At 37.4% G+C, this 72,089-nt stretch overlaps 5 protein-coding genes across 6 annotated transcripts; 4 read left to right on the top strand and 1 right to left on the bottom strand.

Annotated features, from left to right (window-relative positions):
• Positions 1-2,949: 2,949 nt before the first annotated feature.
• LOC117630266 (beta-glucosidase 12-like) lies at positions 2,950-4,966 on the top strand (the record flags this gene model as incomplete). The annotated part of the gene is made up of 9 exons (XM_034363013.1): positions 2,950-3,031; positions 3,148-3,235; positions 3,327-3,582; positions 3,699-3,814; positions 3,921-4,138; positions 4,221-4,252; positions 4,360-4,462; positions 4,574-4,682; positions 4,795-4,966. Coding segments are annotated over 9 exons (1,176 nt in total), but the record flags the coding sequence as incomplete, so codon positions are not given.
• Positions 4,967-18,751: 13,785 nt separating this feature from the next.
• LOC117630687 (beta-glucosidase 12-like) lies at positions 18,752-21,948 on the top strand. The gene is made up of 13 exons (XM_034363404.1): positions 18,752-18,925; positions 19,068-19,137; positions 19,257-19,315; positions 19,487-19,562; positions 19,802-19,879; positions 19,969-20,056; positions 20,149-20,404; positions 20,520-20,635; positions 20,741-20,958; positions 21,041-21,072; positions 21,186-21,288; positions 21,515-21,623; positions 21,748-21,948. Exons 1-13 carry the CDS (start codon positions 18,752-18,754, stop codon positions 21,917-21,919), a joined length of 1,551 nt encoding a protein of 516 aa, XP_034219295.1. The 3' UTR covers positions 21,920-21,948.
• Positions 21,949-44,361: 22,413 nt separating this feature from the next.
• On the top strand, positions 44,362-50,518 carry LOC117632590. 2 transcript variants are annotated; one of them, XM_034366115.1, is made up of 9 exons: positions 44,362-44,717; positions 44,828-45,000; positions 45,635-45,736; positions 45,924-45,980; positions 47,334-47,414; positions 47,720-47,754; positions 48,127-48,216; positions 48,328-48,487; positions 48,625-50,518. In XM_034366115.1, the coding sequence occupies exons 1-9, from the start codon at positions 44,600-44,602 to the stop codon at positions 48,739-48,741; spliced, it is 933 nt and encodes a 310-aa protein (XP_034222006.1). In that variant the 5' UTR covers positions 44,362-44,599; the 3' UTR covers positions 48,742-50,518. The 2 variants fall into 2 exon arrangements, with proteins under 2 accessions (XP_034222006.1, XP_034222007.1); XM_034366116.1 differs by lacking the exon at positions 48,625-50,518 and having other exon boundaries at positions 48,127-48,236; positions 48,328-48,439.
• Positions 50,519-58,991: 8,473 nt separating this feature from the next.
• Positions 58,992-59,447, bottom strand: LOC117630265. Its single transcript, XM_034363012.1, has one exon. The coding sequence runs from the start codon at positions 59,445-59,447 to the stop codon at positions 58,992-58,994; it is 456 nt and encodes a 151-aa protein (XP_034218903.1).
• A 1,142-nt stretch (positions 59,448-60,589) lies between these two features.
• Positions 60,590-70,226, top strand: LOC117631164 (nicalin-1). The gene is made up of 14 exons (XM_034364155.1): positions 60,590-61,123; positions 61,694-61,863; positions 62,833-62,936; positions 64,236-64,302; positions 65,637-65,729; positions 65,811-65,975; positions 66,105-66,245; positions 66,349-66,426; positions 67,164-67,276; positions 67,358-67,418; positions 68,135-68,302; positions 69,009-69,110; positions 69,407-69,496; positions 69,635-70,226. Exons 1-14 carry the CDS (start codon positions 60,841-60,843, stop codon positions 69,695-69,697), a joined length of 1,698 nt encoding a protein of 565 aa, XP_034220046.1. The 5' UTR covers positions 60,590-60,840; the 3' UTR covers positions 69,698-70,226.
• The last annotated feature ends 1,863 nt before the right edge of the window (positions 70,227-72,089 follow it).

Genomic DNA, 72,089 nt, shown 5'->3' with positions numbered 1-72,089 from the left:
TAATCAATCACAAATTTAGCAACAAAACACAACAAAAAGCTATAAAAAAATATATAAAAAATTGATCTAGTGCTGGTTACTAAAATTTGAAGGTTTTCCTAGTATTGAGAGAAAGAATGTTTAACCTTAAATTTTAGTTGTGAAGAGAGAAGAAAAGCTTACCAGAAGAGGAGGTGTGGGGTGTGGTCAAAACCTTAACTTTTTGGGGAAAGGGAAATGCTTCGAACTGATAAATAAAATCACACAATTGTCGACTTAAACTTCCGTTTGAGTGTCTGGGCTTGAGAAATTGTGTGAGCTGGCTTGAGAATCGTCGAATGGAAGAATGATTCTCACTGTGAATCGTAATGGTTGAGCATCTGAGGGTTTTAGCAAGAATGGGGCAGTGATGGAGGAGAGAGAAGAAAGAGAGAGTTTCAGAGGGACTGCAGGAGAGTTTTGTTCAGGAGATGAATTTTTAGGGTACAGTTTCAGAGTGAGTGAAAAAATTGAGAGGGAGTTAGAAGAATTGGGGCTAGATTTTGAGAGGGAGCTGAAGTTTCAGAGAGAGTTTGCGAGATAGAGTAAAAATTTTGGGTTTGGGCATTGTCTCAGACTTTAGGCATCAGAGGTATATTACCAAAAAATGACCCTCTTAAAAATAAAATAAAAACTAATCACTTTAGGCATCTATATTTCTGTAGATGATGCTAAAGGGGGATAAAGGCATCGTCATAAATGAACAAAAATGCGCGTTGATGTCTTTATACCTGTTTAGTATCGTTATTTATGAAATTGATGCCTAATCTACTAATAGGATCGATTTCGCTCTTTACCAATGCGTATTTAGTGTTGCTGTAAGTGAAATTTGACGTAGTGTCACAACCTTTCAAAAACACCTTTCCTGAAGTGACGGCTCTAAGGAGAATGAAGGGTCCATTTACCCAAAATTCCTATGTTAGAAAAGGACAGACGAAAACAGAAGAATATCATAGAATAAGACAAAATTTCGTAAGGACCCAGCTGGAATCACACATGAGTTGGCGATCCTTATGATTTACTAAAGATGACTAGTCATACACATACAAGATGACTAGTCATAACCTAATGCATTCTAATGAATGTAATGTGAGAATTACCTTTGGCAATGCATGAGAAATATAAAGCATGTGTTCAGTCAAGTACAAAAAAAGCACCCCTTATCAAACTACATGGATTACAAAAGAAGATGCCAAGGAGTATTCCCAATATCTGATTACAAAATGTACTACCCTTGTTGAATACAAAATATACCTCCATTAGCTAGGTCCAAAATGGACTCCCCCTTAACCTAAACTGCTCTTGCTAATGAGCCTTCAGAAGCACCAGGAAGCAAAACAAAAGTAGAAGGGCCAACAACAGCATTGAGATGTTTTTATGCTGTTGTTAATCTTGATCAGTATAAGTTGGTTGGCTCTGGCTGGGTGGCATGTTGCATGGCCTTTATATAGAGGAAGTACGTGCTGCGCATGAGAATAGGAAGCAATGATGAAATAAATTTCTTTGCAAAACACACGTACATGCAATTAGAAGGGTACAAAGGAAAGTTTCATAGTTGAATGAATAGCCAAACATGGAATAGTAGCCGCTAATTCTGGTCGAGTCTCCTAATTAACCACATGATTTGCCTTCATGTACAGTATTCTATAAAACATCCTCAAGGAATGTATACCATTTTGTCTCTGCACTTAACAGAAAAGTTAACAAAATTGATGGTAAGACCATTTGTTCTAACGAAACTAAAGTTAAAGTACCACGGGAACCATTTTGGAAATTAAGTTCTCAAATGCAAATCGGGTCTAAATTCAAGGACTAATAAAACGATTAATCCTTTAATTCTTCCCATAATAAGCTTTTGTTCAAGGCATTTTTTTTAATGACTCGGCTGTGAGTATAATTTATTTCTTGAAACAGAGTGATATTTTGAAGAGCAAAGAAGAACGTGGAGAATTAATGATAATTTTCATATGCTATTGCTTGGACAAGTCTATGGCTAGCGTAATTGCTAAACTCATCCTCACATATTTCTTGTCAAACTTATGCCTTCACTGTTCCAAACAATTCTCATAGCAACTTTCTTTTCATCCTCTTTCAAAATAACCTCAAGATCGTTTCACATGAGATAAATATGTAGTAATGACTTTTTGTTTATGCGTTTCTTTCTGTGCATTTTAATGTTATTTTTCTTCCTATCATAATTAAGCTCTTTCGTGGGTTTTTTTTTTGGGAGATTCCTTATTATACCTAATATAAGGACTCAAATTTAAAATAAATAAAAATCCTATATGAAATGGACTTTAGAAACAAGCCCAAAACTCATTTACAACATAACAAAGAGGCTTTTAATTTCTTGTAAATTACAAAACAAGACCAACCCCAAAACCTCAGAATCCCAAGACACTCAATAGGATATCAAAGTAATTTAATAATCAAAATTAAATTCAATAGGGCCAGCTGACGTTTTTTGAGGTTTTTTTAGAAATTAAATGGTGTAAGGTTTATCATTTTGACTGAATGGGTGTATGACTGAATATCTCTTTTTCTTTTTCCTATCGTTTTGACCTTTTAAATGAGATTATTGCTGGACATGAAGGACAATTTTATGTAATTATTTGGGTATAAAATTTGATTCTTGACAATGGTCAAACTTTTGAATATATTTTTCTAACTAGATTCATTTATTTATAAATATGCCACTAATTCCTTATTACGATATATCTTTTTCGTAGGTACAATTACGCTGAAGGAAGTGAAAGAATAAATCAACCCAAAGAAAGTGCCTGAAGCCCAAATATATTGGGTACATAGGTAGAGTTTTAATTTGAACAATTGTGTGTCAAATTTGTTTCCACAGTTTGACCCATTGGTTAAAGTTCAGTTTATATTGTATCAGTGCACTTATTTCGTTATTTTCTGGTTTTGTTTTAATTATTAGATGGAAAGTTAAGTGGAGGAGTGAACAAGGAAGGAATCAAATATTACAACAATCTCATCAATGAGCTCTTACGCAATGGTGAGTCATCCCACCTCACATGATCAATAATTTATACAATAACAGCTTCATGCACTCATAAAAAAACTCGTTTTATCAAACTTATAACTCGTTTTTATTGATCATGCTATTTATAGGTCTAACGCCATTTGTGACACTCTTTCATTGGGACCTTCCCCAAACTTTAGAAGACGAATATGGTGGTTTCTTAAGCCCTCATATTGTGTAAGTGAAGAAATTTGTCCTCTGAATCGTATTAATAATTTAATTAATAAATACAATTATGACATTCACATTCTGAAATGTGTATATACAGCAATCATTTTCAAGATTACGCAGAACTTTGTTATAAGGAATTTGGTGATCGAGTAAAGCATTGGAGCACACTGAATGAGCCATATACCTTTAGTAACTTTGGTTATGCAATCGGGTCTCATGCGCCGGGACGATGCTCCACTTGGCAGCAGCTAAACTGCACCGGGGGAGATTCATCTACTGAACCATATTTGGTAACACACCACCTGCTCCTTGCTCATGCAGCTGCCGTAAAATTGTACAAAAATAAATACCAGGTACAATTCATTAGTTATTTTATTTGTCATAATATTGGATTCTAAGTTGCAACAAGAGAGAAACTACTTTACTTTTTTGTGACTCTAAAACAAACAAACTATATGTTCTTGTGCAGGCATCTCAAAATGGAGTGATAGGGATAACACTGGTGTCACATTGGTTTGAGCCCCTATCAGAAGAAAAAGAAAATAAAAATGCAGCATTACGAGCTTTGGATTTTATGTTCGGATGGCAAGTGTATTTTGAATTTACTTATGAATATAATATTTACTCCTTGCTAGAGAGCAATATATAATATAATGTCAAGTTAATGCTTGAAATTTTTACATTCTTGTAGGTTTGTTGAGCCATTGACAAGTGGTGACTATCCTCAAAGCATGCGATCTCTTGTCGGAAGCCGATTACCAAAATTCACGAAAGAACAATCCAAGTTGCTAATTGGTTCATTTGATTTTCTTGGACTAAATTACTATGCTGGTTACTATGCAAGCGATGCACCTCAAAATAACTCTGTATATGCAAGCTACACAACAGATGCTGGAGTTAATCTTTCATGTGAGTAAAAATTCAAAATTTAATTCATGCAATTTGAGTTTATAGACTAATTAGATTCTGATATTCATATACGTTGTGGCAGCTGAGCGTAACGGGGTCCCCATCGGTTCAAAGGTACACATCAAATTACTAGATTATGCCTTTATGATTTTGACCATTAATCGTTTTGCACTTACAAATGTGATTCCTAAAAATCTAAATATCTTCAAATTTGGGTGCAGGGTGCTTCGGAATGGCTAAATGTTTATCCACAAGGAATTCAAGATCTTTTACTCTACACAAAGAAAAAGTATCACAATCCAATCATTTACATTACTGAAAATGGTAATTATTTCTAGCCTTGAGTAATTGCATGATCAATGTTTCACATATTTTTGGTGTAAAACACACACAAGCAGTACAAAGTCTCTAAATTTAAAATGTATTATATTGTAGGTGTGGATGAGTTCAATGATCCGAAATTATCACTTGCCGAAGCCCTTAATGATACCCATAGAATTGACTACTACAATCGCCACCTTCATTATGTTCAAAGTTCTATTGAGTAAGTGTATTAACAAATTCATTTAGAATATATATATATATATATGGTCTAGCTTTAGATTTTGAGTTATTGATTCATATTATTGACATAAATATGTTTAATTTCTTTTTAGCAATGGTGTCAAAGTGAAGGGATTCTTTCCATGGACGTTGCTAGACAACTTTGAATGGAGTTCGGGATACAGTGTTCGATTTGGTATTACCTATGTGGATTACAACGATAGGCTTAAAAGGCACCTAAAACTCTCGGCACACTGGTTAAAAAGTTTCCTTAAGCCGTATTGAAAACTTGATATCATATTCGTCATTCAATATTTGTAATTAATTCAATAATGTGAATTTTATGTATGTACAATAATTCTAGAGACTCCAAATTTATGTACATACAAAATTTGAATTCCAAATTTGTGTACATGCAATAATTTCAATTTTAGTACTTGTATAAGATTAAATTTCCATTAAAACTCGTGTAAAATTGAACATTAATTTTTAGTCCTTTGATGACTGTCAACATACACATAATTATGAAACTCATTTGTTTGTAGTTCTTTGGCTGATTGTTCCTAATTTTCATCTATTCTGCAACACAAACCCATAATCAAATAAATAACAAATGGCAGATAATGATGACTAGTCAACCACAAGAACACAAACCCAGAAACACATAACATCAAGCGATGACTAGTCAACTGTCAAGAACACATACCCAGAAAATAACAAACCAGAAATTGTTTAGCTAGGAACCTACCACTCGGAAAAACTAGGGGTCATCAACCGACCAGGCAATCCACTAAGCAAAGAAGATTCTTACAAATAAACACAAGTAAGCTCAAGAAATCCTATATCTATTAGGAAGATGAGCTATACCTCCTTTGTGCTATCTTCTTCTCCAACTTAACAAAGCTAGCAGCTTAGTCCTTCATGGCAATGGCAGCTCCTTCTTCAGCTCTTTCATCCCATGGCATCAGCTAACCAGCTCAAACTCGAACAGAAACCAACAATTTTGATCAATGAGAAAATGACCAATTTCTTCAAGAAACTGTACTCTTAAAGACACAAATCTTGAATCTGACCTAGATGTATATGAGAATGTGTTTGTTCCAGCTAGATTTCATATTTCATATTTCCAAAACTTAGGTTTTCAATTCTAGAAACCTATTGCAACAATTAATCAAATCCTACCCAACAATCAGCTAGAGCATGAAAAATAGTCCAGAAAGTATACATGAGGTGTCAGATTTGGTGGTCGGAGGAGAGAACGAGGTCAGCAAAGAATTTGTGAAAACCGAGGAATTTCCGGCGACAGACTCGATGGTGACGGCGGCAGGCTCAACGGCTTTGAAGGTTCTAGCTGCTCGAACCTTTTTCCGGCGGAGCAGTGGGCTGAGGTGACGACGAAGAAAGAGAGAGAGAGTTTAGGGCAGAGAGACAAAGTGAGGAAGAAAGGAAGTTGTCGCGTTGTTTCCGAAAATTTAATTGATCTTGTGCAGCGAATAACACATGGCGTTGAGCAAGGTATGTTTAATTGACCTTGCACGACCAAAAAAAATAATGACGTCGCGCAAGGATGAATTTCCGCCCAAATTTTCAGTACATTGTGTGACGAAATAACCAACGCGTCGCGCAAGGTTGTAATTGCTTCAAAATTTTGGTCACCTTGCGCGACGAATAAAACATACCGTCGCGCAAGGTTGTTATTCCGCTAGAAATTTGGGGTTTGGGGTTTGGGGTTTAGGGTTTAGGCGGGGGAGAGAGAGATTGAAAGGTCTGACTGATATTGCACGACGAATAAACAGAACCGTCGCGCTAGGTTGTGTTTTGTACACTTCGCTCAACGAAATAAAAACGCTTATGTCACGCAAGGTTGTTATTCCGCCAGAAATTTGGAGTTCAGGTATAGGGGGAGAGAGAGACTGAAAGGTATGACTGATATTGCACGACGAATAAACGGAACCGTCGAGCAATGTTGTGTTTTGTACACTTTGCGCGACGAAAAACCTTTTATTTGTTGTGCAAACCCTAAACCTTAAACTAGTTTCAATGATCCAACCGGCAAACTTGTTTTTTTATACTTCGAGATCATATACGCCAGAAATCAGAAAAAACAAACATTCAGAGATCAAGTAACGAGACAAAACTTTTCGATTGGTATAAATTAAAAGTCACGATTTAATGGTTATTTGAACTCCGATTTTGATGATTTTTTACATCTACACTCCTTGACCCTATGTGAATATAATGACCTAATTCGATCATCAATTTCAAATATACATATATATATCTTATATTAAAGTAAAATAAATATATTTGCGCGACAAGTACAATTCATTCTTCATACAAAATGATTTGACGCGACGAATGGATAGGTTGTCGCTCGAAATGGTAACTTTAAGCGACGAAATGCGAGACAAATGTCTTTCGTAGCTCAAACTATGCGCGACGAGGATAGATTCGTCGCGCAAGTATTTGGCGTCATTTACATATTTAGGTCAAATTGTGTCTCATTTTCATTTTTTAAAAATGTTTTGTAAAAATAATTTTCAAACTTTGTATAAAAATGGTTTGGATATATTTATTTACCAATGTTTTATAACTATAATAACTTTCGTTATCGTCACTATCATCACTTTCGGTCTCCCAATCCTCCTCCTCCTCCTCCTCCTCCTCTATAACTACATCATCGTCGTTGCTCGGGCCCACTACAACATAGTATCGTGGAAGATCACTGAGGTCAATTGTAATTGACTGAATCGGTATTTCGATTGAAGACACTTCTTGTATTTGAAACGGTTCTTGTATAACATTTGTATCTCGATGTGTTTCCACGTCATTTTCCATTGAAGATTCTAAACGTTGGTCAGCCACGTTGTATATGTCGTTCTCAGTTGGGTGTAGTTCTGGTATAGCATACACGTTCCTATGATCCATCTTCTGAATAACTTTTCAACCGCTCCCAGCTTTAGCGTCATTTAGATACACAATTTGTGTTGCCATGTTTGCCAAAATGTAAGGGTCGTCATCATACCAAGTTCTATTAATGTTCACAGATAGTAGGCCATGGTCGATTTTAACACTTCCCGCCCTATTTGGGTTGGTATCAAACCATCGACACTTAAATATGATCACTTGGAATCGATCTTTATAAAGCAATTGCACGACAGTTGTGAGCCTGCCATAGAAATCAATGTCCGTACTTCACCTCCACCTGGGATACGGACACTGCTGTTTTGCGTACACAACTTGTAATCTCGTGCAGTTCCCAAAAATTTGACGTCGTTAACATTACAACCTGAGAACAATTCAGCGCGAATCGTGCCGAACGCCAAGTTATATAACTCATCACTGTAAGTGGGGGAATTCGATGATTTCAACTTATTCACCTAATATTATACAAAACCATTGACATGTTAGTTTGACAAAATTAAATACTACAATATATATTTGTCAAATACAGAACACTGATAACTTACAGGATCCAAAAACCATTGTGGAAACAATTCACGGTATTTCTTGGCATACAAATGTGATGGACGTTCTCGCTTCATCATCTCTTCATGCTCATCTAAGTATGCCATTATCTCATCACAATTGTTCAGTACGAACCAATGCGCTACCTCCATGTCATTTCTAGAAAACGACTCTCCTCGTCCAGGATCTCCAAAGGGTCGTGTGCTTTGGGCAAAAACAGAAAGTTTTTCATTTCTCAAACCTCCGTCATTATTGCACTGAGGACGATTGAAAACCGTCTCCACAACTGTTAAATACATTCCACAAAAAGTAAGCGACTCATATTGAACTCAAGCCTCTATAATTGATCCTTGGGGCTTCGCCATGTTGCGTACACTTTTTTGCAGCTCTCCAAGAAGCCTGCCAAAATAAAATGATATGATACAAATTAGGAAGTGTGTGATAATAATGCATACACAAACGATAAGGATGATATACCTTTCTATTGGATACATCCAGCGATAGTTGACAAGACCAGCAAGCAATGCCTCTTTTGGCAAGTGAACCATCACGTGGATCATAAATGTGAAGAAAGCTGGAGGGAATATCATCTCAAACTTGCATAAGACTTGGACAATGTCATGGCGCAATTGAAACATGTCTGTCTTTCGCAATGTTTTTGCCGTCAGTTGGGAAAAAAATTTGGACAACAACAGGATTGGCTTCACTACATCTTCCGACAATAGGTGTCGAATACTCACAGGAAGTAGGCGTTGCATAAACACATGGCAGTCATGGCTCTTAAGTCCAGTAAATTTACCCCCGTCAACATTCACGCAATGTGCGATACTAGAAGCATACCCATCGGGAAACTTTATAGATGATACAAACTTTAGAAACTCTTTTTTGTCATTCGGTTTCATATAAAAAAAATGCAAGATCCCTTCTAGCTTTATCACTGTCTCTATTCATCCATAAACCCCTTCGTATGCCCATTCTTTCCAAATGAAGACGAACTTTGATCGTGCCCTTTGTCTTGCCCTCGATCTCTAGAATCGTGCCCACCAATGTGTCGAATACATTTTTCTCAACATGCATCACGTCTAGATTATGCCTCAATTTGAGTTTCGACCAATATGGAAGCTCAAAGAACATAGGCTTGTGCATCAGTTCATATATGTAAAAGGTCTGGTTCGACTAACTGTTTTCCCGAATTAAGCAAAATCTAAACGGTTAAGCTGTTCCAATATCTCATCACCGAACCATTCTTTAGGTCTGAGGCCACGGTTTGTGTTCCCGTCGAACTCTTTATCTTTTTCCTGCCACTCGTGGTCCCATGGCAACCATCTCCGATGACCAAGGTAACAAAATTTTCTAGCATGCCAACCAGAAGTTACCTCTTCCTTGCATACAGGACATGCTATGTAACCCTTTGTGCTCCACCCAGAAATCATTGCATAAGCGGAAAATCATTCACAGTCCACATAACTGCTACCCGCAAAGTGAACATCTTCCCTGTTGATTTATCGTACATGCGCACACCATTTGTCCATAAATCCTTCAGCTCATCAACCAGTGGCCTTAAGTAAACATCGATTGACCTGCAAGGATCCTCAATTATCAAAACAGTCATCATCATGTATTCTTTTTTCATGTATTTCCATGGTGGCAAATTATATGGGAATACAAAAATATGCCAAGTCCCAATCTAACATTTCGAGGATCAGCAACAAACTCAGGGACCGTTCCATCGAACTCTTTCCCTGCCTCCGCATCTACAGGATGCCGCATCACATCATCATCTACCCGTTTTTCCTTATGTCATCTCATGACTGCGGCAGTATGCGTCGACATATACAATCGCTGCAACCTAGGTTTTAGGGGCAGATAACGCATGACTTTTTGTGGGATCTTAGTCATTCTATTCTGAGATGTCATTTTGAACCTTGACTCATTGCATATAGGGCATGTATCCAACGTTTCATGCTCTTTGTAGAATAACAGATAATTGTTGTTGCAGGCATGAATTTTTTCATATCCCAATCCAAGACCATTCAAAACATTTTCTGCGTATTAATGGTCTTTCAGCAAACAATTGCCATTTGGAAGCATTCTCTTGAAAACCCCCAAAAAGTAATCGAAGCACAGGTTCGACATACGATACTTATTTTTCTATGCATTAGCTTCACAATGGCCTCCCGAACGGAAAAGCTCTCGCACCCCGAGTATAACTCTTGGTTGGCATTTTTTAACAGTTTTTCATATTGTTCAAACTCTGCACTGTCTATTGGTGTAGGCACGTCATCTTCCCCTTGCTGATTAATGTTGGTCGATGCAAATAGAAAAGCATCGTGTATAATATCCATGACTCGATCATTAGGATCCACAATAGGTTCAACATTGTCCACTCTTGTGGCATTTGAAGACGAAACATGATCTAATTGTTTCCCGTGAAGGTTCCAAATGCTATATGTCTAAATCATTCCATTTCTTACTAAATGAAATCTAATATTTCAATTGTCTCCCACAACGTGTCGTTACACCTCCTACAAGGACAACAGATTATAGTTGCACCCGGGTTATGTGTACGTGCATACTCAATAAAATCATCGATTCCATCCAAGTATTCGTCTGCGCATTTATTTAGGTTCTGTATTCACCTCATACTCATAATTCTTGGAACTACAATCACAACAACTTCATACGAAGTCATAATGTCACCTTATGCCTCCGGTAAGGGCCCTATCCCATTCGGGAATGCATAGTCATGTCACGCAATGTACGGCTACATGAGATTAGATTTCGATGTGGATGAATTTCGGCAGCATCTCGATACAGTTCTTGAGGTGTACCGTAGGTATAAATACCTACGTACCACTCGAAGAACGTACAGAGATAACACCGAAATCTCCACAATCGAAACCTAATCCTGTAGCCGCACATTACGTGAGATAACTATGCATTCCCAAACTGTCCAAATAATGGGACAATTCAAGAATTAATTGGACCGCAGTCATGCTTTACGCACCCATGCACGAAATCCAACTAATCCTGAACAGGAAACTAATTGTTACAAAAAATAAAAATAAAAGTACGAAGTTAATTTCAATTAACTTCGTACATCACAACACATTGTGATACGTCACGCACAATTTAACAACGTAATATAAATATAACTTCACAAAAAAATATAAACATAACAAACTAAGTTTAACATAATGTAATTAATTTAACATTTTTAATACATAAAATGAATAAAATACCTTCTCAATCGTTCTCCACCAATCGCTAATTACAAATATCACTAACGACAACGAAATTAATAGCGTTAGTACGAATTGACATTAATACTTTTAAACTAACGGCAAAATTCATATATGAAGAAGAAAGACTTTGCGCGACGAACATATGATTTCGTTGCACAAACTACTGTCGCAAAAATAAAATTTTCTATCGCGCAAGCACGTGTCAGCATCACACTTTTGCGCGACGCAAGAGTTGATTCGTCGCGCAAATTCTATATGACGTGTCGCAAAAGCAATCTTCCGTTGCGCAAAAGCGATCTTCCGTCGTGCAAGAATGTATCGACATCAAACTTTACACAACGGACTATATTTATGTCCCTCAAGGCTTTGGGGCCAAAAAAATATCCCCACTCCAGTATTTTGGTGCCAAAAAAAAATAATCCCACGTTTTTCTTAAAAGACGATAAATCTTGTCGTCACGCTAAGTTGTCTTTCGCAACGACATTTGTCGTCGCACAAGGTTTTGCCTCCAAATAACGAAACCCACTGTTTTTGGTCCACCTTTATGCGACGAAACGTCCAACAGTCGCGCTAGTTTTTCTTGGGCAACGATTTTTGTTGTCGCGCAGGTATTTGGCGCCAAAATAAAAAACCCGCTTTTTTCTTCCTCACTTTGTGTGACCAATAAGTTTTTTGTCGCGCTAAAACTTTTTGTGTGACCCAAATTTTGGTTGGGCCACTTTTCGGTTGTTTGCACGACGAATAATATTTTCCGTCACTGTAGTGCATTTTGCGTGACGAATTCTCGTTCGTTGTGCAAAATGTCGTCTCGCAAATAGTAAAACGTAGTAGTGCCTGTGAGCACGTCAGTAGGTAAGGCAGAGCACAGAAGCCCTGTGAGCAGTGAGCAGGACTATAAGTAAGGTAGAACACAGAAACTCTGTGAGCACGCAATAGATAAGATAGAATACAGAAACCTTGTGATCACGGCAGTGGGTAAGGTAGAACATAGAAACCTTATGAGCACGACATTAGATAAGGTAAAATACAGAAATCCTGTGACCACGGTAGTAGGTAAGGTAGAACATAGAAACCCTGTGACCACGGCAGTAGGTAAGTATGAAACATATTCAACAAACTTGGTTCCACAGATCACATCATCCAACTTTTCACCGTAGCATCATCAATTTTCAACTTTCCAAAATTGTGGATCTTAGGAATCTGGGGCATCAGAGTCACGAGTTAAGTAACCTAATTTTCCTTGTGAAGTAGCATAGAGTTCGATCATCGAAGCCCATATCGCATAGTTGGATCCATTCAATTTGAATCCCAATAGTAGGTTGGTGGACGATTCAGTATGAACCATCATAATAAGGGTAGGAGAAGCAGTAGGTGAAGTAGAACCAGAAGCAAGTGAAGAAATAAAGGCATCAATATTCGGCATGGTGATGAATGGCTGGATGGCGCCAAAAGGGGCAATAATAAGGTAGACGATAGCGGCGGGAAATAGATAGTGTTTAGGGTTAGGGTTTTTTATGTTGTTGATTGAAACACAATAACAACATCGTCAATGATAAGGGAATGAAAAAAGAGAATTCCTACTAATTCAACGGAAACTTCTCTTCATTCCCCCTCTCCCCCCTTGAAGATAAGTGGTCGTTAGAGCCAAGAAATAGGCAATATATTCATGGAAAATAGAAACATATCATATCATTTTCACTCCACCCCCCCCCCCCCCCCCCCCCCCCTCTTTGAAGAGGAGAAGAGGAAAGAACTTAATTTACAAGGAGAATGCAAGCACATGTCACTTAATGTCCATTAAATTTACACTTAATTTTGATGATCATTCTTCACAATAATTGCAAAGCTTTGTATACTGGGAAGCCACATTACCCTAGCTGATCTTTTGGCTCTATGTGCTTTCATGTGTGAAACCCCCACCACTACCCACTCCTTTGAAGCATCATCTTGATGTGAAGGAATTGAAGGATTAGATTGGACTCTGTCCATGTATTTTAGTGAGCTAATATACAGTCGCTAAGTTGTTATCAAATACACGTACACGTGTATGGTTAGGATTGTAGACTTAACAACCAATGTTTTATCCTCGGATGACTTGCTCGAGGCATATATGTCCCAAGGACAATGCTTGGTTCTACAAAGTGCCTTTAGCTTTAACCTCACATTTCTTTTATACCACATTTCGTGTTCATATTTCAGTGAGTAAGTTCTGAGTGCCTCTCTAAACACATGGAAATCTGCAAACATCATTCTTAGTTTTAAATTAGATTATTGCTGCCAGTTTCAGGATTGTATTCTTTGAACCTTCTCTCATTATCTTCACCATCTGATGCACCCCTTAAAGTAACAATGTCGGAATCCGCCAACTAATTGGAAATCCACCATAAAATTGAGTAAAACTCATAGGTATTTGATTGATAATAAACTGAATTTTTCAAGATGCCCCAACCCATTCCTTTTTATACAATAGAAAACCCTAGACTTGCTTAGAAAGTTAATTAGAAAACAAAAAGAAAATAACAAAAGCGTCCCAAAATATTCCTAAGTAAAATCATATTAGGAAAATAATATCATGATAGATAACTTATTCTAAAAATAAAAAATAAAGCATTAAAGTGAATATAAATCTTGACTTAATCCATAATTGCTTCAAACTTTCTCAATCAATTAGAAAATCCCAACGATAAGCCTTCCTTCTTTTCCTAGGCTATAATTGATGCTCAACGATAAGCCTTCCTTTTCTAAATTTCCTTCGCAGGAAAAAGCCTATAATTTTTCCTACAACAAGCCCCTTCACTTGTAACTCAACCTCCAGTTCTCCTTAAAAAGAACCTAAGTAGACACAGAACTTGATGTGTGTATAAGCTCTTCAATTTGTGGCATTTGAACTTGCTCATACTTGGATGGAAAAATCATATAATTAATTCCATAAACAAAATTAGAATATGCGAATTGAGAATCAAACTCCTTGTATGAATTATTTTCCTCTCAAACTTCATATTTATCCATACCATTAATATCAGAGGAATCCAATTGTTGTTCTTCATTTTTTGGGAAATCTTCAACAACAATAGGAGTTTCAATTGGCATAATCTCTTGTTTTTCTTTAATCTCTTCTTCCATCTTGTGGGTTACTATATCATCAATTTATTCAACATCCATCAAAGTTTCTTTTTCTTTGACTTCTTCCTCCATCTTTTCTTGACTCACCATGATATTGGGTTGAGCAATCCTGTAACCATTCCCTAACAAATATATATCATACTCAAAATGAAAGAATTTTTTCACAAAAAGTCTCTTCATCCAACGCCAAGAACTAATAGGATTACCTTTTCTTTTTTTTTTCCTGGATTTTCGCATATGATCCCACCAAGAAGCGACATTGTCAGGATGCAACAATTTGCACCATCTACTCTTCTGGTATCATTATTGAATTAAACATTTCCTTTATATCTGCAACCCATTGGAGAAAGCCTTCAATGCTGTCAATCCCCATGAAGTATGGAACAACTGCAACATCAAATTCGTTGAGAGTGATTGGTTCCCCGTCTCCATAGGTCCTATCTTCTTCCTTTGGACGAGCCATTGGAGACACCTCGAGTCAGGCAAAACCTGGCTCTGATACCAACTGACGCATCGAGATAAAAAGGAATAGGGAGATTGAACGATAACCCTAAATTCATAATGTCGAAATCCACCAGCAAATTGGAATCCACCAGAAAATTGAGTAAAACTCAAAGGTATTTGAGGGATAATAAACTAAATTTTTCAAGATGCCCCAACGCATTCCTTTTATACAAGAGAAAAGCCTAGATTTACTAAGAAAGTTAATTAGAAAACAAAAAGGAAATAACAAAAATTTCCCAAAATATTCCTAAGTAAAATCATAAGCTTATAATTTATATTTATATTTTGTCCTACATGAATGCCTATAATTTATATTTATATTCTCGTTCAATTTATATTTTCTTCGTAGGAACAAGCCTATAATTTGTCCTACATGAATGCCGAACCTAACTTTCTACATTGACCACTTTACGAACGTAGCAAAGTCTCCTTCACTATAAAAAGAAACCCCAAACCCTAAAGGGTAACAGTTGAAACCCTATTTTTGAAAAGGTAACAGCTAAAACCCACACAAAAAGAAACCCATAAAAAACACGTTCGAAACCGAAACCATAAAAAAATAAAAAAATAAAACACCAAAGTACGGAACCCCCACACCCACATGTTTCAGAAGTTTGAAACTTACCATATTCTCGCGCGATATTTCCTCGAAGTCGACACAATAACCCTAAATTCAGCAAGATTCGCTTACCCTCTGCACTCGACATAATTCGAAGGCTTTTGGCGGTTCGAAATTGTTTTGATTTGAAGGCTGTGTGAAAAGAAATCTTTGTCTGATAATAACATTTAGGGATTAGGGATTTGTTTAACACAGTCCCGATCTCTTGGACCACAGGAGTCCAAGAGATTGTAGTCACCCACCGTTGGATATTAATCCAATAGTTCAAAAAAATTTCTTAAAAAGAGTGCAAGAGTGAGTGAACCGTTGAATTTATATCCAACGGTGAGTGACCACAAATCTCTTGGACCCCTATAGTCCAAGAGATCAGAATTGTTGTTTAACATTAGGCATTAGGGTTCAGAATACACCATATTTCAACACCTGTCCTAAGGGTGGGCGTGAAAAATAAAATTATCTACGACATCTACAAAAATAAAAAATTCACGTCGAAGCACAGTCATCACTTAACGATCCCTAAAATTTGGGTACTAATATGTAGTTGACCCTTTCTTTTCTTTTTTTTTTTTTTCTTTTTTTATGTATCATCTAGCGTGACTCGTAATTTGAAGCACATCTCTAACCACATAGCAGGTACATGTGACCTTTGTTGAACGAGCAAAGGTTATTAATTAGAATGGTTAATCTGTAGGTAGAAGCTTGCATAGAGACGTGCACACCTAGCCTTTTATATATATTCGTCCGAACTATCTTCTTCAATAAGCAGTTCAAATAAACTATACAACAAACAATATAAAATTCCAGGAGATAACAACCAAAAAAAAAAATTTGAATTCAAAAAGTAAGTTCTTGAAATTTGGAGGAAAGAAGAGCTAGCGTGAAGAATTGATGATAATTTTCAGATGCCAGTGCTTGAACGAGTCTATATAGCTAGCGTACATGGAAAACTCATCTTTACATAAAGAAGTAGCATTTCATTCATGGCCTTTTTTGTTTTGCTACTCTTTTGACGTTTTCAAGAGATAATTTGCTGTACATTCTTTTTGGAGAATTCTGTACATTGAATCAGCAATTATCACGTGAAAATATAAGGACCTCAAGATCGTTCCCACTCCAAATATAAGGACCAACAACCAAGCTCATTGGTGTAGAGAAACTCGCAAAATCTCTGACAATGTAGCCCGATTACTGATTTTTCAATAAAATACTATTGCCTTCTCTCCAAACCAAAACAAAAAAACAAAAAGTAATGTTTGTTGTTTCCATTACAAGGCAATAGAGTAAAGGGTCTTTTTCTTTTCTTTTTTTTCTTTTAAGGGAACCTCTACGTACGGTACAAGGAAAACTTTGTTACTGAACTGGAAAATTACACGATCAATTCATAGAATCAAAAAACAGGACATTCTGAATAATATGAAGGGGCTCCTCAAACGAACTAGAACAATCCTCTTTAGAGCGAATGTAATTTAATTTATCCTCATATTCAACGTCAAAAGTTATGAATTCCACATACAATTCTCATAGCAATTTTCTTTTCTTTCAAGATTACCTCAAGATCGTTTCAAATAAGATAAATATCTTGCTTACCTTTTCTTTCAGTGCTTTTTCTTCCCAGAATATAAGGTTTCCATCAAGGCGTTTTTTTCCTTTTTCCTTTTTTTTCGCTGGTCTTTTGACGTTTTTTTTCTTTCTCTTTTCCTTTTTTTACTATCCGTTACGTGATAAAGATTTCTCCTTAAATATATGGAAAAGAAAATGGAACCCCTTATTGGGAAAGAAAATTTGAAAATTAATCTTTGAGAAAGACAGGTATTGAAAGGTTGGTGTTCGAACTTTCCTTTGAAAACTACTTTTCTGCTGGACACGAATTACAAGCCAAGAAAAGGGTTCTTGTTTGAATAGGATCGAGTGTAAATTTCTTGAAGGCCAACGACTTCCTCCAAGAAGCTGAAGGTTTGTATATATGATCAATCCTGTAATGTTTGTTTAGATGCATCTCTCAAATAAGCTTATTTGAGAGAGATTCCTGTAGATCTCACTCTGCACTGTATTCCAATTATTCGACTGTCAAATTTTCATGTCTTGATTCAATAATATCTCTGCAAAAAAATCACCCCCGAACGAAAAAGATTGAACTATTTGATTATTAGAAGATAGTGACTCTACTGTTTGTTTGAGAAAACTGTGTTCGTCTATTGATTTCCTCATAATTATACGTTTTAATATAATAGTTTACGATTTGCCTTCGTGTACGCAAGCAGGGGATCCTTCCAGACGCATATACGACTTGGGCTCCTATTAGAGCTCTTCATTTATATTTATTTTTGTTTTATCCTTATCTATAGAAAATTTCTGTTGGACCTGGGCTCCTATTTCTTCTTGTTTTTTTTTTTTTCCTTTAATTTTATCATTATCTAAGGATTTTTTTTTAAAAAATAACATTATTTGTATTTTAATATTGACTATTGTTTTACCTATTTTTCCGTTCTGAATTTTTTTTAAATAAGAATAATTTTGTTTTATTTGAAAATTTAACCACCAGGGGATTTTGCTTTAGGACACTGCTTCCAGAGAAGGAGGCAAGTATTTATAGTATAATATTGTCACTAATTTGTTTTCACTGTCACTAATTTGTTGTTTATTCGTTTTTTAGGTACAATTGAGCTAAGTTGTAAAATGAATCAACATAAAGTAAGTGCCTAAAGCTTCAGTACATAGTGTTTCAATGTTTGAAAACCCTACCAATTCTAGATGGCATTTGGAGGTAGAAATCAAATAAGAATCACATATTATGCACACAAAATTTAACAATCTATAAATTAACATTGTCAACGAATCAATTGTCTATCAAATTCTTTTCACAATTTGACCCATTTGGTCAGGAGACTTGATCAGACTTAGCGGCTACTTACACCATTGTGTGTTTCATACTTCATGAAATATGAAACTTCCCTTTATCTTAATCCCACATGTGTTTACAAAAAATTAATTTAATTACTTACTATTTCTCATGCGCAGAACGTAATTCCTCCTCTATATAAAGGCCATGCAAAATGCCAGCCAGAGCAACCTTATACTTATCAAGATTGCAAACAAAAAAAACCTGCAGTTATGGCAAAGCAATTAGGATCTTTTCTCTTAGGCGTGCTGCTAATAATTGGCTTTGCATTGACAAATAGCAAAGGTGATATCGGAGCTACACCCACTAATTATGACACTGCTTCTCTCAATAGGAGCAGTTTTCCAGAGGGGTTCATATTTGGTGTAGGTTCTGCTGCTTACCAAGTAAGTCCTTCTGGCCCTTAATTTACCCTTCAATGCATAATTTCTGTTTTGATTGGTTAGGGTTTTCTTTCAAATTCAGACCGTGTATCAATGCAAGAAGATTGACATCTTCATTTTGTTCTCTTGTGTGTGTATATTTCAGTATGAAGGTGCTGCAAAAGAATATGGTAGAGGACCAAGCATATGGGATATCTACACCCACAAATATCCAGGTTTGTCCAATCAAATCATCAAGTAGATCAAATATGAAAATCGGGCTACTTTTCTTTTTGGCTATGATTTCAGTGAACTTTATGCTCTAAATAATTGAGATTTTTGTGATTAATTGCAGAAAAGATTACTGATAGAAGCAATGGAGATATCGCTGTGGATCAATATCACCGTTATAAGGTACACCAATCACATAATTTTATTCTCAAGACCCTTTTTTTTTTAGAAGAGCCCAATGTGGAGATACGAAATTTTGAAGCATGAAAAAAACACGACATTGAATATGACATCCTTAATTTGTAGCTTTTTTCTTTCTTTCCTGATGACATGTTTTATTGTTACGTATTGTAGGAAGATGTGGGGATTATGAAGAATATGGGGTGGGATGCGTATAGGTTCTCTATTTCATGGTCCAGATTGTTACCAAGTAAGTTCACCTGCATCCTCACATTTGATTTGTGACCAATCGTCAATATTTCTGCCTTCATTGTTTTAACTTAAATAATGTGTTCCTGTTGTCTATTGTACAATATAAACAAAAAATTTGTTTTCAATTAAAAGATTTAATTGAAATAATTGAAACAAATTTATTATATAGAAGTCGAAGTTCAAGGGTATAAAGATTCACTTATTTTTGGTATTTTCTGATTTTGTTATAATTATTAGATGGAAAGTTAAGTGGAGGCGTGAATAAGGAAGGAATCAAATACTACAACAATCTCATCAATGAGCTCCTAAGCAATGGTGAGTCATCCCACCTTCCATGATCAATCATCAATACAATAACAATTACATGCACTCATAATCGTAACATTTTAATTCGCTATTTATAGGTTTGATGCCATTTGTGACACTCTTTCATTGGGATCTTCCCCAAACTTTAGAAGAAGAATACGGTGGTTTTTTAAGCCCTCGTATTATGTAAGTGAATAAATTTTATCCTCTAAATAATATTGATAATTTATTAAATAAATAGAATTATAACATATACATTTTCAATTGTGTATGTACAGCCATCATTTTCAAGACTATGTAGAACTTTGTTACAAGGAATTCGGTGATAGAGTAAAGTATTGGACCACGTTGAATGAACCATATACCTTTAGTAACTATGGTTATGGAATTGGGTCATTTGCACCTGGACGTTGCTCCGCTTGGCAGCAGCTAAACTGCACCGGCGGAGATTCCTCTACTGAACCATACTTGGTAACACACCACCTACTCCTTGCGCATGCAACTGCGGTAAAATTGTACAAGAATAAATATCAGGTACAATTAATTAGTTATTGTTTTGTCAGAATATTGGATTCTAATTGGCAACACAAGAGCAACTACTTTAAATTTTTGTGATTCTAAATCAACCAAACTTAATGTTTTTGTGTAGGCATCTCAAAAAGGAGTGATAGGGATAACACTAGTGTCACATTGGTTTGTACCCCTGTCTGAAGAAACGAAAAATAAAAATGCTGCATTACGAGCTTTGGATTTTATGTTTGGATGGCAAGTGCATATTAATTTACTTATGAATATAATATTTACTACTTACTAGCCAGTAGTACATTAGAAACTATCAAGTTAATATTTGAAATTTTCACGTTCTTGTAGGTTTGCGGAGCCATTGACAAGTGGTGACTATCCACAAAGCATGCGATCTTTTGTTGGAAATCGATTACCAAAATTCACAGAACAACAATCCAAGTTGTTGATTGGGTCATTTGATTTTCTTGGACTAAATTATTATGCTGGTTACTATGCAAGTGATGCACCTCAAAATAACTCTGTAGATGCAAGCTACGTAACAGATGCTCGAGTTAATCTTTCATGTGAGTATAAATTAAGAACTTACTTCAAGCAATTAAATTTCATATACTAATTAGATTTTGAAATTCATATGTGTTGTGGCAGCTGAGCGTCATGGGGTCCCTATTGGTCCAAAGGTACACATCAAAGCACTAAATTAATTGCTTATAATTTGGACGACTAATTGTTTTCCACATACAAATGTAAATCCTAACAATCTCATCATCAATATCTTCAAATGGGGGTGTAGGGTGCTTCGGACTGGCTAAATATTTATCCAAGAGGAATTCAAGATTTTTTACTCTACACAAAGAAAAAGTATCATGATCCACTCATTTACGTTACTGAGAATGGTAATTATTTCTAGCCTTCAATAATTGCATAATCATGTTTCACATATATTTGGTGTAAAACATGTGTGAGTGCAAAAAAGACTACATAATAATACATTATATTGACGTTACTGAGAATGGTAATTATTTCTAGCCTTCAATAATTGCATAATCATGTTTCACATATATTTGGTGTAAAACATGTGTAAGTGCAAAAAAGACTACATAATAATACATTATATTGTAGGTGTGGATGAGTCCAATGACCCCAAATTATCACTTGCGGAAGCCCTTAATGATACCCATAGAGTTGACTACTACAATCGTCATCTCTACTATGTTCAAAGTGCAATTGAGTAAGTGCTCATTAACAAATTAATTAAGTATATATATAGTCTAGCCTTCCTATATTTGAGTTATTGATTCATTTGATTAAAATCAAAACCATTAACTTTTTCTTGTTTTCTTATTTCTTTTTAGAAATGGTGTCAAAGTGAAGGGATATTTTCCATGGTCATTGCTAGACAACTTTGAATGGAGTTCTGGATACAATGTTCGATTTGGTATCACCTATGTAGATTACAATGACAAGTTGAAAAGGCACCCAAAACTCTCGGCACAATGGTTCAAAAATTTCCTTAAGAAGCATTGAAAAATTCAAATCATATCCCTCTTTCAATAATTATTATTTTTTTGTTCAGTAATGTATTTTTATGTATGTATAATAATGCTATAGATGCCAAATATTTGTACAACATTCCAAATGATAGAATGAAAGTACGAGGTAATTAAATTTCCATCCTTACAGAAGATTGAATTTCATATGTATGTCTTACCGAAGTTTCATGTTCCAAAAAACTCTTGTAGTTAATATCTTACACATTTTTATGATTTGATTTAGATTAACTTATGGTTGGCTTAATCTTATTGTACCTAAACATGGAATACAGAAAAAGAAGAAATTCAATGACGTATTCAAAAACAAATATGAGGATGAAAATGTAACAATTAGTTCCAAACACTACTAAAAAAAACAAAATAGACGACAGGAATTCACCGTCGTTGTGATGCTTTAAAAATCGTCGTTAAATCGACTGTCATCTTTTGAAGTATCAAAATGCGACGGCTTTTTACCGTCGTTGTTTATCTGTAAAGACAACCGTTTTTAATAAAACCGTCGTCGTTCTGATGTAAAGATGACAATTTTTGTTAAAAACCGTCGTTATTTATGGGTAAGACGAAGGTTTATAAAAAACTGGCGTCGTTTATGGATAAAGATGGCGGTTGTTTAAAGAACCGTCACCTATTAGTTGTTGTGAGAAAACCGTCGTGCATCATCCGTAAAACTAACGTAGTGATTTTACATTTTAGTTTTTTTTAGTTTTTTTTTTTTTTCCAATGGTTCTATAGAACGATTTTAACTAGAAAAACAACCACAATACTTTCTGAGCAATAAATTCAGGTCCAAATTTGCTATTACCCACACCATACATATATATACTCAAAAATTGTTTCTTTCATAAAACTTGAATATTCAATAGTAATTACATAGTTTACCAATCTTGATTCCTACTATATCCGTACAAAATACCATATCCATAGCATTAACCTATACTTATAAATAAAGGAACTACATGTGGCTCATAAATGTTGCCCATTCGATGCAAACTTCTGCTGGACCTTCAATGTCCATACCATGACTGCTGTTTACACTATAATCAACCGAGCATATCCAGCATCAAAATGACTAGCACTAAGGTAGACACGCCTTCTCCCCTGCTGAAATACCCCAAAGTGACACACAAACAAATCCCTAGAAAGTGACTGACGTCATCACCTTCTGATGTGCTGAAGGAAGACACTCTTCCGAAGCGGTAGCCACCTGCCGAAGCTCCTAATTGCCGAACCTAATCTACGGGGACACGTGTCACCACCACAGCAACTTGCACAAAGTCCCACATTGAAACTTTGAGCAAAACTCCCATTTTCACTTCCATATAAATAGGGAACAGTGCTCAAGTAAAAATGGTAACTATTTTCTCACATTTACTGTTACTCTACTAAAATTACCACATATAGCTGACTTAAGCATTGGTGACCTTCGGCAGGCACCACACCGGTGTCCGAAGCTTGACGACTACTTCTTCCTCCTATCTTTTGCAGGTTCCTCCAACTTTGAAGGTCCTAACCTTCTTCCTTACTGAAGATCTTACACTTCTCTAAGTTGACCCTCCCAAAAAGAGCATCAACAATTTGGCACTTTCTGTGGGAAACGACTTCTGGATTCCATTTTCCTCCCCCATCAAGCCTCATCGCCTCTTCTACTCCCCACACCCTGCTATGCTAGCCTCGATACCCAGCACCACACCGCCCATGGGGATTCCTCCTGAAAGAAACCTTCGACGAAGGGGAATCTCCAAGAGGAGGTGGAGCGCATCTACACTAGCATGGCCAAGATGACAGAAAACTACGAACATCTTCGTACCAAGAATGTCGAGCTAGAGCATGATTGTCGAGCCCTGAGTGTAACTGGGAAAAGACTCACTCCCAAAGCTCCCAGCAGGACCTTACCCAGGATATTGAACATACCCAGCCGAATCAGCCAGTGATCTCCTGTCATAGCGCCCCCGATCTAGTCCAGGCTCGGCAAGGGCAAAGGCCACCTTCATCTAGAGATGACCAAATCGCGGTTTCTCCATATTTTCCGACCAAGATCTACAAGGATTGCAGGCACCAAATCTCGGAGCTTCGGCCGAAGCCTATTCGTATCCCTGTCAACCTCGACGACCCACGGGTGGCATACCTAGGCCTCCTACCAAAGCCCACCCACTTATCCACCAGAGAAGGTGCGGGGGACTCAGATGACTGGGAACCTTATCACCCTAAACACTGAGAGTTTTACCATATTGAAACGTTCGAGGAGTGGGAAGCTTACCCAACCCGTACCCACCGACACCCCAAGCCTTCAGCACCCGGTGTTCTCCTTCATGCCGACCTGGCCATGAGAATTCTCTTTGAGAAGGTCCGACGTCTCGAGAGTGAGCAGCGCCGTAACCATCAGCCCCTTTAGACGAAACCATGCCCTAGCCCCTTCACTAAACGTATCCTCAACTATCGTATGGAGGACATTCAGCCACTCTGCATTGCCTTCTACATGGGCAAGGAGGATCCCCTCACCCATATCCACTCTTTTCAGTCCGCCCTTAGATGCAAGTTACTACGCTTCGATAGTCAAATCTACCAATCCAAGCCAGCAGCGTGAGGCCATCTCAGTGACTAAAGCCCAAACCCCCTCCTCGGGCCGGCCCGGAAAGACCTGAGGACCCTAAGGAGGAATCTGTCACCCAGTAGGCTAAACCTGTGAAGGACCTTGAACTTGTTTGCCTTCATGACGACCTCCCGGATTGGCAGGTCCAGATCAGCACTGCCCTCTCACCCGACCTTCGTTCTTCCCTCATGGCCTGGTCCTACAATGATATGCCTGGTATATCACTTAATATCATTTCCCATTGGCTCAGTATTAACCCTGTCGTCCAACCCGTTAGGCAGAAGCGCCGTGCCTATGACCCAGAGAGATACGAGGCCATGAAGAAGGAGGTGGACAGGCTGAGCAGCATTGGTTTCATCAATAAGGTGGACTATCCCACTTGGCTGGCCAATGTGGTGATGGTCTGTAAGCCAAAGAAAGGCTAGCGCATGTGTGTAGACTACACCAACCTTAATCGGGTTTACCATACGATATTTTGCCATACAAATGTTTCGATGCGAATGTTTCAAGATACGTCTTTGCTTCGTCTCCTCAGCCCACCCCCAGTTCAATGACAAAGTCGAAGCTGTGAACAAAATCATCAAGAAAACCCTGAAGACCAAACTTGACAAAGCTAAATGGTGCTAGCCAAAATTACTCCTAGAGGTTCTCTGGTCTTACCTGTAATAACCCAAACCTTAATTAATATTTAATTAGTAATTTATTAAGAAGAAAACACAAGTTTGCCCTTGGAATAATTTAGTAAAGAAAAGTTGACTTTTTGACCGAGAAGGAATTTGACACTTTCACACACACCGTTACGTAGAGCACGATGAAATGAGTTCGTAGACACGAAGTGGGCTCGAATCGGAGCTTTAACGAAGGAAATACGGTTAAAATGTTACGATGGGCAAAATTGTAATTTGAAAATTCAGATTTTACAAAACCTCACCTTTCTCTCTCTCTCTCTCTCTCTCTCTCTCTCTCTCTCTCTCTCTCTTCGACACATTCTCTCCAGCCGACGCCACCCTCTTCTGTGAACCACCGCCACCGGCCACCCCAAGCCGCAAGATCGGAGCCAAAACGATCGGCGTCACACCACCACCACACCCCGCCCAGCCCTCTGCCGGCTGCCGCCGTTATTCTGCTGGAAAACATCCAAAAACGAGCTTGTTTTGCACTTGCAACCGCTCGTTCTCCCTCAGTTCTTCTCCAAATTTGACGAGTAAGGTATGGATTTCTACCTATTTTCCATGCTCTAGCTGATGGTTAAGTAGGATTGCATCGATTTTGAACGTAGGTAATGGATTTTTGAATTGGAAATTCGGTCGGTTTTGGGATCTCGATTCCGGCCACTTCCGGTCAGTTTTTGGAGCAAGTCCAAGAACAAAAATGGCTCCAAATAGGGTGTTACACTTAGGATAGGAGTTTGGAGCTGTGGTTTTGAGATTTTTCGGCGATACGTAATCGCTTTGGACACCCAGTGCTGCCGGCGCGTGTGGCGGTGCGTAGGCTGGGTAGTGAAGTGGCACTGAGCCTCGATGAGATCCTTAGGTTGTCACGAGCGTGTAGCAATTCGCGGATCTCAATTTGGGTATCGTTTGAACCTCGAACGGATTTTACATATTGTGCGATCTCCGGGTTCAATACTGTTGAGCCGTTGGATCGTAATCAGTTTCAGTTATGTTAATTTAGACCATTCCAAGATCGTTTAAGATTCGACGGATTGTGAATCAGAGTTCTGAATACTCCGAAATCGCGAACCCTAGGGCTAGGGTTTAGAAATCGTGCGATTGTACAATCGTGATCAATCCGACCGTCCGATCAAGACCAAACCCTCGGGACATGTATATTGGAACCTCTAGAGGCTTCCGGATCATATTGTGTGGTCATGGACCCGTGGGGTCCCAGGATTATATTGGTTGCCTTCGGTTTAGTCAGTATGCTTGACAGTTGCCCCACGAGTTCTTTGGTACTCGAACTCGTGTGGAGCGAGTAATGATGATCAGGCTGACTACGGTCCCCTGAATCCTGCGAGTTACGGCTCGGACTGACCTTGTGTCACTGAGACCTGCGAGTACGTGTCACCCTTGGTGATGCGAGGAATTGACGGATATTAGGAATTGACGGAAATAAGGGGTACATCTAGGTGGTAGTTTTAAACTGTTTTCAATGCCTTAAGAAATTAATGTTGACCATGAGTATGCTTGGCTTATATGAGCGCATTGATTTCAGAAATAAAGAGAATAAGTTAGTTTGTATAACTGTTTTTACAGTGGGGTTAGTATGTTCATATGCTATTTTCTAAACTTTGTTTTTGGGTCCATGCACCCTTTTTAATGTTTTGCGCCCCCAGGCAGTAGGTGTGCACAGGGATCCACCACCGGGCCGTTTTCCACCTTTCGCGCCTTTCTTTTGATGTAGGACTTTTTGTTTTGTAAAAGGATTGACTCCTTTGTAAATTCTTAGTTGTCGCTCTGATAATTTGCCCTAGACTTAGAATGTAACTATTGGAATGTATATATATGTATGCTGGCAGTTGGTTGTATATATATATATACTTGTTTGGTAGGTGTAAATATTTTGGTATTGATCTAGTTACAAGGGAGACTCTGTCGATTTTTCGGTAGAAGTCAACCTTGTTATTTTATCATGCTTAGTATAGAAGGGCAGTTAGGTCATTCGTGCCCGACATCCGCCAGGCGTCGGACACGCACAGGGTCCAGCTCGGATTCCAAAGCCAAATTTGGGTCGGGTCCTGTCACTACTGCATCACCTTTCATACCTCCACGGGGGAGATGCATTTCTCCCTTTTCATTGGTACTGAAGTCGTGGCCCCGGTAGAGATTGGCTAGCCTACATACCGAAGCTCCACCTATGACGCTGAAGCTAAAGACGAGCAGTTGGCCATGAACCTTGACCTCATCGAAGAACTTCGTGACCAAGCAGGCATGCGCAACGCCTCTTACAAACGTGTCGCCAGGTACTACAACTCCCGGGTGAAACCTCGTGCCTTTAGGATGGGCGACTGGGTCATGCGCAAAGTTTCCTTGGCCACCAAAAACTCTACCGAGGGTACCCTGGGACCTACGTGCGAAGGCCTTTATGAGGTTACCAAGGTTTGCCACCTAGGCACTTATTAGCTCCATGATCCCAATGGCAAGACTCTGCCTCATCTATGGAACGCTAATCACCTTAAGTACTACCACAAGTGATCACGAGACGCTTCTTGTTTCGTGTCCAAGTAAGGTTTTTTGTTTCCTCATGCGTCGACACTTATCTTTGGCCTTAGGCTAAGACACTATGTACTTTTGTCTTTCGGCATCTGTCTAATAAAACACTTAACTTCGGCTCATTCCTATTTATAATATGTTATCATTTTGCTAACACAATTGTTATCAAAGGAAATATGTCTAATACCATAGAAAAAAAAGGCAACCTTGCCCCATGGCAAGGCAAAATGTTTATAAAAAAGCTAAAGGTAAGTACCACAATTCCAAAAATAGAAAAATACATAAAGCAGAGGAAGCACACCACTCGTATTGAAGTTGATCTCAAGTGAAGGGTTGAACTTCGCTAGGTCTCCTCCCAGTGAATCTGCTCATCCATCAACCGGTCCAGGATATAACTGTTCAGCTCCTTCGAAGTTCGGTACGACTCCACCGCTTCAGTTCAGGCAACAGCTATCTCTTCTGCCTTCTTCTGTTCTGCCTCGGCAAATGCCCATTCAAAAGACACCATATTCTCCTTCAACTCATCTACCTTTCTGGCAAGCGCCGCCTTTTGCAAAAGCAGGGCGTTCCTCTCTCGAATAACCTCTTGCGCTCCACTATCTTGTCCTTGGCCATCTCCTCGCGCTTCTTCATCCTCTTGATTTCCTTATCTGCTTTAGCCAGATTAACATACATTTCACCAAAAGCCTATAAAACACAACATCGTCAATCAAAGCAAAACCAGAATGACAAGAAGAGATTCTTAAACAAACATAACTTACATAGGCAGACATGAGGATCGTCTTCTGTACCCGCTCTGCAAAGAAGGTTTGCATCCTAGCCAGGGGCAGATCCACAGAGGAGCAAGAGTGGTCAATTGACCCCTGCAACATCTGAAATCCTCCATTAGAGCAGCCAAACTTGACCCTTGCAAAGTGTTCGACGAAATGCCCCAAAAGAGCAACCTGTGTGTAGCTGGGTGGGACTATAAGTGCTGGGCTTTCGAGGCTGGGAGATGGAGATGAGGGATGAGAAGGAAGAAGAAGAAGAGTGTCTCATTTGGTGGTGGTTGTGGAAAGCAGCAATTGCTGCTTGTGGCTGGAGGTCGTGAGCTTGATGAGGTGGTTGCTGTCAATGCGAAGGAGCTCTGGAACCAAGTCCTAGACTAAGCAAAGTGATGGGCATGTACTAGACTAAGCAAAAACTTAAAAAATAAAAATGGTAGGCCAGATACTGATGCAACGCTAAGCACAAAGTGATGGGCATGTAATTGTAGCAACAAAAAACTAAAAAAATAATAAAGAAAAGTAGGCCAAATCCACGGGTTGGTCCAAGGATTTTTTTTATTTTTTTTTTGGGGTCAAACGGTCTAAGTCTCTAACTCAAAAATATGTTCATTTATTTTTCAGGTAATTAAAAATATGTTCATTGTCATTAAACAATCAATCCAGGTCTAAGTCTCTAAAAATTTTAAAAGACAGAGAAAGTCATGGGTGTGTAGCTTAAGGTGGAAAGCCCAAAAACACGAAGTAGAAATCACAGAGAGAAAAGCCACAATGCCACAATGTGAAGCTCAAGGGTCATAATGGACGTCTATAAAAGAAAATAATGAGAGAAAAACCCTAGCTCCACCAATTTTCTTCCTTTCCATTTCTCTCGATCTAAATCTATCTCTTCAAACTCATAAATAAAATAGCATCTTTATTCACATTTTCTCTGGATCTAAACATAGCTCCGCCAACACAGACATTGGGTTAAGGAGCTGCACCTGTAAGATGTTGACCCTTGCAAGCAAAATTCCTGGATCCGCCACTGATCCTAGCCAAGGCCTCGGGGTCACTCTTGACGCCTTTCAGGAAGACATTGACCTAGGGCACTTCCTGCCAATGCATGGCCAGGCTCACCTCCTTCTCCTACCGACGTAGCCCGCTTAAGTCAACCCTTTTCCATCCCCTCAACAAAAACCTCCTCCATACCAAAGGGAAACTTCGATGGTGCTTGTACATCAAAAGGTGGAAGCCTCGATCCTATCCCTATCACACTATGGTGGGCTTCCTCCAAAGCCTTCCTCTTCCCCACCAAGGCTTGACTACAAGCCCATCTTCATCATCTCTAGGATGCTTCCCAAGCGCCTTCTTGCCACTCTCCTTCTCAGCCTTTTTCGCCCTAGACGACTTTAGCCGCCTCTGCTTTTTGGCTTCATCAATGTTCACGACCACTTTCGTCGATCCCTTTATGACACCAGCCATTGTACATCAAAAGCCAAGTTAGTCAAATCCACAAAAAGGAAACAGCAGACAAACAACAACAGTAACTCAGATACGTACTCTCTTGCAAGAGTTCGGACTCCAACAGACTCTTTAGTGTGACTAAGTTTCGATACTCCCGATCAGTCTCCGATAGCACCAATGTCACCTTCTCGACTTCGTCCTCATTCTCCTTTGAAATAGGCCCCCCACTTCACCGAGCCTGCAACACAAAAATATTCCCACTCAAATCTCCACACTTGTGTCAGTAAAAACAAACGAGGAAACAAGAATGCTAGAAGTTCAAACACACAAAGCAACAATCAGTCTTGAAGGTTGGGACCATGGACCTATAGACTTGGAATGGCTAGGAACGTGTTTGGTGACGGTCTTCCCCAATGGACACTCCCAGTCACCATAGACCAAACACCACCTGTTCGTCCAAGATTTCTAAGAAGAAGGTAAGTGACTAATGAAGTAACCTCTCTCTTTTGCCTTTCGGCAATTGGTTTGTACGTAGCCAAAGTTTCCCAGTTCCATAGAAATTGAATAAAGATATATAAACTGCTCAAACATTGGCTCTCCCAATCTTGCCAACCATCAAGCAATATATACCCTATGCAGAAGAATCCAAAAGTTGGGATTATATTGCCCCGGCGCATACCCCAGCTTGGCTAACATCATTTTCACCCACGATGAAGCAGTAGTCTGAAGCCATAGTTATACATATCTGTAAAAATAATCACACATCCCTCTGGAGGATATCTAACAACATCAGTTGCAATAGGTAGCCTTAAGCCCACCAAGGATGGGACACTAAACTCTGTCCGAATCTCCGCTAGTCTTACCTCTGTCAGTGTATTCCTCCTCAGCAAAGGGATACCAACCCGTACTTCTAACCCCTCTGAAGCAGAAGCCGCAACTACCTCCACCGACCCCGATAGTCCTACCTAATTGCTTGAGCCCACCTCTGGCGTCTGAGGCAGGGCTAGAACCCGACTAGCCACAGCCTCTAACACACTATAATTCCTCTACATCTCTTTATACTCAGCCTGCTGAGAATCCACTGAGGGCTCCCCCATCTCACCTTTGAGCCCTACCATCCTACTCTCTATCACACCTTCTACAATATACTCTGACTGGGAACTCTCACCCTCAGAACATACATATAGGCTCTGCTCATCGCTTTTAGTATCTTCCCCACCAAAGGCAGGGGAGTCCTGATTTCTCTACCAAAACTTTCAGACATCTACAATATTCATAAACAAGAAAAGGAACTAATCCACAAGCAAGAAGAATCGAAACACAAAAAACACAAAAAGGATGGCACACCTACATGCTCTTTGCTCTACAAATGACATTCAACAAGCTCATATCCATATTCAAGATGTTTATCATAATATTCAACATGTTCATACCCAACAAGGCATTTCAATCCAACAATTGAAAAGTGATGAGCTCTAACCTTATTTGCACCACCACGGAAAGTATGCCGGAAATCACTTTGACCACCGCTCCACCACCAAATATCATGCCGGAAATCACATTTTCTCCTCCTCACTTTCCATAATTTTTCTCTCGAAAATCGCAAGTGTATTGCCTTCTTCACCAAAGACCTTATTTATAAAGGCTTCAAGGTATCGACTCCTCGACTTACGTAAAAACCTTAGTATCATTTCACCTTCCCTCTCAAATTTCGTATACCTACTCCAAACAATTTGAAATTCAAAATTCAAAAACTAAAAACTAAAAAAAAAGAAAAAGAGGATGAGAGGTCTGAACTAGCCTTGCCGAACGGCAAGGCCCGAGAAAAAGCAAAGCAAAAAGGGCACGCATAAAATCAAATCTTACCAAGTGACTTTGCCGAAGGCCGACACTCTAGAGACCCTAGTCGGCCCAAATTTCACCTCCAAAAGCCCACACACGAAACAATAAGGGCCAAACACTTTGCAGGGGCCCTTGAGAAATCCCTCTTTGACAAATCCCTACTGAAGCCTTGAGAAATCCTTACTCAAAAACATGGCTAAACCTTGCCGAACAGCATGTGCGGTTCTATAAATGTGGAGGGGCTCACAAAGAATCCTCCCAATTCACCTATCTGAATGATAACACTTGAACTGCAAAATCAGTAGGCTCGCGAAAGGATCTTTTCCAACTTTGCCGAATGGCAAGGTTATCCCAAAGTCCAGCCCCTAGCCGAACGGCAAGCTTATCACAATGTCGGGGGAACTCATGAAAATTGTTGCCAAAATCAATCCTCTCGAACGATAGGTCATGTGATGCAAACATAGGGCCTCACAAAGAAACCCTCCAATCAACCTTGCCGAATAGCAAGGTCCGTGGTTCAACTTCTGGGAACTCGCGATTCGCACTCCTCATCTTCGCAAAACCTAGCGCGCACATTATAGGTTATGGCCTCCTTGCCGAAGCCCACAAAATCCAAAGACCTAGCCTCCTTGCCGAAGATCCTAAACCTTGTGCTCACGACAGACCCTTGCCGACAATCCAAGAGGCCTCAAAATTTTCCCCAAAACACCTTTGCCGAATGGCATGGGTTGTACAGAAGCTAAGGAGGCACTAGCGAATGAAGCCTCCTTTCCTAATTGACTCATGCCGAATGTATAGCCTCCCCAAGCTCTCCCCAGCTCTTATATAAAGACTCGCACCCTTCTTCCAAACCCTAGCCCTTTGCTAAGGCCCAGGTCACAAGGCCCACCTACTGAAGGCTTGGAGGCTCACAGTGTAACATCTCACATTGACCAACGGAGAGGACGTGATGTACTTTATATGTACATGCTCGCCTCCATCTAGCACGAGGCCTTTTGGGAGCTCACTGGCTTCGGAGTCATAAGAACTCCGAAGTTAAGCGAGTTGAGGGCTAGAGCAATCCCAAGATGGGTGACCCACTAGGAAGTTGCTCGTGAGCTCCCAAAAATAAAATCGTGAGGGCAGAGAAGGGGACCCAAAGTGGACAATATCGTGCTACGGCAGAGCCGATCCCGGAATGTGACACACAGGATTGCTCCAGGCCTCACTCTTTGTCGAAAGCCCAGAGGCCCAGCCCCCAAAATTCTTCTTCCTCTACCCAAATAATAATAATAATAATAATAATAATAGGGGGAACCAGACTTGCCGAACGACAAGGGCTGTGCAGAAGGAAGAAATGGCTCACAAAATACTCCCCCACATCAACCCTACCGAACAGTAGGGCCTGCGCTGCCGAACCTTTAGGCTTTCCAGATCACTCTTTTTCTCCCCTCGAACTCTACCGAAACTTCCAAAGACCCAAGTGCAAACCCCTTGCTGAACCTTCAAGGGCCCAGCCCCAGGCCACGCCACTTCACCCCTGCCGAAGCTAGAGACACGACCCCAGTCGTTACTTGCCCAAAAAAAAAAAAAAAAAAAATCCTTCTTCAAGGACCTTGCCAAATGGCATGGCACATGCCGAAGGCCCAAAGGCCTAAAAAAAAATAATTATTAAATAATTATTATTAAAAAAAAAACTCTCTCCCTTGCCGTAGGTCAAACCAAGAGCCTAGCAGGCTCACATAACTTTTACCGTACCTTCCAAAGGTTGGTGCAGCTTCTAGCTTGTCAACTTGGGGGACTAAGGAATGCCCTATGGCTCCTACTGAATTAGGGATGCTCGTTCATGATTATACAAAAATCCCACAAGTTCCCAACCCATAAGTTACTTCTTGACCGCGAACTTGAGGGACTACTGTTTACACCATAATCAACCGAGCATATCCAGCATCAAAACGACTGGCACTAAGGCAGACATACATTCTCCCTTGCTGAAATACCCCAAAGGGACACACACAAAAATCCCTAGAAAGTGACTGACATCGTCACCTTCCGACGTGCCGAAGGAAGACACTCTTTCGAAGCGGCAGCCACTTGCCGAAGCTTTCAACTGCCGAACCTAATCTCCAGGGACACATGTCACCACCACAGCAACTTGCACAAAGTCCCACATCGAAACTTTGTGCAAAACTCTCATTTTCACTTCCCTGTAAATAGAGAACAGTGCCCAAGTAAAAAGGATAACTATTTTCTCACATTTACTGTTATTCTGCCAAAATTACCACCTATAGCTTATTTAAGATCGAAGAGCCTTCGGCAGACACCACATTGGTATCCGAAGCTCGACGACTGCTTCTTTCTCCTTGTCTTCTGCAGGTTCCTCCAACTCTGAAGGTCCTCACCTTCTTCCCTGCTAAGGATTCTACACTTCTCTAAATTGACCCTCCCAAAAAGAGCATCAACAACTGTGCCATTATAGTACAGCTCTACCAATCCTACAGTTCACCATTTACATGACAATAAACAATTAATTCAAGAAAAAATATATATAAAAAATAACCATAATCAAGAAGGAGAAAGCTTAAGGGGCAGACAAGGAGTGACTGAAGCTTCACTTTAGCCAAAGCCACAAACGTTGCCTTCCTGCATACAACCCAAAAATGCTCAAAGCATATAATATTACAATAAGTATTAACATTTAAATAAATAAATAAAAAGCTTATAAACCAAGCACTGCAGATGCCCATCAAAAACGAAAAAACAAATTAAACCTAAGTTTAGAGAGAAACTGAAGAAAAAATTAAAAATGTATAACAAACAAAGCCTAGAATAATTACCTGGGTAGTGGAAGAACTGCACTAAACAAGAAGATCAATGAATAAGAAAGACCCTTCTCTCATAAATAAAAGGAAAATTAAAGGATGAGCATCAAAAATCACTTTGACAAAGAGAAAGCTACTCCTGAATCGATGGTTGCTGCCAAAAACTTGATTGGAAAGATGAAATAGAGCTTATGCTAAGTGATTAAGCATCATAAATTACTACATATGTCAAAAGACAAATGAGAGAAAGCAAGTCAACAAAAATCCACCTGTTATTCAATACTGTAAAAACTAGATGCTACTAGACTAAATGATTATTCACCTGTTATTTTATATTGGGGTTAATCATTTTATTAGTCCCTGAACTTATACCAAATTTGCATTTGAGTACCTCAATTTCCAAAATGGTTCCCGTGATCCTTTAACTTCACTTTCGCTAGGACAAATGGTCCTGCCGTCAATTTTGTTAACTTTTTCTGTTAAATGCAAGGGCAAAATGGTATTTAACTTTTTCTGTTAAATCCCGTTGGAATTAGGACTTGAAAGAAAATGTCTGATAATTATTGTCCAAGTATCTTCTCTTGAATCAGGTGAAAAATAAGGACCTCAAGATCTTTCCAAATAAGATAACCATGTACCAATGACGAGTTTTTGTTGACTCGTTTCTTTAAATGATTTTATTCATGCTTACTTATTTATTTATTTATTTTTGATAAAATTCATGCTTACTTATTTGAATCAGATTGGATCGAAGTAAACACGAATGGGAGCAAGCATGTGTCACTCCAAGCATTCCATAATTGAAGTGTTTGTTAACCGTATGAAATCAAAGAAAGAAAATGAAGCAAATTCAACCACTATATTTCTTTCCATAATAAGCTTTCGTTCAAGGTGTGTTTTTTAATGACTCGGCTGTGAATATAATTTATTTCTTGAAACAGAGTGATATTTTGAAGAGCAAAGAAGAACGTGGAGAATTAATGATAATTTTCATATGCTACTGCTTGAACAAGTCTATGGCTAGCTTATCCTTACATATTTATGTCAAACTTATATGCCTTCACTGTTTCACATGAGAAAAATATGTAGTAATGACTTTTTGTTGACCCTTTTTTTTTTTTTTTTTTCCCTGTGCATTTTAATGCTATTTTTCTTCCCATCATAAGCTCCTTCGCGGGGTTTTTCTTTTTCCTATCGTTTTGACCTTTTAAATGAGATTATTGCTGGACATGAAGGGCAATTTCATGCAATTATTATCGGATACCTAATAAAGACCTTCTCCTACTCCTACTATAAAAGGAAAGAAAGTCAAGCTCCTTATTTGGGTAGAAAATTCTTGACACTAATTCCTTATTGCGATATATCCTTTTTGTAGGTATAATTACGCTGAAGGAAGTGAAAGAATAAATCAACCCAAAGGAAGTGCCTGAAGCCCAAGTATATTGGGTACATACGTAGAGTTTTAATTTGAACAATTGTGTGCCTGAAGCTCGAGTAATTGGGTACATACGTAGAGTTTTAATTTGTGAAAACCCCACGAATTGTATTCGTCAAATAAAGAAATCAGATATACTATGCACAAAAAATTGAACAATTCTGTGTTTGACCCATTGCGTGTTTGAATATGAAAGTTGAGTTTTCGCGGAGAGACAAAAACTCATTCAAATATGACAGTTTTCATTTCCCTTTGTACCATGACAATCTACGTAGTTGCCCCCTCAAACCCATTCAATGCCCATCTGTGTTTTGTTTAATTGCTTACTATTCTCAATTTCTCATTTGCAGCACGTACTTCCTCCTCTATATAAAGGCCATGCAGCATGCCAGCCAGAGCCAACTTATACTTCTCAAATACATCTCGCACTTCATGAAAGTTGTTTCTACATGTCTCGACTATAAACTGTCAAAATTTGAGTTTCATCCCAGAAATATAGTCAGCTCAAATATTGTAATGTCACTTGCTTATCCTTGTCTACTGTGTTGATGTACGCTCCGATTCCCCCTTGCATGTCAATTTCTATTGCTCATTCGACATTTTTCTTCATAAGAGTTGTACCTCGGTTAGAGAACTATAAGGTTCCTTCATGATTGTTGCTCCGTTTTCTGTTGTCTACCACATATCCGAAAATGGTTTCCACCCACCAGGTGTAGTCATCTCGGCAGTGGCACAATTGAACGAAGCTCTTCCTAGTTTTCGAGTGTTGACTAAGTTGACTATTTTCATTGGAAGCTTCTTGGTGCATTGCATAGCAAATACAGAGAATTGAGGCAAGGATTTAAGTAGGACAGAAGTGCAATTCTTGTTTAATTGAGGGTCTAAGTGATATTACAAAAGTCTCAAGGATCTAAGAAGTTAAAGAGGAATTTGTGAATACTTGGTTACTAAATAAGGCTTATATAGTAACATGTGTTTTATTGTGGACTAGGAACTTCTTATACTCAAGCGTGGTGTTGACACGTTTTTATGTTGAGACGAACCTTGTGGGACCAGGCAGCATCATTGGACTCCAGGTAGGGGGACCATTAAACCCAGACTTGTTTTTCTTGTATGTATGAAGTAGTAGTTATGCTTGCAAGAGAAATATGCCTAAATTTTGGATGCCATTGTTGTATGGTTTTATTATGTGATGGGCACCTGGTTCCGGATGACCTGAGAGTGAAGGGGGCATAGTGACTACCTTGGGTTTTGATTCTCTAAACCCTTGGAGACGGTTGTACGGACTGACTATTCCAAGACCATTACTCTCAAGCTGGCTAATAACCTTGTGGGTTGGTTTTAAATAAAGTGTTTCAACTTAAATATTTTATTGTCCTGCTACCAATAAAACTCTGATCCAACTCGTTTTAATTACACAAAAGGGCTTAACATGTTTCTGGAATACTTGGGAGTATGACGCTCTAGCAATTGGGCGTTGTATTCTCAGGATTCTTGAGGCACATACTGACAGGACCCGACCCAAATTCCACTTTGGAATATGAAATTCATGTACCGCTGGCAGGTGCTGGGTGGGGTCCTGTCATGTACCGCTGGCAGGTACTGGGCACGCAAGTACTGGGCCCAAATTCCAAAGTGAAATTTGGGTCGGGTTCTGTCATCTACCGCTGTCACTTGACCGGGTTTCTGGGGCATGAAAATAGCATTACCCCAAGAAGGAGCATAAAATCCAGAGGAATGACGTGCCATTGTACCAATAGACTTACCCCATAAATTTGTATCTTCTTCCAAATCAGCAAAAGTAAAGGAAAATTGTGCCAGTAAACTAGGATTGGAGTCCCATGGGGACTCATATTTCTTGATACACACTTGAGTGGGATGACTAATTCTACCACAAGCAAAGAAATATTCAGGTAAGTACTCATATTTGAACTCCACCAATTTTTCCCCAACCTTCGAAAAAGTAACCGGTGTCCTATGAATGAGGGGTACGGTGACATCAAATCGCACACGGATGCGGATAAAACGTCTAACACAATCATTGCCATCTCAGTTGTCTACCCAAAGAACCTACCCCAGAGTTGCACCAATGGCCCGGGCTACTGTCGTAGTCGTGCATAAACCAGACACTTCATATAGCTGCACCTAGAAGGTTTCGTGCATTAATGGCATAGTGTGAATACTACCATCATCCTGAACCTCCGCCAACAATATGCCCATGGTTCCATATCAAGAACCCTTCTCTGATCTCGAGCACTGACAAAATGCACCTAGAACCTGTTAGAAGCTATGTCCTTGATTGACACATCCTCAGTACCTTTCCATAGGTTCGAAAAGGTTTTGATAAATCCTTCATGACTCATAGCTTGATCCGTAAGGACTTAGCCATGACGTTATAGGTAAAGCCAAGAAAACTATCAGAGACCGCCAAAGAACTAATAACCACACCAGCATGTTCCCCCGGCGTGAGAACCAAGCAACTCCCAAAAGAACACTAAATGTCATCAAGGGCCACATCCCAATCACGATCCGACATAGCCATGGCAGTGAACATAGAGAAATCGGGGGGTAGGGGAGGGGAGGGATAAACGACGAGACCTGAGGCTGCACAGAAGAGGCAATCATATCCCAATCATGAAATCCCTAAGTCTCGTTGATTAGGAGTGGAGCATCACCTCTCTCCCATTCATTCCTCCTTCCTTCAATTCTTCAATTCACAAAGGGATGAGTCACATATTCTAGAGTGATGATTCACCTAGCCTAAAGTTCATCAATGATGAACTTGATTCTATTTCGCATTCACCTTATGATCATCCTCCTCATCCTTCTTTTGTTCATCTTCAAAATCCAAAATTCGTCACTTCTTTAAAGCAGTGGAGAACTCAAATTTCTGAAACTCAAACGAGCAAACTTCCTTCATCAAAGTTGTTCATCTTCTCAAGTACTATAAGAGAAACTTTAATGGTTGTATGTATATGGGAATTCATGCTAAATTTAGATCCAAGTTCACCGGAATGCTCCAATGGCTGGTAGATGTAAAATGGATGAAAATATGCATAATCACCGGAAGTTGCAAAAAAGGATGCACATTGCATCTGATTTTGCATCCCAACTTATGAGCCCCCCCGCTTAGGTCCAGTTTGGGATTGCTGTCACTTTTAAAATAATAAAAAAATTGTTGTTTATATTGTGCTTTGAAAATAATTAGCTACAAAGTAAAGCAGCTACATGTTTGGTAAACAATATTTCTAACAATGAATAATGACTAAAATAGACATGATGTTGAAAGTGTTATGCGCCAATCATGTGGTGAGTGGTGGTGGTGGAGTGGAGGTGATGGTGAAAAAGATGGAGGTGAAGGTGGTGGTGGTGGTGATGAAGATGGAGCTGGTGGTTGTGGTAGTGGTGGTGGTGGGGATGGCGATTGTGGAGGTATAGGTAGCAATGGTGGTGGCAGTGTGGTGGTGGTGTTGGTGTTGGTTGTGGTGGTGGCGGTGGTTGTGGAGGTGGTGAATGTGATGGTGGAGGTGGAGGTGGAGGTGGTGGAGTTGCATGTGGAAGTGGAGGTGGTGTCATTTTTTAAAATGAATGATGGTATTTTGGGAATTAAAAACAATTCATTAAAGGCTCATCTCTACTTCTTTTGAATGCAGCTTTAAAAAGCAATCCAGAGCCTCCTTTTAAAAACTGCTGTAAAAAAGTCACTGCTTTTAAAATAATTGGGATATTCTAAACAACTTAAACTGCTTAACTTTAAAGTGAAGCAGGTTTTTGACAAAATAAAAATTAAAAAAACATTCCCAAACGGGGGCCTTAGTGGTTCAACAAGAAAGAAGTTAATAAAATACGGGCAATTGAACAGCACGGAAACAACTTCGCCCGCGAGTATTGATGTAGCTGCTAACAAAGCCAAATGCGTGGGATCAATTTAATTTTTTTGGATAAACTCATATTTTTTCCGAATTAAAAAAATTCAATATCAATTTGTTTGGAAAAATAAAATAAACCTAACATACACACACACAAAATTGAATTTACATCTTAGGATTTACATCTCCTACCATTGGAGGAAAAACTACATTTACATCCCTCGGAGGTGTAAAGGGGATGTAAATTTGGATTTACATCCCCAAATTTACATACAACCACTGCAGTTGCTCTAACATATCCAAAAATCAACGTCATCAGATCACTCTAGCTACCGGAAACCGGCTCTGACATATATGTGTTCATCCATGGCTGGTGACTTTCTGTAGGCTCGGTTTCAATGCTTTTCTTTAATTTACAGTGCTCATTTGACTATGATTTCTTCATGGAAGTTGTTCCGAATTGTGTTGTCTATAACATAGCCAAAATTCGTAATCATCTAACAACTATAACATTCTCAGCCTTGGTTTTACTGAAGTATGTTCATCAATTTATGTTGTGATGTCTTTGTTGTCTTCTTGTCTTCTTTTCCTATACTTGAAAGGTTGAGTTTCATTTGTACCTTAAAACTTATGAGTGAGGTACTTAATTTTGAGTTGGACTTTTGATTTATGTTTTAGGTTGGTGACATATAACATCACCTAAGTGGCGTCTATCAAGTACTTGTGAAAATATCTCATAGTACCTTGTGGGCTGTTTTGTGAGTTTTAAAAATGTTTCCCTTTAAGTATGAACAGGAGCTTTTGATACACTAAATTGTATTCACAATGGTTGTTTCAAAACAGGTTTTGTGCCATTTGGTTTTAAATTGAATTTTTTGTACAATTTAAAAGTAGAGACTATATTGCTAGAATTGTTCTGATTCTGCTCTATGCCATGTTTTGTTAGTTGACATGTGTCAGCAAATTAGAGAGGGGACATGGAAGGAAAACCAATTTGGGGAAAGCAGACTTATTTCCCTAAGATAAAACGCATGGTGTGAGACGTGCAAGCTTGTCGCACTAATGTATGAATTAGTGGATTAGAAAGGAGTGAGTTCATGGCATCATCGCATATGCATAATTTATTTATCTTGTCTTATTGCGTAATTTAGTTATCTTGTGTTATGTAATGCATGATACTTTGATTAACTGATAGCTTACCTTGAGGGGTTTGACGGTACCCTACTAAGCACAGATTGTGCAAGATTCAAGGCGTTGTTTGAGGAAGTAGTTTTTCACCAAGCAACTAGACACATGTTGTGTATTGTTTATTTAATATTAGTACTTAGTCAACTGTTTAATAATGATCTTATTGTATGTATTTAACTACAAGCTACTACAACTGTTCTATTGATAAATAAATTCATATTATTTTGGCTTTATTTCTCATCATATCATGGTTATAGAATTTTATTCTTATAACTATAGTATGATTGACACCCTTATTCAGATATATGATAGACAGAAACACTTTGTTTCCTTCACACTGCGACCCCTCAAAACCCAAGGGCATTTTATCTGAAAACACCGAACCCCAAAATGTGCGTGTGACGATCACACAGTTTTACAATGATAATGCCCTCTCAAAGTTGCTAACTGATAAGAGCATTTTATTGCATATTTGCTATCCATAAAACTATTCTTTTGCTAGCATTTTATTTGAGTTACTTTGTTATTTGCATTGTTTTTGCACTTAGAAAATATTAATTAAAAGCTTTATGAATAAATATGCTACTAAGGATTATTTAGAAGCATAAATGGTATTCGGCATCTTCTTTCAATTTGATAAACTCTCTCTTCTAGTTCGATTATTAATGTTTCTTGAGTTAATACATCATGACTTATTATTTGTACAATTTTTCTAATGGATGCAAGGAAGCAAAATGTGAAGCCAATTCCAGTCTATTTTCGGCAGTCAACTTGCAAGCCCCAAACCGTGCACTTATACTGCTCGGATGGGAATACATTCTTCATGAAAGTTATTTCAATGGGTGTCTATTATAACATATCCAAATTTGAGCCCCATTGGATACATATTCACACTTCAGGCCTTCCTACACCAATCCTGGTTCAGAAGAATTTGTTTTTCCAGCAACCTAAAGGTATATGGCAGAGACAAAAGAAATGTGGCAGCAGACTTCCATGATGTACATGCAGCAAAGAAGAAAATAAAGAAGAATGAGTAACACGTGATGCACCAGCCAAATAATAAGAAAAGAACATGTGCAAGAATAAAAGAATGTTAAAGAAATGAAGGAAAGAAGAATGTTGGTAGCAAAATCATGAAAGCCAACCTCCTGGAGGTTTGCACATGTCAAAAGCAAGCAAAGGCTGCTGCCATAAAGATAAAAAGAAACTTGGCAGCAACTAGAGTTCAAGGAGTAAATAACAGGTGGATGAAATGGAAGACCAAAAGGCAGCCGCAATTGAAGACCAAATGGAAACCCACGTAAAGAATGCTTGAGAGGTGCAGCAGCTAGAGAAGAGAAAAAAAAATAATGGGTATGCATGTGAAGAAAGCAAAGGGAATGCAGCAGCCAGCACAATGATGAATATGATGATACTTTAGTTGCTCTCCTTTCCCTATAAATAGCAAGCTTAGCAACGGAGAATGGGGAGCCAGATGGCAAAGCAAGAGTTTTGGTAGTCCAATAGAGAAGAAACCCTGGTGAGCCGGGAGCCAAGGATCTAGGGGCATCTACCATTTTAGTTTTTCCTCTTAATTTTCATGTTGTCTTTAGTTTCATCTAGTTTGTAGGGAGAGGAAAAATGACAATATAATTGGAAAGAACCTTGGGGAGCCATCAGCCATTGAATCATTTTTTTTACCGTTAAAATAGCTTGGATTTAATATAAATCGTTGATTTGTGTTATTGTTGGAATAAAAAATAAATTAAAAAAAAGTGTTGCGACACCAATGTACGACAGCTTCTACTACACCAGTAGTGCGACACATGGCGCCCTATTGATTCCTCCTTGCGCATGGGATGCGTCAGCCTTGAGTGGGCTCCACAAAAAAGTTTTCCAGTCTAGGTAATAGCTGGACTGGTATTTGGCCCCAATTTTGGGTTTTCTCAAATTTTAGCCCTTTACTTTTCTTGGATTGGGAGATGAATTGGGATATTTTGAGTTTTGCCTCATGGGTTGGAGATGGCCTTAGGGAGCTGATTTTTCCACTCCTTTTTTCTCCACTTACACTCAATTTTGCTTTTTAATACTTTTTAATCAATTTTTTTTTCCTACTTGATGTAATATAAAAGTGAAGTAAAAAGAAATTAATATAGGGTAAGGGTATATGAAAGAGAAAGAAAAAAAGAACAAAATTGATTAAAAAGTTTAAAAAAACAAAAGAGAGTGTAAATGGAGAAAAAGAGACTGGAAAAATCAGCTCACTTTCTTCAATATTTTGCTTTGTGTTTTTGTTTTTTAAAAATAATTTTATGATTTAATACTGAAATTGTGGTGAAGTGGCTGGACATGTGTCAAAGTATTAGATAGGGGACAGAAATGGTACAGGGAAAATGAGGACAGTGGATTTGAAGGTTTTTTTTTTTTTTGTTGTGATAATTAGTGACTAGCCCTAGCACATGCGTATTGGTTTTATTTTTTATATTTTTAGAATTAAAAAAAGATAATATGAGTGTTTCATAAAAGTAGAATCTATTATTTGATTTTGTTTTTAATCTTTATATTTTTTAATATAAAAAATATTAATTTATCATATTATCCTAATTTAATTAATAATTTCAATTCTTAATATTTGAATTAACCAAATATTATCTGATATTTTGAATGTTTCACGTTCTCGGCATTTTGCTATATATAGAAAGATATGATAGAAGCATAGTCTGAAATATCGATAATATCGAGGAAATATCGAGGATGAAGATAGTGAAAAATTTGATGACTACTCTTCACAATACACTTATTCTACACATAGAGATGATGAAGATAGTGAAAATTTTGAACCTCGTAGGAACTCTATGTGGTACTAAGTCACTCATGTATCTTACCATGCAATGTATAAAGTGTAAAATATTATAGTAAATCATTATATATAAATGATTACGGTGTGTTTAATCTTTTTTCATTAATTATTACATATTTTTTACACTCATAGTGTTTGCCCGCTTGCTGTATAATCAACTTAAAATTAGTTAAATCCATCATGCAATGCATTTCCTTCTAATTTTTTGTGATAAACTCATAGATAATTGACTAAATAAACATTCTCCAAAGTTTCAATAAAAATTTTCAAGTTTTTCTTACAATTTCCTTGGTATTTATTCAATTTTTATCGATATCGATAATATCCCGATATTTCCATCGAAATTTCCATATTTTTGGACTATCGATATTTCCGATATCATCGATATTTTATACCTTCGATGGAAGGCATTGTGGTGAGGGCACTTTACATGGGATTCGAATCGGTAAGGGGGAAGGGGAGGAGAGAAACTCTCGTGTAAAGGGATAACTTATCCACCCCTCGGTCACAACCTTTTTGATTTTGGACGAATTCTCTCACCACATTATCTCCAATCAAAATCCAGCAGCCCTCTGCTTCCCTCATCATTGCATTGCATTAGATATTCCTTAGCAAGATAGTTTTGATACCGTACACAGAAGCGGCCACAGACCACAGTCACAGGGAAAATGGGGGCCCTTCTCAGGGTTGAGTGCTTCTCCTTCCCAAGAACTCTCCCAATCCGTAATCGTTTACTTCCCAATAGAAATCCATCTGTCTCAGCCCTAAGAACAAGCCCACCTCCTGGTAATCCCCTTAATCAAATATATGTAATGTGACTTTTGAAACGCTTTCGTTTGGCAGTTTCTGTATCTCATGGGTTTTAGTTTTAATTTTAATTTTTTTTTTAATTGCAGTGAGTGAACTTGCAGAAGAGGACATTCTGCAGGCGTTCTTTAAGGAAAGACAGTTGAATGGAGACCTTGTATCAAAAATTTCAGATGTGCTTTGGCAGAAGGAATTTACGAAATCTGTTGTTGATGCTGATGATGTTGGCCGATTTGCTGACACTCCTCAACAAGCAGAGCAGGTACAGGACAACAAAGCTCTTTCATGCTTTCTTCACTGTAATTTAATGAATCAAGCTTCTTAAGATTAGTAAAAATTCCAAATTTGTAATTGATATGCTTAAGTGTTGGGATTTAATGAATCAAACAATGAAGATAGTGGTTTTCTTTTTGGTCAAACATAGCAATTCTGAATTCTAAATATGGATAAATTTATGTCCAATATGTGGTCCTCAAAGCTTCCAGTAAGTGGCTCTTGCAGGAGGGTTTCATTAACTGAGTTTGATAACTTCATACTGGTGCATTTAGTTTCTTTAGTTACAAAAGGAAAAGTTTTTATATGTCAATGCCTGAGGGAAAGTTAATGTAGTCCAGAGGTGCACACATTTTAATCGTTGAGGCTTAAACCTTGTGAGCATGGGTTTTAGATCATTGAATCAGTTGGAAAACAAGATGAACATAATGAAGGTGGGGGGGGCTTGCTTTTTGCATTTTTTTTTTTCTTGATAACTAATGGATTTGCTTCATCTGCTCAAGCAAGCATTACTATATCCAAGTGCTAAATCACATTGTATTTGTTTGTTTCAAATTTAAAATGGCAAGTAATCAAATGTGTTCACTATCTTTTTCCGATTTTTAATGGATGTACTTTTTTAGGTTGCAGAAAATGATGCTGGTGGGTTTTTGAAATTGTCAAGAACCAATGAATGGGTACTAGGTGACATATCTGCACCAATAAATAAAAAAGCCATTGCTAAGGTATGCTTTCATTGGTTATCGTAACATTCTAATTTTTCTCTTATGCTTGCTTTCAACACTTCCATTGTGACCAAAAAAAAAGGAAGAGAAAAGGGAAGATAATTTCAAAATTTGTTCAATCAAAATGGTGCCTTTACAAGGGGAGATTTGATATTTTTATCTGTTCTTACTTTACTTGTCTTAACAGGCCTTGCAGAATGACAGTGAAAGAAGAAAGAAACTCAACCTTCTTCAATATGAAGCTGTATGATACTTGAACCCAGTATGTTCCTTGGTATTTTGTGCAAGTCAGTATGGGTTTTGTCTATATTCGCTCCACTATATACATAGTGGACATCCTTATAAGAGGCAAGCCATATATATATATATATATATGCAAATACATAGAAGTCAGTGTTTGCACTTCAACTAATGTATATGTTCACCATCTCTTTGAATAAATTCTAAGTTCATGTCTTCCATTTATACTGATCAATCAAGTAGATGTTATGGGCTCAAAATTATATCAGCATTATTGTTAGGCTGCTATTATTTCTCATATTATCATATTTTAAAAACTCAAAATTTAAAAGAAAAAAGAAAAGATTTTCCTCCCCTCTCTGGCCATGGCACACAGCCATAGCCTCTGGCTGTGGTGCGAGGATTCTAAGTGGAGGGGAAGGGAGGCCACATTTTTTTCTTCTTCTTGTTAAAATTAAATGAAAATGTTAAAATGGTTACTGTGAATTCTGAGTGTGTGTCGAGCAAGTTAAGGGATACAAATAGAATTACCTTATTGTTAAGTCATAAATACTATTGGCAAGCTATCTATATGATTAATCTTTATCTATTTGTGATCTCAATATATTGCTCTATCAAATTTAAGCTTTTATGTGTCCAATCTAATATCAAATTAAACTATCAATTCTTGAGTCCTTAAGCCTTTTGTAGCCTAAAGCAATCTGTATGGTTGAAAAAACAACTGTTATTTGTCAGTTTGAATATTCTAGTAGAGTAAATGCTTTTTGTCCGAATGCATCAGCAACATGAGGACACCTTACTTAAGTATTGTAGTCAGTCATATCGTGTTCTATGTAAAAACCTACGTAGAGATATATCTCTAGTTTAGTTAACATTAGTCTCTATACTTTTACTTTAGGTTAACTATTGAGTATGCTTTCATGATGTTTGCCATAATACATTTCCCTATTGCATTTTATCTTCATCTATATGATAAATCTAAAATTATTTAGCCATTTGATTATCCACATTTTCATTTTAGCTTTATCTAACAAATTACGTTTTTTTAGCCATTAGATGATCAAACAACTTCCGATCTGGATGAATTTTTGCAGGGATAACCTTGAAGGATGATGTAAAATATAGATGGTTTCCGATCATTGAAATATATTGTGGGGTAGTCCTAAGAATATGTGTGCCCTTTTCTTACAATAAGGGGCATCCTTAATATAGAAAAACTATATATATATATATATAAATATTATTAATATACATGTACATATACATAGATGTTTTTGCTGGTTTGCAGTTAACATTGGTGTGGCTTGATTTTTGGTGTCTTACAAAATAAGTGATGAATCTCTGTCCTTTCCTGCAGCTGCAGAGGGAACTAATGCTATTATCTATTGGTATTGGAACCGCATGTACTGGGTATTGTTTAATAGCATTATCATTCCAGGTATACCTTTCAAGAAAAAACACACTGAAGTTTAAATGTAGTTTTATTGTTGCCACCATGCTTAGGAAAGGCTTTCATCAATTCCGGTAGGAGTCCATTTAGTTGATCAAAAGAATGAATATTAATTAATTTCTGCGATATCACAATAATGGTGCTGACCCAAGTATTTGTGAAATTTTCTAGTCTCATAACTTATTTCTCCACAGTAGCTCTTTACTTTCAGTCACTTTTATGTTAAACTAGACGTTGGTGAATGTAGTATATGTTTCTGTTTTGGAGTACTGACTTGCAAGTCTACCGCACAGGCTGCTGTCAGTTATGCTACGGGAGTTATTTTCAGGTTTGTTGATACAACTTATTAGGTTGAGATTATTTCTCTAAAGCAATAGTTTATGCCGATAATCTAGACATAATTCTTGTTTTACTAAGTCTATGACAATTTACCAACACTTATGCCTTTTCTATTATGCTTTGGGTTATTGGTTCAGCTTTATGGCATGATAATATTTCAAAAATCTTGATTAAAATAATGGAAGGAAAGTTACTTAAGGTGTGCTGTTATTTTTACATTTATTTTTCATGAAAATTTTGACAAAGAATTGGTAAATACTTACCATAAGAAGACATGTTCAGCTTGAATGAGTTGTTTATGCAGCTCCTTATGTTTTTGATTGTCTTGAAGAACTTATAGCCTATATCATTCTCAATGCAGTTGTTTGTACCTTAAACTCTTGTACCAGCAAGCAGACAATATATCCAGAGATGCAGTCCCTCAAATTTTCAGGCAGAGGAAGACCAAGAAGTACAACCAGAAACAACTTTGTATTCTTTCTTTTAGTAGTTGGTCTTATTCTTTTTGTTAAATATTCCTTGCACTTGGTTTGCTCAAACATACATTCATCCTCTCATCCAGAATTGGAATAAGAAGCGAGGATGTTGAGGATTTTCTAGAGAAGTCAATAAAGGGCTGTGGTATTGCTCTTTCATCTCCAAGGCTTGTAATACCAGCAGCAATATATGGATTGTGGATTCTGTCTCATCAATATTTGGCCAGCGATCTCTTTGATTTCCAGGTAAACCTTGAAGCTATTCTTGTGTCAGGAAACTCTTTTCTGAAACCATGTACTTGACCATTCATAGAATGGCTGAAGAACTCATACTGGTGAAAGTTTATTTTCTTGTTGTTTACACTAATGCTTCTTCTTCACAGCTTGTGCCAGCTATGCTTGGGATGTTTGTCTATAAAGCTGCTGCTCTTTATCAAGTTTATAGAGATAATGAAGACTTACAGTTTATCTTTCCAGAAAATGAAGAAGGCTTGAAATGACTGAAACATTTGATCTTTTGCATTGTTCATAATTTAACAAGCAGAGTCGGATGCCTCGCAGAAATTTTGCCCCATAAGGTTACAAAATTAGCTTTCCTTCGTCATTACCTGTATTATATCCTGCATGTATGTATAGTCAAACAAGAGAAGCATCCTCAAGATTGAGATGAAGTAATGTGGTCTGAGCTGATGCCTGTTTGATTGATTGGTTCAGGTTAGTTTCTGAAAGTTAGACTAGTAGCTACCTTATCCCTGTATCTCTAGCAAGATCTGTTCAAAAGCTAGTGGTTCATGGTTAATGAGTTTATCCTAAGGCAGGTGGCCTAAAACCTATTTTACAGTTTACAACAAATTGGCTGCTGTAAAACATAGTTGACCATTTTAAAAGATTGGCAATTTTGTTCTGAAGATCTGCTGTGATCTGCATTCCTGTAGTGTGATCTTCTTTCAAAGTGATGCAGGAGTGTACTCGAGGCTTGCCGAGGCCTTGCTGGTCTACTGGTTATGCTCTTAGTTATTTTAAATAGGTGATGTGCCCGTCATGTGAGTTAAGTATTCAGAAGGGCTAGGATGAAATCGTTATTTGTGTAATCAACAGCTAGGATGCTGGGTTGTCGTAACCTTTGTTCGAGTACCATGTACAAGTCTTCGTATATAATAGTGTTGTTTTGGGCCACTCTTGCCCTGGAGATTCAAGGTTGGACAAGATAGAGGTCATGTTGGCGGTGGAAATCGAGCCTAACATACAGAGAGGACAAAGATGGAATGATCAAAACCTAGTCACTGGCACTTGATTTAGGCGAGAAGAACCCCTTTAATGATATGCTGGAGACATAAATTAGTATGAATGGAGGACTGAAATAGAGGTTGATCTTTTAATGTTGGAGGAATACTTGAAGTTGTTCATGCCCTTGGAAGGTGCATGCAGAAGATTATTTGCATTGGGAAGCTAAAGCCAGTTTGGAAAACTATTTTGAGTTGAAACACATGGCCGAAGAGAGGAAGGCAATGTTTGTGAAACTTAAAATGAGAGCATTGCATTGAATTCATGGAAACGTATTAAGGAGCAGTTGAGTGTGGCTTATAGCACAAGGCAGATACATTGTTTAATTTTTCATCAAGCAAAACATGGCTCATGTATGTTGCAACATTTCACAATCCACACTTATGCAGCTCATCGATAAACAAACAACATATTTCAGCCTAAGGCTAAAAGACAAGCATCCACAACCAAAACCAGGGAGAGGCACAAACAAACACAAAATTCGAACCTGGTGGAGGCCTGCTATCATACAAACTGTTTTTGCCATCTCTTTGGTGCATAAGTCTTAGGCACCGTTTGCGTTTCAAAGAGACTACAAATTTAGCAAATTTATATTAGTGAATAATTTTATCACAAAATATAGACTTCAATTTACAATGCTTGGAAACTATGATGGTGGTAAAGATGGTCGCGTAAAAGATTAAACTTTGTTCCTCATACTCAAAGCGAAGCTGCATGAAGGGAAAGGCCATTGCTGCAAAACTTGATACAAAGACTAGGTCATCTCCATCTACTATATAAAGGTGACTCTCCAACCCAAGAGGGATCGTCTGAAAGGGCAAGTCAACCCTACAACATCAATTTCACATTTCTTGAGATGTCTCAATATTATTTCTTAACTAGGATATGGGTTATGGGTTGTGAGGATTAAATACTTTGTACTTTGTTCTTTCTTTACTCAATAATGAAAACACCAAACACCTTCTTGGACGTAACCTAATTAAGGGTGAATCACTTAAATATCTCGTGCTGCTTGACTGTATGTTCTTATTCAATTTCTACTTACAAATTGCAATCCCTAAGCACTAAAACTTGCTCTGGAGGACGACCTACTTGGTTATGCTAAGTTTTAGTGCTTAGGGATGGCTTGATCTCAATCTTGACAAGTTAATCTAATCGTTGAACTAATTTCGAGCATCAACATAATAGGGATTATTCTACTTAAGATCGAACAAGACTTTAGTCATCATCACATTTATATATTATTCTAATTATCCTTTCGCTTCCTCCTTTTAATAGAGCAATGTTGACTTGCTTGATCACTCTAAGCACGCTATAAAAATTTTGCTTGCTTGGTCAATCAACAATGGACAACAAACCTAACTACATTTCTATACACATTTACTTCGATCTAACAAATCAGAGATAATTTAACATTGAAGTCAATACAACAATCGTTGGAATTGGCATAAAATCAATGTGCCTAAACTAAAATAAGTATCAATGTAGGAAAAGGAAAGATGTAGGTTTTTGGGTTAGCTTGGACGCAAGCTAACATTGGCTTAATTTCCTAGTTTGATTAGGATATACTTTTAGTCTAGGATTTGGTTGTAAATTATGTCATCTATTAGTATAAATAGATGACCTTAGGAGCAGTGTAGACATAAGTTTGTGAGGCATCTGTTTGTGTACTTGAGAGCTGTTGGGTTTGTGAGTTCTCTTGTGTTTCTTTGTAATTAATAAAAAAAACTTCCGTTGGTTAGGGAGGTACACCAATATTGGAGAAACCTTAAATTGTTTGTGTTCCTTGTTCTTTGTTCATCATTTTAGTTCTTGTTCAGACTTAAAAGTATAACAAGTGGTATCAGGAGCCCAGGTTCGGTGGTTAAGCCAAAACAATGACAAAGCCTGAAAACTCTGGCAAGAATGGAGATGATGAGGGCACTAAGTTAGCCAAAACCACGGTATAAAGTGGTAGGTTTGAGATCAAGAAGTTTGTTAGGACCAATAACTTTGCTATGTGGCAGTGCGAGGTTAAGGATGTGCTGATACAACAAGGTCTACTTGTTGTGCTTGGAGATATGCCTATGCCGATGAAGAAGGAGGAATGGAAACGACTAAATGCCCATGCATGTTCATCAATTATTTTGTATCTTGGCAAGGCACAAAAATATGGTGTGATGAATAATTCATCGGCAAAGGACCTATGGAATACCTTGGAGTCTAAGTATTTGAAGAAGAGTGCTGAAAACAGGCTTTACCTTAAAAGAAAGCTGTATCGTTTTCAGTATAAGGAGGGGACGAAGATGATTGATCACCTCGAAGAGTTTAACAAATTGATTGCTGAATTGTAGAATTTAGAAGAGACTATCAAGGATGAAGACAAAGCTTTGATCTTGATAAATTCTTTGCCTGAATCCTATGAATCATTCGTTACGACGTGGATTTATGGCAGAGAAACAAACACGTTTAATGGGATCTCAAGTGATGTGATGAACCATGAGGTAAGGAATCTTTGTAGAAAATAGAGGAACAATTCTGAAGCTTTAACGGTGAGAGGAAGATCAAAGGAGAGAAAATCTTCCAATAGGAAGAACAGCAAGTCTCATATGAGTAGAGAGTTTGAGCAATAGGAAATTCTTGGATAAGGATGAGTGTGCGTTTTGCCATGAGAAGGGGCACTAGAAGAAGGATTGTCCTAAAATCAAAGCTAAAAACAAAGGAAAGAAGAAATAAGATTCAGAGGCAAACATTGTTGAAATCGACGATGAGGATTTTGTATGTGCCTTAACAGCAGCTGATAACATGGATTACATGAATGAATCGGTGCTTGACACTGGTTGCACTCATCATATGACTTCTCAAAGTCATTGGTTCTCAACCTTTAAAGCAATTACTGGAACTGTGTACATGAGTGATGATAATCCGTGTTGAACACAAGGAATTGGCAGTGTTATGATCAAGCACCGTGACGGTGTAATTCGAGAGCTACATGGAGTGAGGTATGTCCCAAACCTGAAGAAAAATTTGATTTCTTTAGGCATCCTAGAATTAGAAGGTTGCAAATTTTATTCTGAGAATAACATACTTAAGGTAGGCATGAGGGGCATTAGTGATGATGAAGGCTCCTAGAAGAGGATTGCTCTACTTTTTAATGGGCAAGACTATGGAAAAATAGGTGGCTATGGTGGCAGATGATGATCAAATTGACTCATCTTCTCTATGGCATATGAGGTTGGGGCATGTAGGAAATAAAGCTCTAAAAAGATTGATTAAGCAAGGAGTTCTAAAGGGTGCCAGGAGTGGCAAAGTAGAATTTTGTGAACACTGCATTCTTGGCAAGCAAACAAAGGTGAAATTTGGCACTACAATATATCAAACTGAGAGAATATTGGATTATGTACACCCTGATGTTTGGGGACTTGCAAAGAATGAATCTCTAGGAGGAAAGAGATGGTTTATGTCATTCATTGATGATTACTATGAAGAACACGGGTATATATGATGAAACATAAAAATGAGGTTTTGAATATTTTCTTGTAATGGAAAAATATGATTGAAAAGAAGACTGGCAAGAAGCTAAAAATTCTAAGAAGTGATAATGTTGGGGAATATATATCTGATCCCTTCTTTGAAATATGCAAAAAGGAGTGTATTACTCGTCACTTTAGTATTAGACAAACAGACAAACCCCACAACAAAATGAGATTGCAGAACGGTTGAATCGAACGTTGTTGGAAAAAGTGAGATGTATGTTGTCACAAGCCAAATTACGTAAGAGATTTTGGGAAAAGGCTCTGAATTATGCATGTCATATTTTGAATCGTCTACCTTCAACAACTTTAAATGGTAAGACTCCAATGGATTTATGGTCAAGGAAGATAGCTCAAGACTATGAAAAACTAGGGGTTTTTGGGTACGATGCTTACTACCATGTGAAAGAGAACAAACTAGATCTAAGAGCAAGGAAAGCTATTTTTTGGGATTAATAATGGTGTCAAGGGATTCAAGTTGTGGAACACAGAACTTAAGAAAATAATTGTGAGCACAGATGTGACTTTCAATTCTCATATGAAACTCCAAGAAAATCGGGATGTTGTCCATAAGGGGAGCTAGAAACAAAGGAATCTGAAGAATCAAGGACCAAGAGCGATGACCTGAATGAAGAACAAAATGTTGTTGATCAAGAAGAAATTCATGATGAAGAAGATGTGAATGATGACATTCAAACACAAGAGGATTGCATTGCCAAGAGAAAAGGAAAAAGAGAAATAGTGCGCCATATTCAAAGATTGTGTTGCATGTTTGACATATGCATTACCGGTAATCAAAGTTGATATCCCTATAAATTTTACCGAAGCAATAAGCAATAGAGAAGAGAAGCAATGGGGTGAAGCAATGGATGACGAGACACTCTCTCTCAAGAAGAACAAAACCTGAGAATTAGTAGAGTTGCCTAAAGGAAGAAAAGCTATTGGATGCAAATGGGTATATGCAAAGAAAGAGGGAGTCAATGATGAGAGTGTGGTGCAGTTTAAAGCCAGACTAGTGGCTAAGAGATATGCTCAGAAAGAAAGAATCGATTATAATGAAATATTTTCCCCCCATGGTGAAACACTCCTCCATTCGAATTTTGCTTGCTCTAGTAGCACAGTTTGATCTTGAGTTAGTACAACTAGATGTAAAAATTGCGTTCCTACATGGAAATTTGTCTAAAGAAATTTACATAAAACAACCTGAAAAAGGAAAAGAGGGTTTAGTCTGCATGCTAAACAAGTCGCTATATGATTTGAAACAATCAACCAGGCAATAGTACTTGAGATTCAATAAGTTTATGAAAGATCAAGGCTATATAAGGGGTTATTATGATCATTGTGTGTACCACAAGAAACTGAGAGGAGGTGCATATATCTACTTATTGATTTATGTAGACGATATGCTCATAGCTTCTAGCGATATCACTGAGATTAACAAGCTGAAAGCTCAGATGCATAAAGATTTGGAAAGAGAGATCCCGGTGTGGCAAGGAAGATTTTGGGTATGGAGATCATGAGAAATAGGAAGAGTGGCTGGTGTGTTTATCGCAGAAACAGTATCTTGAAAAGTTGCTGGGAAAATTTGGAATTAATGAGGAAACCAAACCTGTAAGCACATCACTAGCTCCTCATTTTAAATTGAGTACTCAACTATGCCCTAAAATTGAGGAAGAAAAATTCAAGATGAAAGATGCTCCTTATTCCAATTTAGTAGGGGGTTGATGTATGTTATGGTACGCACTAGTCCTGATATTGCTCATGCAGTTGGAATTGTTAGTAAATTTATGCACAATCCTGGAAAGGTGCATTGGGAGGCTGCTAGAGATATCTTCATGAAACAAGGGAGACAGGAATTTGTTTTGAGAAGAATTATGGAGGAGTTGAAAGTTCTCAATTAGATATGTGGACTTTGATTTTGCTAGTGATTTAGACAAAAGAAGGTCCACGACAGGGTATGTGTTTACTATGGCAAAATGTCCTATATGTTAGAGATCAATATTACAACCAACTGTTGCATTATCAACCACAGAGGCTGAATATATGGCAATGGCTAAGGACATTAAGGAAGCAATCTGAACGTTAGGTTAATAGAAGATTTGGGTGTTAATCAACACAAGTTGAATGTGTATTGTGATAGTCAGAGTGTTATTTACTTGGCAATCAGGTACATCATGCGAGGATCAAACATATAAATGTGAGATATCAATTTANNTTCGAGAAGTGATAGCTGAAAATGACGTTCGTATCAAGAAAATTGCTACGGTAGATAATGTTGCTGATATGTTAACTAAGATGGTGGGTGTATCAAAGTTCAAGCATTGCTTGAATTTGGTGCATGTGAAACAAGTTTGATCTTGCAATATGGTGGAGCAACGGATGCTGCTATGTGTAATGTCTCAGTATGGATTTCATGTCAAGGTGGAGTTTGTTGGAATTGGTATAAAATCAATATGTGCCTAAACTAAAATAGTTATCAATGTAGGAAAAGGAAAGCTGTAGGTTTTTGGGTTAGCTTGGATGCAAGCTAACATTGGCTTAATTTCCTAGTTTGATTAGGATATACTTTTAGTCTAGGATTTGGTTTCCTATATGTAATAGGATTTGGTTGTAACCTATGTCATCTATTAGTATAAATAGATGACCTTAGGAGCAGTGTAGACATGAGTTTGTGAGGCATATGTTTGTGTACTTGAGAGCTGTAGGGTTTGTGTTCTCTTGTATTTCTTTGGTAATTAATAAGAAGCTTCTGTTAATTAAGGAGGTACTCCAATATTGGAGGAACCCTTAAATTGTTTGTGTTCCTTGTTCGTTGTTCATCGTTTTAGCTCTTGTTCTGGCTTAAAAGTATAACAACAACACTATCCTTAGTTGATTAAACCTTTCAGTGATTGAGATAACATTATTGGTTATATATGGTTACAATGTAATGCCAATAGATATACAATATACTAATGGCTTCGAGTCAGAATTGTTTAATCAATACAAAATGATAAATAAATAAATAAATAAAAACTGTTAAAGTTTCAAATAGGCATCCCGCACTCTCCTATTATAAAAGTAGAAGAGATAAATTCTACTTATGTATAATAACTTTTTTGGAGTATCAATATCAACATGTCTTTAATCTCTCAAATATGAAACTTGAAAAGATTAAAATAAATTCATTATTGATAGTTGCATCAATTGGAAGCCAAGTCCTTTTTAATTGGGCTAGACCTCGTTGGGATTTTTTGATTTTTTTAAGTTAACTTACAAAAATATGTTTTTCCTAACCATTCATGTTTACTTATATTCACTTGTGTTTACTAACACGGGGTATTTAATTCCTTAGTTTCCCTACGTTAAACATATAGAATAAAAAATTATGGAAGTTCTATGGTAAAATCCATAATCAAATACCCTTAAAACTAGGATTCAGACCAACTAGGGAGTAGTTGATCCCAAATTCCTTATTGCAAAATTCTTGAGTTTCCTATTCATGACTTCCCCTAAGGGCATCTCCAACCCAAGGGGTGGAAACCCAAATTATGAGTTTTGAGTCCAAAATTATTCTCCAACCCATATATTTTGCGGGGTGGAAATTTGAGAAATGTCAAATTTGGGGTGGAATTCTAGTCCAAGTTTTGCCTGAACGGGTATTTTATGTGGAGCCCAAACTTTGCCTTTTTTTTTTTTTTTTTTTTTGGCTTGGAAGTCCATGTGAAGAAGAAAAGTTGTTAAGCCTCACATGACAGTTTTGCTGTTTGGCTAGCAGAGAGTGCGACACAGATGACAGCCTTGTGCAAGTTGATTCCAAGGGCTAAAAATTCAAAAGTTGTGTTATTTTTTATTTTTTATTTTATTCCGACAGCTATATTTTATATCAACGATCATGATTAATTTTAGGCAATCTGAACAGTAAAATTTATAATTAATCTAGATCATATCCAACCTCAAAACTTATTCCAAACTATATAAATAGCCATTCATTTGGTAAATAATCCACCAAAAATCATTTTTTTACTTTCTCCCTTTGTTATATTTTTTCATTCTACTTTCATCCTTGTTGAGAATGGCCCCAAAACCCCAAAGAGGTGTGAATTGGAAACCACAACAAGATGAAGCATTGTGCAAAGGGTGGGTTTCTATCTTTGAAGATGGGGCTATTGGCACCAATCAATCAAATGACTCATTTTGGTTGCATGTGTACCAAAAGTTTTTGGAAAATGATCCAGGCATGAGCAGAGCCGGGGTACGATCACAACAAGCTATTGCTTCTTGGTTCAAGATCATCAACCAACAATTTTCTCTATGGAAGGCATGTATGACAAAGGCCAATGCAAGGCATGTGAGTGGCTCCAATCTTGAAGATGTGGTGAGTACCTATTCTTTTCAATGCTTAAATTTATAATTCTAATTCTTTTCAATTATTATTTTATTTTTATTTTATTTCATGGGTAGGATAAGAATGCAAAAACACTTTTCTTGAATGATAATAAACCTCCGAATAGGCCTTTCAAGTTGTATCGTGCTTGACAAATCTTAAAAGATTTCCCAAAATGGAACAACCTATGTTAATCTCCCACACAAACATTCAAAGATTCTTCTCATAGTGGCAATACAGTCAATTTGGAGGAAGATGAAGATGATGTGGTCATGCCTACTCCAAAGCCATTGGGAAGAGATAAACAGAAGGATGAAAAAAAGAAAGGGAAAGGTGCTGAAGGTTATCTCAACCAAAGTGGAAAGTTCTTGTCTGAATTGGTTCAACAAGGAAATGAGGATAATGTTCATGGACCTATCAAATCCAACAAGATAAGGTGGCCAATGAACAGAGGATAATGTCCATGGACCTATCCAAATTTACTCCAAGAAAGAAGAAGTATTGGGGGAATAAGTAAGGCGAAATTATTGAGGCCCAAATGAATACAAGTTCCCCCTACAATCCAGAAGACAACTCTGGAGACTATTATCCAAGCCCACCACATAGTGGTTATTAATTTATGTTTATTTGTAATTGTTGTTTATCTTTATTTATAATTATTGTTTATCTTTATTTGTAATTGTTGTTTATCTTATTTATAATTATCGTTTATCTTTATTTATGATTGTAGTTTATTTTTCTATGATTAGTCTTTTTTTAAATTCAATGATAAACCACATAATTCATTAAAATCACACAACCACTTTTATAATTTAAACACACAACATAATCTAAACACGCCTACATAATTTAAACACACAACCTAGCTTATTGCCCCTCTCCTTCACATCTCCAAATGTGGTTGATCAATTTCTTAGACTGTGATGCACTTGCGAAGCACGGACTCTATGATGACGGATCATGTAGTCTGAGATAGTTTGTCAGTCTCGGTTTATATCGTACGTGATAGTTAGCTCAAGCTCATAAGCAAGTCTTGCTCTTGCTCTTCTAGATGTTCATGGACAATTATCATCATCATCAGATTTGGCATCTAGATCCTCATACTCATCCTCAACAATCATGTTGTGCAATATTATGCACGTCATCATGATTGAATGAAGTTGTTCTTTATGCCACATACATGCAGGTCCCCTAACAATTGCCCATTGAGCCTGAAGTATTCCAAAGGCTCTTTCGACATCCTTCCTATAAGCCTCTTGATTTTGGGCAAATAGTCCTTTTTTTTTTTTTTGGAGTATTCAGTTGGGAAATCGTCTTAACCAATGTAGCCCTACGATGGTAGATAACATCAGCCAAGTAATAACCCAGATTGTATTCATTTTCATTGACAACATATTGGAGACACTACATTGACTACATCATTAAACAATAGGGAACGAGCTAGGTCGTTGATATCGTTGTTCGATTCGACGACTCCAAAAAAGCCATACCATATCCAAGTGTCATACGAGGCCACTACCTCTAGAACGACAGTTGGCTTATGCTTGTAGCTGGTAAATTGGCCTGCCCAAGTAGTGGGGCCGTTCTTTCATTCCCAATGCATGTAGTCAAGACTGCCTAACATGCCTGGGAATCCTCTGCGACTAGCCTTGTGCAAGAGCTTGTAAAGGTCAGCCGGATTTGGGGAACAGAGGTACCACTGGCCATACACGGCTTCAATAACGGAACAAAACTTTCGCAAATATTCAAGGGCTGTAGATTCACCCAATCTATAGTACTCGTCGGTGGAGTCTACCCAGCATCCATATGCGAGCATTTGAAAAATTGCTGTTAGCTTTTGCTCTAGAAATAGACTTTGTCGTTCACAAGCGTCTATCTTCTGGTTAAAGTATGGCTCATATGCAACAACATCATTCAAGATGCAACAGAAAAGCTTTTTTCTCATACGGAACCGCCTATGAAAGTCCACTAAGGGATAAAGTGGTCTTTCACAGAAGTAGTCATCCATGAGACTCTTATGGTGTTTTTCTCTCTTCCGATTCATTGTTCACGGCCTACAACAAAACCACCATGTTCGGATTGTTGAGCATATTGCTCCAACAAAAACGTATGGTGTTGAACGGCCATTGCAACCCTCTGTTGTTGAAGGTCATCATCATCAAAATCATCGTTGAAGAAATTTTGTATAGCCTTCCCAGGTGAATTCATTGTAAGAAGGAGAATGAGATTGAAGGAGATTGTGTGGTCAATTCGGTAGAATAACACTTCTTAGATAGACAAGAGAATGAGATGACCTACATGTTTGAAAATAATTGAATGAAGATAGGAAAAGATAAGGAAATATAAGGGAATCAAATAAAGTGAGATGAACAAAGATGAGCAATGGTTTAGAACATGATTGAAACAAGACAAGATGAGAAATGGTTTAGAAAATAATTGAATGAAGATATGGAAAGATAAGGGAATCCAATAAAGTGAGATGGACAAAGCTGAGCAATGGTTCAGAACATGATTGAAACAAGATAATAGGGGATGTGAAAGGGTTCAGAAAATAATTGAAGAACATAAGTGGATGTAGGCAAAAGTTCAGAACATTATTGAATGAGGATAAAGGAATCCAATAAAGTAAAAGTAAAAGTGAAAATGGAAGACAATTATGGCAATGGCTTCAATGAAGGGTTCGAATTATTCCGGGCATATGCAAAAGTAGCAGCTCCAGTGATTTCTGCCGCTTTAAAAAAAATCATGTGGTTCCATTATTTTTAATATAAATCGCGTGCTACTTGTTTTTACTTTCAAAGTCCATGGAATAAAATGTTGTTGTATTTGTTTTTATTTTTAAGTGAAATTCTATTATGTTTTGGAATTTTAATTTTTTTAAGTTAAAATGTTTAGAAAATTAAATCACGAATGTTGAAACAAAAATAATGTCAAGAAAAATTAATGAGAAATAAAATTTAGGGGTTAATCATTCTTAAACAATTTAATAAAGACTGAAATTATGAGTTTGCAAGGTTGAGGAAAAAAAAATTTTGAGCCCTAAAAATACATAAATAGTTGTATTTTGAAAGATGAAAATTTGAGTTTAGCCCCAATATAGTTGGAGGTGGCCTAAGTAAACATGCTCAAATGGAATTGAAAAAACCAAATCCAATTTATTCTTAAAAAAGAAAAAGAAGAACGAAGAGAGCCAATCCAATCTAAAATCAAATTAGTTAGGGGAACTTGAGTGAGGGTCAGTCCACACTAAACTATCACTCCTCCCACCAGAAACACAATCACACAACATGACAACAGCAGCAGCCTGCTTCTGATTTCTTTCATTTATAATTTACATCGCTCTCTCTCTCTCTCTCTCTTCCTGACTTCTCTCTTTGATTCCTCCGATCCCAAAACCCTAGAGACCAGAGAGAGCAGATCGCAATCGGATAACAGCCATGGCCCAAGCGAAGCCTGGCGGAGAGCGCCAAGTGCTGGAGTCGATGTACTCGATGATTGCTCTCGTCTTCATCCTCGTCGCCTGCGTTGAGCTATGCGACGCCGCCACAGTCGTCGACGTGTATCGGCTGATCCAGTACGACATCTCCGGTGCTCCTTTCGGATCTCGACTCGCCAACCTCAACCACCATGCTGGTTCTTTGCACTTCGCTCCTGGCTCTGATCTCTCCCGCACTGTCCTCATCATCCCCTTACGTGAACTCAACATCTCCTTCGTCAAAGGTAGTGCTTCTTTTCATCTTATGTATTCTTATATTTTATGCATTTATGTGGGTAATCTTCGATTTTGAATAAATCTGATTTTTTTTTAGTTGGGCTCTCCAATATGTGTGTATTCTTAGTCTTTTGAGTGAAGTGAGATTGGTGAGGCCATCTGTGCACAATCACTTAAGCTTGAGAATGCTTCTTAGAAGTTCTTAAATTTCGATGCTTTTACTTTCTAAATGCTAATTAGTAACAAGCCCCGCATACAAACAATAAATGCCACCTCTAACTGCTAAAATACTGGGGCTGTTTGAATATGTGACTTTGAGCAACTATTTTGAACTAAAATAATGCTTATTGAGTAACTCAATAAGATATCACGGTTTGAATTTTAAATTTATAATCATTGAGTAACTCAATAAGATATCACGGTTTGAATTTTAAATTTATGATCATTTAGTAACTCAATAAGAATGTTGATCTCATTGATTCTTAAACTATAAGTGCCTTAGCTAAGTTGGTTGAGTACCGACCAACTTTCCTTTTCAGATTGCTGATTGCTGATTGAGATTGTTAATCATATTGCAGAATATATTACTCAAAACCAACCTCTGGGAGGTTTGCTGTTTTTGCTGCCCCAGATTTTTAATATAGAAAATAGAGAAAGGGCAAAAAGTAATCATCAAACTGATGGAGAGGAGCTATTGAAGAATGATCTGGCCGAACTTGAAAAATTACTTATACATTCCAAGATACCTGTAAGTCAAACAGCCATAAGTTTTCTTATTCTTTATAATTGGAGGCAGTTGTCTTTCTGCTGTTTGTTTCTTGCACCTCTCTAGGTATGGTTTATGATGCGCATGTGCTTTTGCATATGCTGTTGTATTTAGCTTTATGATTGCTTTTAAGCTAGCTTCTATTGTTTTCCTCTTAACATCCTATATATAATTTATCAAATTGACTACATGTTGTTTTCGTTTCTCAGTCTTCTGGTTGCTTTCCTGGGTTTAAGATGTATGATTAATTTTTTTTCCTAATTTTTTCCTAGTGAATGATGCATACCATATGATTGAGGCGCTTTATTTGATCATTTTAGCATATCAGCTCAACAGGAATTTGATAGCAGCAGCTACTTGCTGCTATTTGTTAGTTACCCGAACCTTGTTAACTGTTTGGCTTTAACTAATAAGGTTTTGTACTTTTTGAAATCCTACGAAATCATATTTTTCAGAAACCAAGCCCACTATTATTATTTTTTTTTTTGGTCATTGATTGTAATGTCTTGCATCTTGACTTTGAAGTAAATTACCCCTCAATGAAAGTAGAGTGAAGGCATTATTCTTTGTTGTGCATGTGTAATAGGCAATTATATTAATCTGTTCATTGTGTTGCATTTGCTCTTTTGCAATCACATGTTTAAAAATAAATTCACCAGTCTTTTTCTGCGAAGTTATGAACTGTGAACCATTTTAGGGCATCTACACTCATCTAATATGTATAACTTCTAGTCTCAGATGTAATGAATTGCATTTCTCATCCATAAATGAAATTACAATATGTTAATTCCTGCATTCTGCGATGTAGTGCTTAAATGGGGTTTGTTTGGGGAATCCAAGTGTTACAATGGGAGTAATTCTTAAGTTTTAGATACTTTTTGATTATTTTATTCGTTTCTTAAAATTGTTGTTGTCTAAAGGACATCTTTGTGGTGGTATGTTCTGTTACAGTATCCTGTGTATTTTGCTTTTGAAGATGATGATATTGAGGCTGTGTTGGCTGACGTAAAGAGGAATGATGCCACTGGTCAACCTGCTACTGCAACTACCGGCGGGTACGTAAATGGCTTTATGATTGAAACCATGGAACTTATCCCTAGACAGATAGCTGCATAGTATAATATGGATACTATATATTTTGATGAATTTCTTGTCGATGATATATCTGTCCTAAAAAAGATGGTCACTACAGAGAGTTAAGTTCTAGTGAGAGACTGGGTTAAATTGGGGGGTGGCCTCCAGAGTGAGTTCGGGTCCTTATAGATTATACATAAAATGCCATTATAAGGATGTAAAGCTTGCAAGGAAAATATTTCTGTTCCAAGTTGATCAGGATTGTGGAGGAGTGGCGGCCAAAACTACTATATGAAAAAAAAAAAAAAAAAAAAAAACTGCATAGCTACTCACTGCTGGTGGATCTTGGCTCGGCTTACTAGTTGCTAGTAGGTTTTGACTCAGTTGTTTGGATGTATCAAAGCATTTTAAGGATTTCAGCTTGATCTTTCCAGATTGGTCTGATTTTGTGGGTTAAGGTTCCATTACTTTTGGCCCAATTAAGTTTGTGGGGATAGATTGGATTTGGTTTGGTTTGGTTGTTCCTGATGGACTACTTGTCCTCCAGTTTTTTACTCAGTTTTTATCATCTTAATAATTTTGTGCTTCTCAAAAAAAAAAAAGAAAAAAGAAGAAGAAAAAAGGTAAGGGATTGAGGTAGGAAAAGTTACAGTATAACACCAGCAGGATGGATAAGGGCTGTAGAATTCTTGGAGGATATGCTGGCTGGAGAAAGTGAGAAAAATTCAACTTCACAGAGTAAAGAGTAAAAGACGAGAGGTTAGCTGGTTTGGACTAGGAACCAGCTGGAGGATACAGATGATAGAGAGGTATAGAATAAAAGAAAAGAGGTTTGTAGAGGAAATCTTTTGGAGGCCGAGGTCATTAAAGTAGGATTCTGCATTGCACCAAAAAGTTATATAGGGGCTGGAAATTTTGGAACTTGAAAATATATCTGTGGTTGCTGATTCAGGAGTCCTTATCAAATATGACTGCAGCAAGTACAACTTATACAACAATTTAGATCTCGATTCATTATATTTTGTGACCTTATTTATCGTTTTTCTTCCTGTCCTTTTTAAAGATCTTTATTGCGCTTTAAGTAAATGCATAGAATGCTGTTTTTGGTACCGTCTGATTTTCATTGTTGACATGAGTGTATTATTTATCCTTTTAGTTATGCCAATACCATTTAACTTCAAATATACTTATACATCCTTGTTTGGCATGAGCTTTAGGAGGTGCTTTGCTTAATTGTCATAGCACAACTCTGAATCTCTCTGTCTTTTCTGGTTTTGCAGATATAAGCTTGTTGTTTCAGTGCCAGAACCTAAGAAACGTGCATCACCCACCATCACAAACATTCAGGTTCAAGCTCAACTCTTTTATTTGTTTGTTTCTCACATTCTTTTTATTTTTATTAATATCCCTGTCAGTTCATCTAAGTTTAATCTTAGCAGTTTCTTAAACCAGTAGAGTATGGAAATATCTGTTAGCTCCTTTATTTACCTTGTAACAGTTGGAACATATCTTATTAAGCCACCTTTGTGTTTTTCTACCCATATAACATTTTTATTCTGTTTATAAAAATCTCATATCCTAAAATTGATGATACATGTGTTGCACAATGTAAGAGTATCAAGGAAGTGTTGTATTAGGTTTGTTATATTTTGTTGCTATGCTGGTTTCACATTTGTTCGCTGTTCATAAGTTATATTGTTTAGGAGGCAATAAATGATATTCTTCCATTAACATGTCTATAAAGAATCTATCCATATCGGATATCATATATCTCAGTTTCAGCACATATTTATGCCTATCCAAAGTTTAAAACAGTTAATTTGATATTGGAAGTATATCTGAAACTATGACTTTGAGGGTACAGTTTGAAAATGTGATTATCAATTCAGCTGTACCCTTGAAGTCTCGTATTAGGTTTGTTATATTTCCACAGATGACATGCTTTATCTTAAAATATGACTAGTAATTATACTTTACCCTCGGATGCTTATGTTATATTGGGTACATTCCCCTGTAGAAGACTAAAGCTTTGCTGTTAGTTTGGCTTACAGTTTAGCTGCTTTGACTGAAGAATGTAAAATTGGTAAGAATTTTGGCATATGATCTTCTAATAAGGATAATCAGCTAGGAATTTTTAGTTCTCTATGTATTGATTTTAGTTATATCTCATAGGATTTGAGTGTCAAAACCTTTTCCTGCATTGAAGGTGTTGTAGCCTTGCTAAGCTCAAAAGGTGTTTCAAATCCTTTTAGTTATAGGTGGATAACTTATGTTGCAACCAGAAATACCATTCTCATGTGCATATGAGCTAGTTAGCATTTTAATTCATTGTAATGCATTAAAGTGAAGCAAGTTCGTTGTATATTTACTGCTCCACTTCTTAAAACTAGATGGCCGGCCAAGCCTATTTGATTTCTCAGTTCTGTATTTATATTAATACCTAGGAGATAGTAATGACTTGACATCAGATGTCAATTGTACTGAATACTTTTGCATGTCTGAGCATCAATCAGATTTCAGCCGTAGTTTTTACCTTATTCTGCAATCTGTTTTGGCAACTGTCTTCATTAGTAGCATAATTTTAAATGGAATCTTTCTTGGAAGACTGAAGATCCAGTTGATAGTGTTTAGTTTGCTTCCCCTTGTTTGGAAATTGAATGTTTGTTTTTGAATGAGTACAGGGATGGCTCTCAGGATTGAAAACTGATGGAGATGCAAATCAACTTCCAACTATTGCTATAGTAGCATCATATGACACTTTTGGGGCTGCTCCTGTATGTAACTTTACAGCATATCATGAATTATTTCAGCTACTGATAACTTTATAAAGGTTTAAAATTTTGTTTATTTTGTAGGCTTTATCAGTTGGAAGTGATAGCAATGGAAGTGGTGTCGTGGCACTTCTTGAAATTGCTAGGTTATTTTCTGTTCTTTACTCCAATCCTAAGACAAGAGGAAGGTACAATTTACTTTTTGGGTTAACATCAGGAGGGCCTTATAATTACAATGGAACTCAAAAGGTGCTCATCTCCTCCCGATTTATTTCCACTTTCATTTTCTTTCTTCAAGTCTTTTATTCCCTTTTCTTAAATATAGTGCCCCTCTGTTTATCTTTTTTGTCTGCTTACCTTAGTTATTTCATTTTACAGTGGCTTCGGAGCTTTGATCAACGCCAGCGCGAGAGTATTGACTATGCTATTTGCTTGAATAGTATTGGATCATGGGATAATGACTTGTGGATTCATGTGTCTAAGCCTCCAGAGAATGCCTACATTAAGCAAATTTTTGAAGTAAGCAAATAATATTTTACAAAACATACTACAGGGTGTACGGTTAAATTACCTTGAGTTCTGCTGCTGCACTACATTGTATAAGTGATGGGATTTCTTGTAGGGTTTCTCTAATGTAGCAGAAGAATTGGGCGTTAAAGTTGGTCTGAAGCACAAGAAGATAAATATTTCAAATCCCCGAGTAAGTTGATATACTTGAAATGATATCTTGTGGTGAACAAACAAGACTATTTTGTTATGTTATGTCTTCACAATTTAATGATTATGAGAAAAATTTCTATGTTTAAGTATAATGCTTAATGCCTCAAATTAGGAAAGATGCTTGGTTATCTTGCACATTCGATGCAACAATAGCTATTATTTATTATAACTCAGCAAGTAGTTTGCATTGATTTTCCCAGGTTATCTCTGAAATTCTTCCACCAGGAAAACTATGATACCCCTAATCATTTCAACTACTGGCTTTGACAGGGAAGTTTATAGGGCATAATATCTTCTTGTAATGAAATATCATGGAAAACATTTACAACTTGAGAAAATAACTGCATACCTCTTAATCTAAAATCACCTCTAGGATAATCAAACTTATCACTAGGTTATGCTTGGGGTTCATTGCAAGTTGTAATCTGTTTTCATCTTTACTGTCATCCACAAAATCAATTCCTCTACCATACTTTGCTGGTTCGGTCTATGTTGTGGTCATACCTTGTGCAGATAGGTTATTGATTTCTTAAAATTATATATTCTTGCTGCTGCAACCAAACTGAACGCTACTTATTTTGTGTTTCCATGAGCTTGTAAATCAATCTGGGTGCATCTTTCTTCAAAGTACTAGTCCATTGCTAGAAACATGCTGTGTTTTTGTTGCACCGTACCCTACTGTTTATACCAGGTGATAAACCATTTTACCTGTTCTAGGTAGCTTGGGAGCATGAACAGTTTTCACGGCTGAGAGTTACTGCTGCCACCCTTTCTGAACTCTCTGTTGCTCCTGAACTGTTAGAAAGTACTGGCAGTCTGGTTGATGGCAGGTTATGTTTATTTAGACCCACTTCTTATTAATGGTACATATATTATAAGCGGTCTTTTGCTGAGATCTTGGTTTTGTGCAGACCACTCGTGAATGAAGCTGCAATCATTAAAAGTGTCAAATTAGTTGCTGAGAGCCTTGCGGTAAGGCTAATTTATCTGGAAATTAACTTCTTTCTTTTTGTTGCTTTCGCTTCTTGGTTGTAACAGGATCTCTAGGAGCATACAGTTCTGTTCTTACTTGCTATAGATTGTAAGTGTGCGCGCTTCTCTTTTTTGGTCCTATTGAAGCAGATAGAATGTTTACCAATGCTTCAGAGATACCTGAAGCCTCTGAGGATAAGAGGTTTATGTGGAATATTTTCTGTTAACATTCAGGGTATTTGACAATTAAACTGGTAGGTCTGAGAGGCATGATGAGGTTCGTCTGGATAAACAGCATGTGCTGTGGCGTTAAGGATAAACATCATGTTATTTAGAAACTTTAGCATCATCTGATTAAGAAACCTGTTCTTTACTGTACACTGTAAAAGGAGTTAATCTTGGTCATTGTCGTGTCCTTGGATATATTTTTTAGAAGGATTTTGACCTAATTGTGTGTCTGTTCAATTCTTGTACAGAGTTAATTCAGGTCAGGTTCATTATCAATTCACATTATCAAATGAACATTGATATGTCAATAGTTTCTTGAACAAGTGTTGGACGATGTGAATTCTGGAATATGAATTGCTAAAATATGTTCCGTAGAAGTGAATATTGTTAACCAGAAAATTTACTAAATAGGTCAGAAGTAATTGATTTCTGACTTTTTTGTTATTTGTTTATAATCTTTCTGCATGTTTCTCCTCTATTGTACTCAGAGGCATATATATGGTCACGAAGGAAAGAACGTCCAAATCTTTGCAGACAACAGTAGTCTAGCAGTCAATCCTTCTTACATAAAGTCATGGTTGGATCTCTTGTCACAAACACCCCGTGTGGCGCCGTTTTTATCAAAGAATGACCCATTTATCTTGGCATTGAAGAAGGTTTTACTATCTTCATATTTTCCATACATTTCATGGTTATAGCTCAAATATGCAATTGCTTTCACTCAATATTGTGCTGATAGTTGTTTAATATTTATTAAATATGTACATATATGTTCTCTAGTTTTCTTACTGTATAAAAAAGAACCAAGTTATAAATTTATGAATATGTTGGAAGCATCTAATGTTTCTCTATTGTTGACAGTCTATTGAGTTCAACCTTCAAAAGTTTGTCGATGATACTTTGTTGGTCTAATAAGTTGCATTTTTGCGCTCAATATGTAACTATGGGATTATGCAATATATTTTATACAAATTTTTGGGTTGTCTTAAATTAAATTACTTTCTGAATTCAAATTTACCTAAATGTAGGCTATGAACAAACAAGTTACCGAAATTTAGACTTCATATGTGGAATATGATAGAACTGCAAGCATGGAAAATTTGTCATAAATAGAGCACAGGATAGAAGCTGGGGAAGGATAGCAACTGGTGTGCTGGCTACCATTGTAGGTGGGGTTGGATATACTGTTGTAGACCATGGGATAAGTGAGGAAAGAGAAACAAATAAAAGACCGGGGGAAGGGAGGGATCTTATGGTCAAATAGGAAAATTTAAACCAACCTGCCTGTTAAAGAATAAATCTGGTTTTTCCTCGTTTCATTGGTATATGTTTGTGACCTGTCAGATTTTATATTATTGACAGGAATTGGAAGATCATACCGATGAGGTGAATGTGCAGCATGAGGTGCTTGACGGGATGTTTACTTTCTATGATTCAACTAGGGCTAGCCTTAATGTATATCAGGTACTAAATGTGTACTGGAAAAAAGAAAATGTTAGTTTATGTTGATTTCTTATACTTGCTAGTTTTGTAGTATAACAATTCCATTCTCCCCCCCACCCCCCCATATCAATGCCCATTAGTAATTACAAGTTTCTTGGTTTAATATACTTTCAAGGCAGTCTGACCATCAATATGTATGCTTAAGCTTAAATAAGTCTCTTCAAAGTTTTATTTATTTTTATGTTTGGACTGCCATAGAAACAATATGCAGGTAGAAATGGGACATTCAACTAATCAGTTCACCCATGTTATTTCAGGTTGCTAGTGTGACATTTGACTTGCTGTTGCTTCTGGTGTTGGGATCGTATTTGATAGTACTTTTCAGTTTCCTTGTCATCACAACTAGGGTATTGTTCCTAATCCTTACAATATCAAAGCATCGAAGTTCTTTTTTGCCGTTCTCTCATATTATATGTAGTAGTTTTTTAATGGAATACGAGCAGAAATCTGAATTTTTTTCAATTTCTGGTGCTGCTCTTCGGCAGGGTCTTGATGATCTGATCAGTTTATTTCGACGACCTCCATCACGTAAGGTGAAAACAGCCTGATTACCGGAGATAGGATTATGCCAGAAAATTACCTTTTTCTTTGGTACAGAAGATTCTCCGTGGCTTAGATTAAAATTGATGAATTGACACGTTAGTTCATGTCATGAGGATCGTTCAGTTGTTGGTTATAGGAAAATGCTTATAACTTTTGTGCCAGAATGACACGCATCAAGGTGCTGAGAATTTTTTTGTTGAGATTCATGGTTTATACAAGTAGTATTCTGGCAATTTTCTGGGCATAGGTTGATGTTTACGTTTCTGCATGGCAATTGAATTCGAATACGGCTCAAACAAACAAGGGCACTGGTCAAGATAGAACTTTTGTCTATGGTCTATGATAATTGTAGCAAAGGGATGCACTTCTAGATTTTTCTCTTTTATTTTAGTTCACTGTCTAGTCAATAGTAGCCAATTTTCAGAGTGATCAATTTTATCACCCCTTTTTGTTTTGCTAATCTTAATCTGCCATGTTGTGGGTCTTACCCTATTGAGTGCAATCGAATGTTGACTAATGTTTTTATGGGTTAAATTACGATTGGTCCATTCTTTATTCTGCCTTTGCTTGCGTTCTGTTATTCATAGTTCTAATTTCCATCAATTTGATCGACAACGGCATGCCCAATCATATGACCTCTCTTTTCTCTTCATTTTTCCGCAAGTTTGTTAGTCATACAATGAGACTCAGAATGAGGAAAGAGCCAAAGTGCGAGTTGGGTACGGAATAGGTTACTTCTTTTCTAAGAGCATCTCAAAAGGTGCCTTCTACCTCCACTCATGTTGGCAGAGGCCCCAAATCCCCAAGCTCTCAATGAATATTTGTGTAAACCCCCTTTTCCCACAATATTGTACCAAAAATAAAAAGGGCATCTCAAATGGTGCAACAACATACAAATCGCGAAAAGTAGTTCACAAAAACTACAAGATCCAAAAAACTGTTTTTGTGAACTGTTTTTCCCGCTGAACAATAGGTTCCAATTTTACCCACTCAGAATTTGGCACATATCTTTATTAAAAAAAATTATGTGAACTGTTTTTCCAGCTGGACATTAGGAAAAAAAAAACCAAAAAAAAAAAAAAAAAAAACAGAAAGAAGAAGACTCTAGCCAATGTCGGCAATGCCCTATCCCTTACTGTCGAGAAAAACTCTCATGCAATGGGGATAATATATTTTGTTATTCCCAACCAATAACACAATGACATGTGAGATAACTTTTTCACATATCATAATAATGTTATTGGCCAGTGATAGCAAAACAGTGTCATCCTCGTTACAAATAAGTTTTTTTCCTTGCTACCGCCCCACCCCCTTTTCCTTCATCTATGTTTTTCCTCTCTCTCTCCATCTCTCCCTCTCTCTCTTGCACCAAGATCACTCTATTTTATAGATGCTTACTTAGCGTACCAAGAGTTTCTTGGGGATTATTCCTATACATATGTACATTATTTAGATATAATGTACATATGTATAACAAAGGTAATGATAACAAAGATACACCTTATGCATCTAATGTTGAAGAGAGGAGAATGGGCTCCAAGGATACTGAGACTGGGAAGGATTTGATGGGTGCTTGACTGCTTTCTGCTTATGTAATGGGAGGAGAGTTGTTAGCTTGCTCGAGAAGGAGATAGAGAAACAGAGCGCTGATTACAAGGGGTGTCCCTCAAATATTATTTGAGGAATCCCACAATGGAAGCTCTCTGATATACAGTTCCCTTCTACTGAGGGATCCCTCAAATAATTTTATTTGAGGGACGCCCTTTAAGGTACCCTACAATTTTTTCCCAATGATCCAAACCATCTATTTTTTAGGTCTTCATTCATAGATCATCCTTACAAAAAAATTAGACAAATCGGAAACCGTTTCGACATCCAATTGTGTTTTACAAAATCAATGAACACGGTGCTTCAAGAAAATGCTAAAATTTCAATAACTTAATTGAGTGGTTAAATGATATCGGATTCAAGTGATTTTTTGTAGAGATGATTGTAAACACGAATTTCTTGCGACAAATGAGACAAGAACACGTGTACAAAATAATATTGTATTTATGAAATTTAGGATTACAATCTCTGTACTGAATCCTCTGATTCGATCTCCAAAGTGTTTAAAGAAAATTTGTGTTTGATACAAGGGTCGTAGAGACTTGATCTTGATCAAACGGGTAGCACGAAGCTTGTTTGGTGTTTGGGATTTTTATGGTGAAGGAACCGGCACGTATTTGTTGTGCTTGGTGGCTCTTCCAAGGTAGGGTGAAGAATGCAGAGAGTTTTCTGTTTCTTCTGAGTGCTATGTGTTTTTCTCCGACCCCTTCTTTCATCTTGAGGCCTCCTATTTATAGGCTTTTGTCGGATGCTTGACCTAAATAACTTTCCTTTATTTGTGGGATTTGA

Source organism: Prunus dulcis, chromosome 6 (genome assembly GCF_902201215.1).
Source record: "Prunus dulcis chromosome 6, ALMONDv2, whole genome shotgun sequence".
In the NCBI taxonomy this organism is placed as follows: Eukaryota; Viridiplantae; Streptophyta; class Magnoliopsida; order Rosales; family Rosaceae; genus Prunus; species Prunus dulcis.
Note: the sequence above shows the minus strand (reverse complement) of the source record. Positions and strands in the feature narration are given on the sequence as shown.

Coding starts and splice junctions, on each gene's coding strand:
- LOC117630687 (XM_034363404.1), top strand. CDS start 18,752: ATGGCAAAGCAATTAGGATCTTTTCTCTTAGGCGTGCTGCTAATAATT. Junction 19,880..19,968: donor CAATGAGCTCCTAAGCAATG/GTGAGTCATCCC, acceptor CGCTATTTATAG/GTTTGATGCCATTTGTGACA. Junction 21,624..21,747: donor TATGTTCAAAGTGCAATTGA/GTAAGTGCTCAT, acceptor ATTTCTTTTTAG/AAATGGTGTCAAAGTGAAGG.
- LOC117632590 (XM_034366115.1), top strand. CDS start 44,600: ATGGGGGCCCTTCTCAGGGTTGAGTGCTTCTCCTTCCCAAGAACTCTC. Junction 44,718..44,827: donor AAGAACAAGCCCACCTCCTG/GTAATCCCCTTA, acceptor TTTTAATTGCAG/TGAGTGAACTTGCAGAAGAG. Junction 48,488..48,624: donor GCGATCTCTTTGATTTCCAG/GTAAACCTTGAA, acceptor TCTTCTTCACAG/CTTGTGCCAGCTATGCTTGG.
- LOC117630265 (XM_034363012.1), bottom strand. CDS start 59,447: ATGAATCGGAAGAGAGAAAAACACCATAAGAGTCTCATGGATGACTAC.
- LOC117631164 (XM_034364155.1), top strand. CDS start 60,841: ATGGCCCAAGCGAAGCCTGGCGGAGAGCGCCAAGTGCTGGAGTCGATG. Junction 68,303..69,008: donor TTATCTTGGCATTGAAGAAG/GTTTTACTATCT, acceptor TATTATTGACAG/GAATTGGAAGATCATACCGA. Junction 69,111..69,406: donor CTAGCCTTAATGTATATCAG/GTACTAAATGTG, acceptor ATGTTATTTCAG/GTTGCTAGTGTGACATTTGA.